This window comes from Falco peregrinus, chromosome 2 (genome assembly GCF_023634155.1).
Source record: "Falco peregrinus isolate bFalPer1 chromosome 2, bFalPer1.pri, whole genome shotgun sequence".
NCBI lineage: Eukaryota > Metazoa > Chordata > Aves > Falconiformes > Falconidae > Falco > Falco peregrinus.
The window spans coordinates 90,461,822-90,533,910 of record NC_073722.1 but is presented as its reverse complement, the minus strand read 5'-3'; the positions used below and the strand labels follow the sequence as shown (position 1 = coordinate 90,533,910).

The following is a 72,089-nucleotide window of genomic DNA, read 5'->3' as shown; positions in this document are numbered from 1 at the left end:
AGAAACTCAGCCTCTATGCTTTGGGGCAGCTTGCACAGGTAGGCCTGACATTCCTGGTTCTACTTTAAATAGAAAAGCAGGGAGGCTATTCTTCTCAGTAAATTGCAAGCCCCTGTTTCCAGGGAAAGGAATCATTATTTCTGTTTAAAGAAATGTTTGAAATGGTATTCCATGCCTTCCTGTGAATAATCAAAATTTGATACAGTATTTCATGATGGTATAGAGCATTTGTAAATAAAGCGGGACTGCTTTGATGTGTGTATTGTGATTTTTGAACTGGCTTTTGAAACTGGTCTTTAGAGTTCTTGATGAGAGTGCTTAAAGGGAGCAGAGACAGTAGCAGGCTAATGAATGAAAAGGAAAAATGAGATAATAGAATGTACTTAAGGGGTAAGGTAGCAAGCCTTGAAAATGGAATGATGAGGGCATGAGGGTAAAGGATGGGTTAACAAGGAGGAATGATAAATGATGGCAGTTGAGGGGTGGTCGAACAGCTGGGCACAAGAAGGGTATAAAAAATAAAAAGTGTTCATAATACAACTTACATCAGTAGGCATGGCTTTGGAGGTAGTGGATTAATTATTTTGTATTTTTCTTTGCATGTGTATTTGGGTTTCAGGAAAGTGTAAGGGGATTAGCCAGGAGCGTCTGTGATGGCCTTGGTTGTGCGGTGGTTATTTCATGGTTTCCTTAGTGTTGCACACCCACGAACCTCATGGATCTTAAACTGTCTCAAGTTGCTTTTAAGTCGAGCTTGAATCATTAAACCACAGGGACAAGAACTCTGTCACTGATGCTGCTTGAGGTGAGCTTGCAGTGTTGTGCCATTTGTTTTCTTTTCCTCAATGCTGTTGGCTCACATAAGGAAATCTGAAGCTGAATTTTCTCTGCTGTTTTGTTCTGAGAGCAGTTTTCCGTGTGGAAACAGAGGGAAGTTTCTCCAGCCTATCTGTAACATCAGGCTATGTGATTTGAGCCTACGCTTTGCTATGTGCTTTCTAATGGAGTGCACAAGGGATGGTCTCTGACAGTTGCAGCAGTGTGGTTATTATTCAGGGTAGGCAGAAAAATATTCTGTCCACCCACTACTTAATTTTCTGCTCTGATTGTGTGTGTTGCATTCAGAACTTAAAGTTTTAGATCAAGTGTTTCAAGCTCTAAATAGACAATGGGTGGCATTCACTTTATTTTTACATACTACCTAACACAGCACCTTGCTGGCGGTCTTCAGAGGCATGTTTCTCTAAGTCAGTCAGGCAAATGTTGCCAGTGTTCTTGTTTTAACCCTTGATTTCTAAAACAACCTTCCTTCTGAATTAGAAGTTGCTTGAAAGATATTTTTCAACTGCAGATACACTCTTTAAATTTCAATAATCTTGAAAATGTTGGTGAATTTGTGCTGGTGGCTGTTTTGGTATTGAAAAATGATGTCAGGATTTGATCGTTAAGGGTGCTCTGAAACCCAGCTGTAACTCATATACTTTTGATTTGGTTAAGTAGCTAATTTATACAGAAAAAAACCTATATGTAGGTCACTGAATGTGTGGGTTTGACTTATGCTTTAGATTAATGAAGCTGTTGGAGGGGATGTAGTCACACCTGTTTTTCTGTGTGGGGAGCAAGGCTTAAAAGCATTACACAGTCTTGAAAATCTTAGAGTAACCATTTTTTTTTTCTCCTTTCCCTAAAAGGCAATGATTACTACACTGAAAAACTAAAAAAAAAATCCCAAACCCTAAAAAATGAAAAAAAGTCCTAGCAATGGACCTGGCCTGTTCTCTGCTTCCCTCTCACTATTTAAGCTGCCGGTGTGCTTTCTGCAGAAAACTATGCATTCTTCAAAGATAGTGGAACAGAAATGTATTTCTATAGTCAAAACCTAAAAATACTTTGTATTACCTGTATTTTTGCTTTATATGGCTTATTTACCCCATTCTCACCCACACCTAGCAGTCCCCATAATATTTTGGATAACTGAGAAGACTGTAGGTATTGGGTGTGTCTAATTATAGGCATCTGAGAGGATAACATTCCTGGTAGTAAAAATCATGATCTCTGATTAATGCCTTTGTACTCATCTCTGCCTTCTGACTTAGTATTTTCTTCAGCCACAAATACAGCTGATGATTTGTGATGATGAATGACAGTAACATTTGTAAACAACAAGATGATAAAAGGCCTGTGAATTCAACAGGACTTGAGTATGCTAATATCTGCTGGCGAATGCTACTTTCTTAACTGATGTTATTTTTAAAAAAATACATTTTTAAGAGCTAAAAACATTTGACAAGTATGCTGGGGTGGTTATACAAAGTGCTAGGGACATAGGATATTATATGTAATAATTGCATGTTTAGAATTTTTTTTTATATACTTGGTGGCAACAGATGTGTTTGGAAAAGCTGTGTGTTCATGGATGCTTTTTGTATCTTTATTAAGTAAATTTGGTATCTGAAAACATAGAGCTGATACTTGAATGTTCTCACTGTTGCATTGGAAACTGGTGGTCTGTAGTCCCCCAGAGAATGTGCTATCTGTCTTACCGTGAAAACACCAAGTAAAGCTGGCCCAACCCACTTGAAGGATTGCATTCTACTGCAGTCCACTGGAACAAAATACACCCCATCCAAACTACTAGCAATAACAGCAAGGGATGGGGGAAGGTCAGGAAGTGTAGCATTTGTCTTTAAAAAAACCCAGCCAAACAATAAACCCCCACCCCCTCAACAAGGTGGCTTCTTTTACCCATCCTGTACAGCATTATCCAAGGATAACTGGGTGGCAAGCTTTCACAATGGTGTGCGTTTTGTGACCCTTAATGGCTTTGGATTGCTGGTTATCCCAACATTTATTCCCAGTAGTGTCTCTGTTTTCAGATGTGCCTTCTATGTGGTAGCTTTCTACGTGTGCTGTCTGCTCCCTGACACTATCTTTACTAGAATAATCCTGATAAGTTGAATGGGCTATGTATTTTAACCAGAGCAGCTATACCAAGTATCTTCCCAATGCATTTCAGGTTCTTACCTTTTCAAAACCACTTGGTGGGGGAGGAGACTCACCATGGGGCAGCCTGGTTCTGAGTGGTGGTCATGTCAGTCCACACACGTACTGCGAGGTAGAGCCCTTCAAGCTTCCATTACAGAGAATGGGAAGTTAACTTTGGTTTGAGGTTCCCCCCCCAAAGGTCAGGTGCGCGCTGCAGACAGCCCTGATTCATTGAAAGTCAAAGAATATAGCTATCCAGACAGTATTTTTGATTTCCTAAGTGTTCAGAGCAGTGTGTTAAAGCTCGCTTTCTTATTCCTTAATGTAATGGTGCATGGTGATGTTAGTCACCTTCTATCATGTTTATATAGCTTCTTTCCCTTAATTGCTCGGACAAATTCATTTGCAATACCTCTGAGGTGGCTTGTTGACTTTTTACATGAAAGAAAGGTGGCTTTTCTGACCAAGCCCTAAAAACACTCCAGGTCCACAAAACCTTGAGTATTATTAGTGTCAAAGCCTGCTCTGTACTTGTCATAAAATTCTGTTCTGTAATTCTGTGCTTTGGGTAAATAGGTCACTAGATAAGACTGACAAAAGCATCAGCAATGAGAGCTCTTAAGCTGGAAACTAGAGAAGAAAACAGAGCAGTTTATTTCTAGAGAAATTACACTGATGATATTCGTTATTGCTGCAGTTAGATATCTGTCAGGGTTTCCAATTTAAAACCTTGCTTTCCAGAAGACTGAAAGCATGTATTTCAAGGGAGAACTTAACAATGCAAAGAACTTTTTCCTGCCAGCTCTCTGATGCGAAGGTCAGCCATAATTCCTGATGGGAAGAGCAGGAATGTGTTAGTGGTGGGTTGTCTTCCTATGATCTCCAAAATGGATAGGCTGTTCAGGCCAGACTACACTGGTGTGGTGACATTCCTAACACATCCTAAATTGAGTAACCATTGATTGCTGGTCATTGACCAAGCCTGGTCTCAACCTGCATCCAAGAAATGCTACGTCTGAGTCATTTTTAAAAAAATAACTTCATTATAGATTTAGAAGAAGCTTCAGAAATACCTTGAAACTTCCTATTTGAAGAATGTGAAACTTCAACAAAATGTTAGTGAGAAAGATGATAGCACAATATTTCTTTCCGTTAACTACTCAGCTGGCTTTGAAAGTGAAAAGCTACGACATACTAATACTTTCTTGAGGTTTGTTTGTGTTTTTTCTGTATTAGCTGTACAAGGTAGAATATAAGGGTGAGTTATCGCTGGGCTGGCTGTTATTCAGAAGTGCCAAAGCAGGATAGAGATGTTCAGAGTCAAGTATTTCTTGGGGTAGTTTGGTAGATTGCTGGTGAAATTGGACCCTTCCACAGCTTCCCACTGCTTGCTAGAGGTAGTCTCCAAGTCTTTGTTGGTAAGCACGTATCTCTTTAACAATTAACAACGTATATCGGCAGCATGAAAGTGAGAATTTTGAGACGTGCTTTGTTTGCAAGGCTTAACTCAAACTTGGTTTTATGTTGTTTGGATTTTTTTCCTGCTTGTACTATTTTGTCGAGCTCATCATGTGACAATATGTCAGCTCAGGAATTACCATGTTGGTATGGGCTCGTGTTATGGACAGAATGAAGGGAACAAGCCGGAGCCAGGGAGGGTACAGAAGAGACTGTGGCAGTGAGTCATGCTTTCAGCTTCTCCAGTGATCCAAATTTATCTTGGTTGTCCTTGTGCACTTCTGATGAAAAATTGGGAATGAAGATGAGAAAGACAAAATTATGCTGGAGTTCTTTTTTTCTTTTTTTTTTTAAGCTATGACCACAGTGTATACCCCCCCCCATACAAAAATCAGTGTGAAAATTAAAAAAAAAAGTATCTGCAAAACCAGTTTTTTCTTTACCCTTCAATTGCAATAGCTGCATAGATTGTGTCACGGCTTGCATAATCTTGGTTATCTGTTGCAGATCATAAACAAAACAAATTTATTGAGTGCACCACAGGTAATATGGGAAACTTTTAATTTTCAAGAAATTACTACTTTTTTTCTTTCTTTTTCTTTCTTTCTGAAGTCATGACAGTTTACAGCTGGCCATAAGCCTATATGCTAGAAATTCTCCCAGACATAAGATAAATGGGGTGTGCAAGAAGAGTCAGTAGCTGGAAAACTTTATCAATTGACTGCAGTTTATCACCTTGTTATTGCCAAAACATGTTAGTGATGTTAAGTACAGAGCATGTAAAACAAAAGAAGCAGGTGCAAGCACAGGGACAGTGTGATTACAATTTCAGAGTTCATAGTATCACATTGTAAGAAAGGTTCTGCTGCTTGTTACGGAAATGAAAGGGTGCATTGTTTTATGCCTCAGACCAGGCTGAATGTACCGTAAGGAATGTCGGAAAGACTTTGTCATCAGTGTATGATGCTTCCCTTTGAAATCCTACCATGCAGTGGCTATACAGGTATGCCTGACAGGTTTCCATGGAGATTTCTTGTACGTAATTAACATAGGTGGGTTTTGCAGATAGTTTTTCTTTGGTTAACATTCTCTGGTTTCCTTTTCTTGTTTTTAATAGGTAAAAGGGTTTTGTGGGTGGTTTGGTTTTTTTTTTTTCTTTGGTGCTAACCAGATACAAGTTGAGGTGTTTGAGTCTTCTCTTCTTTCTGGAGTGAATGTACAGGTAAGTAGCTGTTCTGCTTTGTGTGTGGTGACCTAACTGTGAGTGTTATACCAATGACTGTTAAAATTTATGCAGACGTGGGTACCACTAGGCTTGCTTTAATCACAACTCAGAGCTGGGCCAACACCTCAGTGATTGGCAGAGGACAAAAGGGATGTAGTACAGCTTATGCATTTATTAAATTATTAGTCAACATCCAAAGTTTTTAGAAGTTTCTTTTGGTCTTTTCAGTTCTGTGAATTCATCATCTGATCCTTCCTCAGTTGATTTCTTCTATTCTGGTTCCAGTTTCTGCCTCAGTTTCAAGGTCGTCTTGGAATCCACTATCTTCTTTCCGATTGCTTTAACTTGCACAATTCAAAAAAATAACCTCAAGCACACCCATTCTTCAAATAAGCAATTCCTAATTATGTATACTAATTTTCTAAGAATACCTGTGTTTCTGAGAGCACCTGTGTATACAGATTGATCATCTATTGTTTTTTTCCTGTTCCCATGCAGATTAGCTTGACTGGGTTTTAAACTAGCCTTGGATTATGGCTGTAAGAGGGATGAAGCCTGGTTATGCAACCTCTGCCAGTTAGCAGCTTCAGCAATTTAAATTTCTTAATTCAAAATATGTTTTCTTTAACAATGACTTTTCCTACAAGCTCTGTAACCTCTGTTGATAACTTATGTGTGCAAGCTCTCAGCATGGTAATCATCAGGCAGGACAGAATTCGTGCATGTTACCCATCTGAGGTGACATCTTTGCTTTGCTTCTCATGGTAAAAAGTGATGTATGCTTCCAGCTTTCACAAGGGTCTTCATTAGCAACAAGCAAGCAAAACTCTGGTCGAACATGTTTTATGGATAATGTTGATTTCCAGTAGATAAATGAGTTGCTCAAAAATAGTAACAAATGCATTTCTTGTTGCAGAAGACAAACTTAGAGTATGTTTGAAAATGAACAGCCTAATGGCATGCATGTGTCTCTCTCATATGACTTTCTTCTCACCCATCCAAGGAGGCATCAACCCAGCAGACATTTCCGATGTAATGATAATGTACCATGATAATACTGCTTTTACATACACATTATTAAATGTTAGTAAGTATGAATGCATAAGGTTTGAGGACATATTAGAAAAAGGTGAATAAGCAGATTGTGGATAATTTGGCTATGGAGCAATGGAAAAGGGTATAGCTTTAGGTGACTGAACTAGTGATCTGGAGCAGTTTGGTTATGTGAGAGTGGCACTAAATGGGGGAGTAGAATGAAAGATAAACAGAAGCTGTGCAGCAAGGTGATAGATAATGGTGCTGTCATTGACAGAACCAGAACAGAGCAAATGATATTAAGAAGGAAAGGTCAATTTTACACGTTTTATCAAATTTGGATATATGCCTAAATTGCAATAGCGGATAGTTTTCTGCTTCCTTCAACAACTGTTACATCAGATTAGACTGTTAGGCTGTATACTGGCTACTGTTGGTTTTATTAATTAAGCTCCTTCCCCTTTGTTAGCCTGAATCGTAAATATATTTCTTTTAATTTGGTTTAATTTTTAAGAACCCATACTAAAAAGTTGAAAAATATCAGTCACGCCATTTTTGAGGAACTAAAAACCTTATTTGCACATATCCGTGGACACAATGGGGAAATATTACATCATATTGCAGTAATTCTAACAAGGGGATAACAACATTACCAGCCAAGTATTTGAGATTATTTAGCAGGCATAGTGAAGCTGTTGTTGCAGAATTTCTAAATTTAATTTTTTATTCTTATCGGTGATCTGCTCTGCCACTGTAGTCATGTGTCTGTTAGAAATTCTTGTCTATTTTAGAAGAGCAGCAGTCCTTCAATGCTGAAGTAGTTGGTTTTATTACTGTTAACCGTAACACTTAAGCACTCACGTACTGAGAGTTTTGTTGAAATGTTTTTCTTCATGGCTTTGTGAGACTGACAGTCATAACCTTTCTCATACCTTTGGAAAAAGCGCATTAGAAAAGTGAATTGTCTTAGCAAATTGCGTATGAAGAGTACAGACCTGGTGTTATAGTGAAGAACTTCCAGATTCTGAGCTCTTGTTTTTTCCTGCAGGTTTTCTTGCTTTGTGTTTTAGAATGTGAAACAAAAATGGTGATATGAGACTAGAGATAGGGCATATGCTTATGGAACTATGTTTTTAAGATCAGGCTGCTCTTTTATTTGGTTGAGTGGTAGTTTTACTGTCTAACATGAGTATTCAATGTTAGGTGGTATTCCTAACCTGAGCCTGACTACATGAAAATGTTATGTTCTGTAAAAATAAAGGTTTTATGATCACTAAATTAGTTTGGCATATCTCTGGAACAGCAGCTAACCGGTAAGGTCCACACAATCTCCATGCTATTAAGTTCAAAACAGTCTAATCAATTTCAAAAGTTCAATTTCTGTTCCCAAAGGCTGCTTCCATAATGAATTAAGGGAAGCATATCAAATGTAATAATGCATTGTTATTAAGGTTTTAGTAAACTTGCCAAATGTCAGGCTGCTGGTACAGTCATGGTGCATTACACTTCTGTGATTACAACTTGAGTTGTCATTACAGCGAATTGCATTTCTCACCTAGGTTTGGGAATTGATCTGCAGTATGCCTGGGGCAGGAGAGAAGTGCATTACATAGGTTACCCTTTACAGAAAATATTCAAAATGTTAGATTTTTAACAGGTTTAATGTCTTCTTCTCTTAAATAGTGCATACAAATACTCTGTAGGTTATGTAATGAAAGAAATAGGCTATTCCTTGTATTTGAAGAACCTGGTGTGGCCCTGGCTGCAGTGTGGCAGGTAAAAATGACTTTTTGATAATGGAAAAATTTTGTCAAATGGCTACTTTTGGGAGAGAATGGGAAAAAACAGTTTATTTGACTAGAAGTGCTATGTAAGAAATAAATGGTCGTTACCGTTTATGGGTATGATCGGTTTAGAACTTGCACTGGGCAGTAAGATTAACACTGTTCCTAATTCATGAATGAGTTTCTGGTTCCTTTGTGTCACACTGATAGCACAAAGGAATGTTAATGCTGATCTTACCAGACAAGATTGGTAAAGAAATCTAGACTGGTGGATTTGTTTAGTGTCATGTTCAGTGGAGTTATGTCAGGAATGAATGTATGCCCACCAGAAATGTAAGAAAATGTTTCAGGTGGAAAAGCTGAGCTCCTTTGCGTACATGGAACTTAAAAAAAGCTCTGTGTATGTGATCACTAAGTAGGAAGTGCTAAGTATTTAATTAGGGATAGAGGAACATGAACAATGTGGACATTTTTATATCTACATGAAGAAAAAATGTAATCTGAACTAATGTAGACATGCAGGACTAGATTTGTAGATAGGCTGGGTTGTGCTTGTTTCTAGGAAGGATAATATATTTATAGATCAGTTTTACTCGAAATGATGCCAAAAGCACTTTGCAGGCTGAATGTGGAGGTTGTATCAGCCATCCCTGGTTAGCTGTGGTCAACAGAGCAGAGCAATACTACCTGAGAGTTCAGGATAGAAAGTAATGAAGAATAATGTATCCAGCTGAAAAAAGAGAGCTGAACTTAACTGAGCAAACAGCAATTTAAGCAAGTTGAAATTTAGCCAGGACACCTTGCTAATTCCCCCCCGAACACTGCATGACAGAGGAGGAATCATCCTTCTTGTGAAGAAAATAACAGTTTCAGGGTAAGTCTATCTGAATGCAAGAACTTTGAAACCTGTTCTTAAATTGAAATATTTCCCTGTGCAGGCAAAGTGAATGAAGGCATTCAGCAGCGGGGGGGTGGTGGTGGGGAGTGGTAGTAATTAAAGCTTGAGTTTGGCTTGCAGAGGAAAAACTATTTGTATGAAATCAGATTGGTGGTGTTTTGCTTTCCTTGAGACTGTAAAATGATGTGTCTTAAATTGCAAGCAGTGAAAGGCAGCACTTTGCATGGCTAGAGTAGCTTCTCGTTATTCATAAAATGCCTATAGAAAAAGTGTTGAATGCACAACAGCAATGTGGGGGAGGACTATAAGCAAGGAGAAGATATAATGGAATAGCACTACATTCCTTGTAGTATAATGTGACCTTTCCATTAAATTAACATTATGCTATTTGCACAGAAGGAGAGCTAAGATAGTATTTTTAGGGGACAATAGTCAAGTTAATTAGGCAGCTATGTAACTATCGCTCTTTGCATTAATAGCTCAAAAGCAGGGTATGAGGAACAGAGGTATAATGTTACTTTGGATTCTGTTCATTTTGAAAAAGGAGTGTTTGTTATTTATGAAAACTAGGCTGTGACGTTGTTTGGGGTATTGTAGCCTGGAACCTGTTTTTCTGGTGTATTAAGATGAGAGATTTTAACTTAATTCCTCAATGACACTGTGCAAAGGTTTGCGTGTTCTCTCTGTTAATCTAATGGGTAGAAGAGACAGATTAAATATTTTATATGCCTGTCTGTCAATCTCAGTGGAGTCACAGTGCAGTTAAGGCATAGTTCTTCAAGTGAAACACTGCTAGGTTTTGGTCTGCAAGCATCTAACTTTATACATACCTAGACAATTCCATTTAAGGGTCAAAAGATGCTTTATAAAGCTGTTGTGACACATTTAAATTTGTAATTGCTCATTCATACACTGCATCCATTACAAATCTTCCCTTTTCAAGAATTACCTTGACTTCTTAGTAAGTTTCCTTACTGATAAAAGGTGAACTCTAGCTATACTACATCAGGCTCCAGGTAATAATCTGCAAGTTTGAAATGAAGAGACTGCAGAGCTGTTGGGGTTATTTGTAATATTTTCTCTGCTGCAATTAAAGTTAGGTTGCATTAAATTACAGAACCCAGTGAAGCCTCTGGCCAATCCTAGATATTGTGAGTTCTCTGCTGTGTCTTTGGCCTTGAGCTAATGCCTGTGGCACTTCAGGGAGGGTGAAATCATGTCATTCCTCATCTGTTAGAGCAGTCCTTGGACTGCAGTATTTCAGTCTGAAATGTATTTACTTCAATTGTTTTGGCCTCAGTGCTTCATTTCTCTCCTGCAGGTACAACCAGTGGTTCCCAGTGGTCAGGTAGCCTTACTTGTCTTCCATACTGAGGATCCTGATCTATCTAGGCGGCATCATTTGGTCCCAATGTGTGTCAACGTTTCCCTCTTGGTGCTTCAGGAACCCTGTGTTTTTTAACTCTGTCTCAGTTGGTTCCTCCCTCTCCCCTCATTGTTTAACTGCTTGTACCCCTTGAATCTGTTACCTCTGAGTTCAGATAGAGGAAGACTTAGGGCTTTATTGTATAAAAAATGATCCTCATAGCTAATTGTTTGCCCTACTGTTTGGGGAGCTGGTTATTTTAAGAATAAATGAAGTTAGAACTATGGCCTAAAAATAAAGGACAAATATTATCTTTATGCCATTAATTCTCCACTGAAAAAGTCAAACCTGTCATGTCTGACAGTTTAAGACTAAGACTTACACATGGCTGAATTCCCCTAGAACTAGGCTGATAACTTGTGTATTTGTGGTACTCTGACCCCAACTGTCAGGTTCTACTGGTCATCTTGCTCTGTGGTCTGCCAGCTGGCTGGGTTGGTTATGTCAAAGCGACTGTGATGCAAGTACTGCAGGTAGTGAACATTATCTGGTGGAGCCTGTGTGCAAAACATTCCCCTTTAAAAATGACACATGAGACCCCAGCAGCAATGTTCCCCTCCTGTCACATAACCTGCTGACAGACACATGCTTGAATACAGGGCAATAGGAAATACTAAGCAAAGGTTGGTAAGTCTGGTCAGCGGTAACTCATAGGACTAGTACTTTCTTGCAGGTATAGTGATGTTGGCCGGTTTGTTGGCTGGCTGGTGAAGAATGGTGTGACTGCCCTCGGTTCATAATGGTTGAGTGTGACAATCTTAAGCCACGACGTAGTGGCAGTTTGCTAATGACAAAGATTTTTGCCCAGAATGGACTGAAGGAGATGGATTGTGGTCCATCTGCACCATAATGACAGCATAACACTAGGACTGAATTTAAAGAGTTTTATGTTCCCTTCCTAGATGTTTTCTAAAGCTACTATTTACTGCTCTATTTAGTGTTGATCAGTTATGCCAAAGCTAGAAGTACTTTACGACTTTCATACAATGCATTTTTTATGTTGACAAAATAATTGAAAGTCTATAGCAATTGTCTTGTAATCAAAACCCAAACATATTCTACTCCAGTTCCACTCTGATGGTTTTATAAACTTGAAGCTGATTTCTCTCTAGTTCTGAACCTGTTTTCCTAATTGGGCAGATTGTTTGAACTGAACAGATCCTTTATTTGAGCAAAGGAAGCCTTTTCTCTAAGAAGCTTCCCAAATACATAGGACCAACACAGTATTAGCTTGGAGCATATGGCTAAAATATTCTGTTCTTTATGCTGCTTTACTTTGTTGATAATTTGTCTCAGGGTTATGTATTTATGCATTCAAGAAACTGGGAACCTTTGTACTATAATAGAAACACATTTAACTTTTCTGTTAACACCTGCAGCAGTTGATAGGTTATCTACAGGTATCTAGAACAGTGCTTCAGTATTTATTTTTTTTTATTAGGTTACCCTGCAATGTTAAAAATTAATTTATGGAGTCAGTGTCAGCTAAACTGACAGTGGATCAAAACTGTGAGACAAATTGCTCATTACAGTTCAGGGAGCTGAATCCTCTGTGCAGACAGCTGTACTGTCACTGGAGGGTTCTCAGGCACTTCAGCTGCAAGCTCTGCCTCTGCAAATGCTGCCATTGTTGGTGAAGCTCATAGGTGAATTTCTGTAAAATAAGCTTATTTTAAACTTGCATCAGAGGCATTGTTGTATCTTGAAATTGTTATTTGTTTGGTTGGGTTTGTTTCTTGTCACACTTTAAAGCTTGTGTCACCATGCAACAGCCTGAACTATAAACAATGATGTTAATTCATCAAAAATGAGAAACTAAACCTTGGCAGGATCCTAGTGATCCCTATCCAGGTCCATTGGATGAAAGCTGTATTTTTAATTTTTTTTTTTCTGAATCTTTCTAGAAGCTCAGCAGCATGCAATCCATTCAACTTTGCTGTCTGTTGTCAACAGACAACATTCTGACTGTCAACAATTCTGACAGTTAGAAATCGCTCTTGCTGACAGTGAGCTCGCTTCATCTTTTAGTAGAAGCAGATAAAACCATTAAAAAAAAACAAACAAAAAAACCCCACCCAAAAACCCCAAACATCAAACCTTTTCCAAGCAGTCACTTTGCTATTTCCATTAGCTCATCAGAAATGTTTGAATCCTTCCCTTTTAAGACAGCTACTTCTGGTAAAATATTATATACGTTAATTTTTTGCCCTTTAGGTATTTCTCTTTCAGCTGTTCTCCTAAATTAATGTTAGCTTGTATCTGTGAGATCCGAATTGGTGTGTGACAATAGTTGATGAGTCAGAGCAAGTTAGCTATGTAAGAGGCTTTGGAGTGAGGCTTTCCAGCAACTATTGGTTGTAACAGTGAATTGTATGAATGTAAGTCTTTGTGCTGTTTTTGCTCTGAGGTCGGCTGGAAGACACTATTGCTTGAAAACAGTGATTTAATGGCAGTATGACATACAGCCTTAAAACTAATGGAATACAAAATAGGAAATCAAAACAAAGACAATGCTTAAGGAGAATGGGCCACAGATGTAACGCAGTCTGTGTGTGCAGCTGGCACGGCTATCACAAAATGCTTCTGAAAATAGCTGTCCTTTGGAAAGTCAAATTTTGGTGGTTTAGCTGTGGCTTATTCCCTTATTTATGTGTGTCAGATGTTAGCAGTTTGGAAAGAGTTGTAGAGTAGTTCCTAAATATTAATATTTGTAAGTTACAGATGAAATTATATAGGGCATTATCTGCAGATAACCTAGTCAAATCTATGCCAGAATGCTAACTAACTTAATCTGATGATCCAGGCTATGCTAGGTACAAACAAGGGGGATGTGTGTGTGCATGCATGCTTAAGTTTTAGTAGAGATTAGAGACTGTTAATAGAGTGGGCATTTTTAGTTCAGTATGTTACATCTAAAACCCATGCAGAGCTGTTTGCTAGGACCTTGGTAGAGATAAAAGGGTATTTTGGACTTTGTATCAGGATTAAAGGATACTCTGTAATATTGCATAAAACATAGTCACTAAGATACTTTTCTTGACATGTTGATCTGTCTCATGTTTGCCATGGATAAAGTTGGTGCCAGCCAGTCTGTGGATACACATTCATTCTGCTGTTGCTGTATGCACCGTATTAATCTCTGTCAAAATACAGATTCAGTTAGAATCTTTATTCCAGCAGGGAGTTTGACCCTTTGACAAAAATACGCTTGAGTGAAATTAAACAGTGGTTCAGAATTTGGTTCTCTTTGTTTGTAAAACGCTTGTTTTTACAGTTTACCTGGGGAGAATGTGCATTTATATAGCAACCATTATATACTCTCTGTTTATTCTATGTGAAGTGTTACTGGAAAAATATTTTATGAAATACTTAAGCATTTTAATAATCTTAATCTTCAACTTGCATCCAAAAATGTGTGTTTGTGTTAGGGAAGCAACAGGAGCAGCTGCCTAGAAAAATAACAATGGAACTGTCAGACAATGTGATGTGCATGTGGTGAAAAGATGACCTTTTTTTTTTTAGGGCTGGCAGATGCACTCTATTCATTTTACAGGTCGTTAAATTTCTCATTATACAAAGTCAATCTTCTGAGTTTTTAAAATATGATTTAGAATATCTAAAATATTAGACAATGTGCAAGATAAATGTAGAAGTTTAAATTTTGAAAGACAAAACATAACTTGAAAAAATGATGGATAAATTCCATAATGATCCTACTATATTATTGTCTAGCTACTCCATATGGAAGGTTACATTCTGACCTTAGGTGTATCTCTGCATGCAGAGTAACTCCAAACAAAAATCTTGAATTTGCCAGTCTTCTTAGAGGTTCCGATTAACCTGTCTGCATTCTTAGAGGAGGCAATATGTAGCAGTAATTTGTGCATTAGGATATTATCTATCTTGATGTGGCTAGAAAACTACATCCTTTCAAAAATGTTTTAAAGTACTGTGACGATGGAAGAGAATTGCTGTTACTAAACTTCTCTAACATTTCTCTGCAGAAATTTGTTTTTCCTAATCGCTGAGTCTTAGCTGTCTTTCCTCCCCTGTCCCTGAACTGCATGTCGTGTTTGTTTGCCAAAAGCTCAAGGTCTGCAGGTAACAGCTATGTTTTTTTTCTGTAGTGGTTAGTTTTGATAACTATTTGGCCTGAGTAATAATTGACTTAGATTTCTTACTTGGAAAGCAATCTGTTAGCACAGCTCTCCTTCACACAAGTTTTCTTAGGAAAGCCATAGATGGGAGAAAGTGATATTTAATCAGCTGAACTTTCTGTTAATGTTGTTGGCTTTCTATTATTTACTTCCACAGAAACATGAGTCAGTGTGTTCCCAGAATAACAACACTTAAGAGTGCCACTAGTGAACTGGGAAGATAAGTGAAACAATTGCTCTAACAAGTTCAGGCTTAATCTTTCCCTATACATTTGATATTTTCTTCTCGAACCACAATATTGCTGTCCAGCCTTTCCAACGCCTTCAGGCTGCTGTTATATGAGGTTTAGGTAGTACTCGGCAAAAAACAGCTATCAAACAACACATTAGTTTAAGCATTTATCCTAAGTCTAAGACTCTGCTGCTCCACTAGAATGTGTCATAGTCCCACAGCTAATTCTAGACTATCCATATGGATTGACCAGAAATTAGTTTCTTGACATATCCCGAAGACTTATAAGGCCTTTAAATAAAGTGAGTAGTCTTTCACACTGATTAAGGCTGTGCTAGACTCTATAGCTTCTTACCAAACTGGGTATGTGGAACAAATAAATTGTCTACTGCAATAGGGCTTTGGTAAGTATGTCTTGATGTGACTGAATCCTGCTTAGCTTAGAATATAATTGGAGAAGTCCAAGATGAATCTCTCCTACCCAATCCTGAATAGGAAACCCTCAGTCTTCAACATGGGAAGAGTTAATAACTGAGAGACTTTCTAAAATTTTACTGTGGAAGCGGTTTAGTAATGTCCATTCTTTTTGCTGTGCCAAGGTAAAGCCTAGGATAGAGATGAAGATTATTGGCTTATTTTTGCATCCTGTGCATATAAAAATACAAGCAAAAATCACCATGGCTATTCCAGTTATTCAGGTTTTCCCTAGGGAAGAATCATGGTAAAACACGTTATTCCTTGCATATTCCTTGCAAGCAAATAGGGTCATGCAATCTGAAATTATGATCAGTTACAGTGTTTTAGACTTCCGATTATCACAGTTCTAGCTCTTCAGTTGCCTACACAGAAGGACCGAAACTTATTCTACTGTCACCTGAGAGTAACCAATTTTAATCATGGAAATGTTGAATACATTTTGTACCACTTTAGTACCTTACAGTCAAACAAATATTTATTTTGATATAAAGTTTGGAGTGTTGCTGTCAGTGAGCAACCAGCGTTGTAGAGCTCTGGAAGCTAAGACATTTAATCTAATAAACTTGTGGTGTTCCGTGGTATTGCTGCTCCCAGCCTCTATTGGTGCTGCCCATCTTCTTTAAGAACTGTTTCTCAAAGTCACCTTGTCCTTACATGCAGGGTGTGAACCGCTTCTGGGTCTGGCTGCCCAGAGATCAGATTAGTTCACTACGAGGCTTCTAACAAGTCATTGTTCATGTCAAATGGCTTTCAGACTTCAGCTGGCTTTGTCTGTGTGGGAAAAAAATAAGTATAGCTTGTCAGGTTGAGACATTCTAGAAATAAGTGCTGGGTAGACACAAAGCTAGCTCACGCAATCAGAAACTTAACATCCAGTAATTTGACTCTTAAGTACCAGGAAAATTCTCTAAGCCCTTTCTCCTTTCTTTTTAAACCCAAATACAGGTAAATGAAATGGATTCTAATAAACCTTATTAACATAAGCTATTGGGTGTTCTGAGACATCAGGAAAGCAAAATCAGCCACATAAAGCTGATAACTTTGAACTCCTTTCTTGCATGAAAGACATTGTGTAAAAGAAGTTATGAAAGTAACTGTCTCAGAGCTTGACATAGACATTCTTGGGACTGATCCACTGTGTGTTCTATTTATAAGGTAAAGCTGGTCTTGCTTATACATGCCCAGTTTCTTCTAGAGGTGAATTTAACCATAATTCATTGTTCATTCTACCAATAGTTTTCCGGTCCCTATGCCAACAAAAAAGACTTTTTCTTTCTTAAGATCAAGGGAGTTCTGGGATCTAGTTTGTTTGAAAAAATGTCCTTTAGAAAGCGCAGCTAGCTCTTTCCTGTGAGTCTGGTGTACTTGGCCAGCTGTTGTTTGAGAAAATTGTGCCAGGAAGCCTGTCATATTGTATTTTTTAATGTGTTTTTCTTTGTTGCTGGGGTTTAAAATGATTTTAAATCTTATGAAATATGCTCGCCTAGCAGTCTTTGCAGAATGAGATTTTCTATTTATCGACAAAACCAGTAAGAGTGGTGCATGTTTACTTCCAGGACCTCTCGGAGAATGCATTTCTGTGTGAACGGATGCAGTGATGATAATGGTTTTGGCCCCAAATCCATTTATTTAAGTGAGCTACAGCAATTTACAAGAAAAAAAGTCTCCAAAGCCCCAGTTCCTCTTACCTCAGGCTATATAGCATATCTCACTGCATTGTCTGCATTATGTTGTCACTTGAAATTTTTCTCCATTGTAGGTCTGACAGTGAAATAAGTAGCTCATCTTTCTGAGTTGTGATTTTTTTTCTTCTGGGCCAATGATGGTACTTTTAGTAGAAGTCAGCTCTGTTTCACTGAAAAAGTAAATAACTTTTAAGGCATGTCTGCATTTTAATAAGATCTATTAAAAAACTATAAGACATATATTCCTGGGGGGGAAAAAGTGTTGTAGTATTGAGTTTTCAAGAATTTTGAAATTCTAGCCAACATGACTGTTCTAGATAACACAGGCATTCAATTTGCTGTATTGATTGATCCTTCATTGCCATCCTGTCTGGTCTGTAGAGGTTATACATAATCGGTGCTGTGTGAAGGTCTTAGTCTATGCATGAGTTTAAGGTATAAGCTGGGCAGGAGAGGAAGAAGGCTTTAGTTACTGCTAGGGAAAGAATATATCTCAAAGACAGCTTACTATTTAAAAACCTGTGAGATACCACCATCTTCCTAAACCACCTAATTTCTTTACCTTTTTTATTGTTTTGAAGGCCTCTGTGTTTGCTAATTCTGATTGTTCTTCTGTGAAACATTTAAGCTATTCAGACAACGCAGGGTACTGTGAAGATTATTACACAGTAGGGTACTTTGTCTCAGGCTCCTGAGCCAGTTTAGCATTTTGCAGTCCTTTGCTGTTGCCAGCTGAAGTAACTCCTGATTGTAGGGGCCTGTAAGAAAGAAGCAGAAGATGATATCAGAAAAAATAATGGCTTAGATACAGTCCGCCTTGATGCTACTTCCTTAGTTTCTACTAGACAACAGAATTTCTTTTCAAGCTAAACTGACTCTACTGTGGAGCAGGATAAAGCAGATGACTGCTGTCAGACACCTTGTGAAGAGTTCACTAACTGGTCAGTTGAGCCAGTCATCTCAGCATATTTGCTATGAATCTAGATGCAGAATTCTGGGGATGGAAAATGGCCACCCTGCTTCTCTCCAAGAACAAATCCAAGTAAAGTCACATCACAGTGAAGTATCTTTTACTCAGCCCATAAAGTAAACAGATTGTCCTCCTCACATATAAATGCCAAGACTTTTAAAGGAATTGTTTGAAACTCTGAAGAATCTTAAGGTCCACGAGGAGTTGTGATGAGACAGAGAAAACAGCAGAGGGCAAGGTGTCAACAGCACATTTGAAATTCACTTTAAGTTCAGTGCTCAGCATCCACATGAAGAACAATTGTGTACTGTTAAACTAAAACGTGGTTGAGGAAAAAGGAGAGGAGGTTCAGTAATTTGCCTCCTTTCATGTTCTTCAGTAACAGTGGCAAATGCTTTAAGATTCAGCCAGGCTGGGAGAGGGGATCTGGGACTTCCAGACTGAGATGAAAGCTTCTGGCTTGACAGACCTGCTTTTGATAACTCACTCTTACTGTATATGTTGTATGTGACCAGGGAAAAGTCACATATCTTGTTCTACCTTCATTCTTCATGTATGCAAAGAGGATAATACCACACTTCTACTTGACAAGAGTATTGTGAGGATTTTTGTCTTAAAAGCAGTAAACTGCTAACCTACTATAGTAATGGGGACTCTGTAAGTATTATAGATAGATAGGCCTTGGGGTCTTCACTGCCACTGGATGCCATTGCAGCCCCAGTAACCAGTCCGTCTCTGCTTAGCCAGAAGACTGTCCCATCCATCACACTCGGAGCCAGCTGTGCTTAGCTACATATTTGTGACCTCCAGGTGTGAGTATTACTGCTCATATCTGGGCATGAGGCCAGAGAAGAGGTAAGATCTTGCTCTGGTTTATTAATGTACTGAGTAGAACAAGTGCTGCACCTTAAATAATAAATAATTCCTACACGGAGTTTAGTGAATAAAAGCCAGCGTGGGAGAAACCGTGGAAGTTCAGAAGGAAACAGGAGATCTTGGGGTTTCTTGGGATTTATTTTCTGATCCCTGAGTAATGATGGGACAATCTGAAATGCAAACAACATAGTAAAGTGTTAACAATCTTCACAGCTTGTCTATGGAACTAATATCCTTCACTCTCTTTTTCTTTTTTTTTCTTCTGTAAGAGAAGTGCTTTGATTGTTCTTAATATGGCTGTATTTTAGTTTTGTGGTAGTTTTCAACTTCAGTGTTCTTTGTCCTCTACCAGGTGGCAGTCGTCATGCTTTTTTCCCCCATGGTTTTTATTGATTTGGTCAAAAGTAATTAAAGAGATAATTTGTTCTCAGTTACATTTCTGTGAATTTCCTGAGGCTGATAACTCTGATCTCCAGCTGTGTCTTCCCCCAACTCTTTCTCAAATTAACTTTGTTCTGACTATGAAATAAAGCAGAATAGCATGTTCTTTTTCTGTTTGTTGCTTTGGGATTGAATAGAGACTCTGTTCTGTAGCAGATATTGATCTGATAATTTTATTAGGTACTCCTGCCTTAGTTCATGAACTTTCATGTTCTTAGCATAGCATTCTAATAAGAAATCCTGTGTTAGACTAGAAGAAGTAAGAAACTAATTTTTTAGAGATGTTTGTAGATGTTTCTGGTTTTTGAGTGTCCTTTGTGCCCAAAGGGTTCTTTTCAGCACTTTTGTAATCTGTTTTAAACTTTACTAAATGCAATAAGGAAGTGAGCACTACTGTGGCACAAAAGGATTTTCTTTTTTCAGTGTAGGACAGATTACATTCGTTTCTAGTAGAATGGTTTTTTGGTCATCCAAAATGTCTTTGGGACATTTGGTCTTCTGGAAGATCTGGTGAGAATACTTGTAATTCTGACTTCAGTAGGGGAAAGTATCTAGAAAACATTAGCTAATGCTGAGTAATATTATTATTGCCAGCATGCAACGAAAAATATGAATAAGAGACTTTGAAAGTGTTGCATATACCTAAATTACTGGCATGTTGCCCAGAGACCATGTAAATGACAAATGGAAGACAGAATTATAAGCAGTGTAAGAGAGATGTCATACAGAAGTGATAATTTTTTTGCTTGCTTATTTGCATTGACTTCCAGGGATACATTTCAAAATTCTCAAATCATCTTAATGAAAAGAGGTTATGGAGACTATAAAGATGTCAGATGAAATAATGTAGTTGCTTAAGGGGTTAAAAGTAACTGTAGGGTAAATGCACTAACAACAGTGGTATTACAACTGAGATTAATTTGATCCAATTATTTTACAAAACTTACCAAACTTATCAGAATTAGCTAAATAGTCTTTGGAGACAAGAAAATAAGAAGTATTTCCCCAAGGAATACGAGAAATAGAGGGAAATTGATGGTATAAGCAATACCAAGCTATTTGAGCAGGTTTTGTTATGAAAATAGCTGCTTTTCTGTACGTAGGCTTTCCATCACTATAATATGAGAATACTTCATAGATGTTAATGAAAGAGAAGGGTTTTTTCCATTTGAGATGTGAGGAGTAGAGGCACAATGAGCTGTAGAGTTTGTACAAAAATTTGTTATGGTGAAAAGAAAAAGGCTTCTGCTAGCTGGGATAAGGTGTTAAATATTTTATTTAGCATGTCAGGAATTTTCTGACAGAGGTGAAACTGAATCTACTTGTTCCAAATTTCATTCTCATGCCTTCACTAGTAGACAAGCCTTCTCTCACTTCTCAGCTGTCTCCTTCCATTTTCCTGATATGTCTGCGTTGACAGTGATGTGTTCACTGGAGTGCAGGAGACCGAACATGACTGGAACTCCTTCACTCATTAAAACTACTCATGGCAAAACAGTGGGATGAGTACCCCTTTCTGTCGATATCAGGGTCATTTCTGACCAGAGACCAAGGAATGGAAGCTGCTGCAATAGATTTTATTAAGTGCTTCCCTTGGCAACAGAGATTCTCAACTGCAAAGTGCTTTGCATTATTGATATGGTACAGCACAACCTTAACAAATTGGGCATCTTGTCCTTGCTGATGTGTATTTGTATCTGCAGGTTTAGTTGTGATATTTTTTAAGCTGAAGCACTAAAATAGTATTACTTTTAAAGAAATCTTAATTTTCTGCAGTATATTCTTAGTGAAGTCCTTTGCCTCAGAGCCTCTTGTGTTTAATTGAAAATTCTCTTTTGGTCCTGATGTCTGTTCCATGTTCCCACTTTCTAGTGAAAGGGCAGAAAGGGTCAGCACTAAGCAGCAGTAAAAGAAGCCAGGGGAAGGGAAAAAAAAAAATCCTGAGTACTTGGCTAGAATACTGCCTTAAAAATTCAATATTTAGAATCCCACCTGCAGAACAGCAGTAATCATCTCTATATGCAGTGCTTCACAAAAGCTTTCTGAACAATTTTGTAAAATTAAAATATGTATTTCACCAGGTTGATCCTGCATTTGGATGACTAAATGTTGGCTTGTGATGAGGCTGTGCTGATTTATTTTCATCAAAACACATTCACAGTTTGCAAATGTAATCATAATGCTGCTATTCAAGTGATGTATTAGAAGGAAGAAGAGTGCAATAGGTGTGTCAATCTGCTATTTTTGACAATAACATATAAACTTAATGAGTTGCCCAGAATGAAAAAACTTCAGGAGTTGCAAAGGAAACAGGTTCTTTTGCCAGCTTAAAGGAGGGGAAAAAAAAAAGTACAACCTAAAAGAATGTTTATTGTACCTTAATTCTCCAGCTATATAGCTGGCATATACGCTACCAATTTGGGACATTTCAACAACAAGATTTGGAGGTATGTGAAATTGAGAGAATGTTTAATAAAAGGAAGGATTTGTCAGAGCTGCACAATTTTTAATCTCAGAATTATTTAGAGGAGAAAGTGGAAGTATTCCTGAGTTGTTAGGGTAAAATCTCGAGACTACAGATGGTGGGTTTTGACTGAAACAAGCTATTAAAAAGAACTTGTTCATCCAAATATATATTAAGAGCCTTCGATGTTCTTTGTAAAGATGGAGAGGACACACGTAGAGCTGTCCGAGGCAGTGAGCAGGAACGCCAGGGCTTCCCGTCTGCCGGAGGAGCCGAGCTACAGACAGATGGCGTCGAGCTCCACCTGCTGCAATATTGTTGTAGTTCCTCTTACCTAGAGCTGCTGGATGCCATCTCAAGAAAAATGGCCGTAAGCATTTTCATGGGAAACTTGGTCATTTCCTCGTGTAATATCACTTTAAGATGATGTTTCGTATATTGCCTTATGATTTTTTTTTTGTTTTTAAAATTGTTTCTTACATATGGAGTTGTATGAGATTTTGTTATTTCACTATAATGAAAGCAGGAAATGATCACCGAAACAGGCCTTTTGATGGCTTAAAAGCAAATTAGACTAACTATGATGAAAGTCTTGATAAGTTGGAAACACTAAAAAAACACCTCAACACCCAGACTCCAAAGATTGTTCAGATAATGTCATGATAATATATTGTTGAGTTTAACAAATTAGACGTACCAGTATTGGTGTTTTCTCCATTTTTTTGTATCTGCACTGAAAATTAAAGAGAGTTCTACTGTTCTATAATTTAAGCTCAGATTGCACCTTTTCAATACATAACGTTGTAACAAAAGATAATGTTGTAGAAAAGGAAGCTATTCCCTTCTGTTTCCTGTGATAAGGCTGATTGAATCACATTATCAGTGCTTGAGTAGAGGGGGTGGTGTATGTGATACCTCCATCCCTGAGCAGTGGTGTAAAGGTTAGGTAGGTTCACGGCTCTTTTTTTCCTTTTCTCGCCAACTGGCAGAGCTGGCTGGCCAGAAGTAGGATGCAGGGAAATGTTGCACCTGAGAGAACTTTTTTTCAGTGCTCTGTGGCATTAGATGCTTGAAATGAATATAGATACGTGGCTCCAGGCCCTGTACCAGTCGGCAGTGTGCTGGTGCTTTCAAGCTATTGAAACCTTAGGGCTACATTCTATCACTCTTCCTGCCCTTGAGTAGTAAGCTATTCTGAAAGACTGTTTTAGCCATGCCATTCAAGGTATCGCCAGCTGTAAAAGCAATGGTACCAGGCTGTTGTAAACATTTTGCTGCTTCTGAAAACAAAATTAATAATTGTCTTTTGGCATTATTTATGTTTTGCATAGACCATTTGTGTTCATGAATATAGAGGAAAGTAGTTAAAAATATTTCAGACTTGTTATGCTCGCAATTTTTTTTAAAGAGTTTTGTTTGGCAACTAGTTTCTAAAATCCAGCCTACTTTTGAAACCCTATTTTTGCAGATGAAGACATTTAGTATTCAGAATCTGCTTTTATTACAAATGGTTAAAATATATAACTTTGATCTTTGGAAAAATATACCACATATTGATGATAAGATTTATGTAATGACAAATACTTAATTTTTATTTTCCCTGAAGTTCAGTGTAACAGGCTCTCCATACTGAATGCATACTCATCCCCAGTAATCTTTGATTAGCTTTTCCAACAGATGAAGTATGGGTGCCCACTCAGGCTATGAAAGGATTCCTTTCTTGTTCAGTGTGTGAATGAGGTTTTCTTATTCACGGAGGCAGACTCTCAGGTGTATTGGTAGTCCTTTAAGATTTGTGCTCCTGAGTAGTGTCAATTTGCTATCTCTCTCTGCTGCTGATAAATCTTGGTCAAGTGCACCTCAATTGCATGAAATAGTGGAGCTTTCAGACTTCTCTCTGACATTTCATTAGTCTGTCCTTCTACTCTGGCTGCAGAAAAACATTTTTCCATTCCAGTTACTTTGCTCTTAGTACCATTCCTGAGTTTGGGTTTGCTCTCCCATCTGCCCTCCTTCCCCAGTAGTTTTCTACTTGTTTGTGGGCTGCCTCACTGGTGTCTGCAGTTCGGCAATGGGTGAAGATACTGTTCCTTACACTTTGAACCTTTGTTCTGCTGAAATGTTACATAGGAACGTAAAATTGGAAAGAATTTTGTGCCTACTCAAGTCAAGATTCCAGCAAGCAAAATGCTCTGCTCTCGATTTGTCTTTTGTTTTGTTTTTTTAAATACTTGAATGTTTCCAGACTTTGCTGTGCTGTGCAGAAGCTATACAGCATAGCAATTATTTAATCTGTAGCTCTGAGTCTGCTGTGCAGCCTTTTTTGTACATCAAGCCCACCCTGGCTATATGGATGCAACTTGGTAGGGCCTGCAGCTTTGCTTTGCTTGGAATCAATAAATGAGCTCTTTGATCTAAAACTAGTGCAGGAAGAAATTACTGTTTTCATATCCTTTTTAGCCTAAGCACCATACACTGCTGAGTGATCTGAAGTCTTTTATTAATCTACCTATATAATTTTTAAATAGGAGGGAATATTTCTTCCTTCCACTTGAATAAACTGATGGTTGAAGGAGTTCTAAAAGTGTACTTGTGTTTGACTTCGTGGCTTTTTATGAGTCTGTGCCTGCCTTGTGGGTGAAAGCACAGACTAAAGAATAGTGGTCTATCACAGTGTGTATCTTCAGGGAAGAGCAATTGCAGGTAAGTAATTTTCTATTCCTGGTTTTGGAAATTGGATTTTCTTTTTATGTTAGACACAGTAGTCTATATAACAGTCTTCCAAGAGAGAAGTTACATTTTCTAAGCATTTAAGCACAGTAATTTAGAAAGCATGTATGCATTTTGCACAGTAGCTTGTCAGCAAGTACTTCATATGAGAATCTATTTGTGCATTAAAGTTACTTAGTGACATTTTAAGCTTTTCTACAATAGACTAGCCATTATTTTTGGTTTAGTTTGCATCTCTGTAGAAAAATTTATTTGCACCATTTAATTTTGAAAATGATTACTTGCTACAGTATGGGTAACTAGCAGTATTTCAAAAATGGTTACATGTTTTTGTTGATTTCTTAGGAACCAGTGAAGAAAGATGTGCTGGAAAGACCACCCAAAGAAGTGGCTGAGGTTACTACTAACAAGTACTCTTTCAGTCCAGAGGTGAGACTACTGCTGAAGCTTTTATTCAAGATGGACTTAAGGCAACAGACAAACATCATGTTTTCATAGGTATTATGCAGTAAAACTCCTTCTGAAGGTACCAGAAAAAAATCGCTGATGTAGGATTCTATTGTAATTTGGTGAAAATAGTGTCTTGAAAATTCATTTGAACTGTTAGTTGTTCCGTGTGCCAGTTCTAGAAGATTGACCTTTTATCACAGTTTAGCATAGAAATGACTAATACATTTAAAATTACTTTTTATTTCAAAAATTTGTATTTTTATTAGACTACATAGGCCAATATTGCACATCCTTAGACCTCAAAAACCTGAAGCTGAAAGTGCTGTTACTTTGCAGTGTTATGTAGAGCTGCACAAATTAACAGTTGTTGAAGATCTAGCCTATACTTGGGTTTTCAACCTTTGTCTGGTGTGAGCCTAACCTGCGATTTTAAATATTGAAAGGCTGGGAGATAATTTCACTTAAAGGCAATTTTTTGGTCATCACAGAGTAGTTACTGTGGAGAATCTGTTCAAACTCATCCAAGACCACCCAAGGTATTTTCGATTTGATAATGTACTTAGGCCTGCCATACAGAGTTAGTGCAGTCTGTGGCTATCTATCCAAAAGCAATTCAGGCCTTGTAAATATAAATAAAATGTTGGAATTGAAGCAAATTTTAATTTCTCTGTATGCATTCAACAATTTATCTGAATTTTATTCGACAATCCAGCAAAAAGGTTTAATTTTTCGTTGTAATGTTGTCTTTGTTAGCTTATTTAAAATTTGATCTATCTCCTCTTTTTTTAGAACAAAACTGAATGCCAGGCAGCTGATTTAATCATACTGTTTTTTGTAAAAGAGAAGAATAAAATGTAAACAAAAGAGAAAGGATGGTACATTTGCAATTATCTGAAAACTGACAAATAACATTTTCTTTCAATTCTTCTTTTAAGTTTTCTTTGAAGGAAAGCACAAGTGTTAGCCTGACTTCAGCATCCAGTAATATCTCATCTATCACAATACAATACTTAATTTCCTTTTTTATCTAACATAAATCAGCCAGTTGTTGGAAGCTAACAAAGTTGAAAAGTGAGATGTGCTATGGAAGTCCTGTGAAAGGTGCAGCTGCACTAGGTGTTTTGCTGGCAGAAGCCCTCTGGCTTGAACACTAGAAACATTCCACCGACGCATTAATTTTTCAGTTTTCACTTACAATTATTATCTATACATCTCATTAAAGAAACGTCTTTTCTTCTGTTTGGACTTTCTGGAATTTTCTCTTAAAGTTAAAAACATACTGTGAAAGGGTGAAGTATGCAGCCCAATCATATACAAGCTGTTTTCCATACAGAGCACTAATTGTTTCAGCAATCAAAACCAGCCTGCTTAGATGTGCATAAAGATTTGAAATAGCATCTCAGCCTCTCTTAAGTAGGTGAGCATTTTCTCTACAGATTGCAGATCTTGGTTGGATATCCTATTGCATGCTTTCTCAGGTGCGTAATAAAGGATCATCTTTATTTCCTTTACTAGTAATTAATTTTTTGGGGCACCTTAAGACACATGAATGCACAGAACTACCTCATTGAATACCTTGGGCCACACCACAGTCTGCATACCACCAAATAAACATTATGTTCTGTGCTCCAAAACCAGCTTTGACTGTGGAGCTTTTCTTAATGTTTTTGTTTTTAGAAATACGATCTCCTTATTTTGAGTCTTAACTGAAAATTTTTCTGGGTTGGTACTTATTAAAATATTTCTCTTCCATGCATATTTCTTGTAGTTAATGCATAAGCACTTGCAGCAGCCATTCCTTATGTCTAGGCCATTGAACAATCTCTTCTTCTTGCCTCGTAGTTTAATGAAGCTCATGGGTGCTTAACTGCCTGTAAGATCTCTGTCAAACTTGAAATCAGCCAATGAATTAAAAGCTGTTGTAATACATGTACACAGAGGCATGCACAGTGGTATCATGTAAGACTGACTTACATGCTTGTAAAATGACACAATGCTGTCCCAGATGATGACTATCTCAGAAAATATTTGGTGATTAAAACTGAACCCTGAGACTGCACATACCTTCTCTATGCTAAGCTCTTCCTAATACTGCAATATTTACTTTCAGTCTGATCCACTGGAACCAGTGAGGAGGCTCCCTCCATTTAGAGAAACAGGAAAGGAGCTGATGACTCTTAGTAAAGCTCTAGCTTGCTCAAGGTAAGGGAATGCAGAGCACGCAGAAATGGGCCAGTCAGGGCTAAAGGAATCTTTGGTTCTGCAGTGACAGCAATTGAATGATAGGTGAAATAACTAACTGTAACAGCTTAGAAAAGATAGTTTACAGTTACTCCTTTATAGGCTTTATGTATACTTAAAATGTTGTCAATGCTGTATGAGGAATGATTGATTGGTAGTTCTGTCTGTATCAATACTATATTGTTTTATTTTTCTTTTTATAAAGGTGCTTGTTACTTTGCACTCTTTTGCATGAGACAGTGCTGTGCCAAGATTTGGTAACAGTCGTAAAAAAGAGTGATGTTAGGATGTATAATGTCTATTATGTGATAGAAAATAATGGTGAAAATATCTACTGCTGTTAAACACCTGCATGGACTCACTTGGAATATACCAGCTTAAGCCTCAGGAAGATACAGATATGGAAGGGACAGATTTTTGTGCCCCTTATCTGAGGGGTAGTGAGCTGTTCTAATAGGACACAGGTTTGGGATCCTGTATGCCTTTTAGTTAGCCAAGTTTGGACAGCAGCTAGTATTCTATGGGACTGACCACAGAAGGTAGCAGGGTGTGCATGCTTTTCCTAGAAAGTATCTTCTGTTGCCACTAGATACAGTAAACTTCTGTCCTAGCAGGGCATTTCTTATGGGCTCATGTAAAGAAGAAAAACCCAAACAACCCAAAACCCAGGGAGGCCTGTTGGGAACTAGCTTTAGCAAACAGCACTTTCCCATTTAGGTACTCATACTCTTAAATGTACTTAGGCTTATTGTCACCCATGTTTCACCATTTTCACTGCAAGTGATGCTCAATATGCTTTTTTGTTGCCATCATGCATTCTGATTGCACTCTAAACTTGCCTATGGAGACCATTCACTCTGTTTTCTGACTATTAGCTTAAACAGTTGCTAAACAAACTGCATAAGACTTGCAGTAGGTGACTAGGGTTTTCTAAACTTTCCTGGAACCTTCTAGAGTTATTGATGTGTTAAGCTAAGAAATGTGATTCATTTGCAACTGATACAGCAAGCAGTAGTACAAAAAGATGATTTATATCTGCAAAGGTTTAGTTACAGCCTGATGCAAATAAAACTGACAAATGACCACTGCCAGCCCCAGAAGTGTACAAATTACACAAGTGTTTATGAGGCTCCTAGACTTTGAGTCTTTGGAGTTTGTTCACTAGATAAAAATAGTTGAATTAAAGCAAGCAGCAATAAGATGGGATGTATATGAAACCCTAATAATTAGGTTAAATCTAAGCAAATATGGCAGTCAAGACAACACATGATACTGTATCAGTGTAATATGTTGAAGACAAATTAGTCTCTTGCATTGTTTGACTGAGATTAACTGTATAAAAGTCAAGGAAGTTAGAGAAGTAGCTGCTTTGCATGTGCTACTGTAGAGGAATCGGAAATTTACATTTCACAATTATGTAGTGTGTTTAAATAATTCCTGAGTTTTTACATCAGAGCAATTTCTAAATTTTATAGTAGTTACTAGTGATAACATTAAATTTCACATTTTCCCCTTTTATCCTTCTTTACCCCCAGTTATTTTTATTATTCACTTACTCTGTTCATTCAGTTGTAGTGAATTTTCACTTGATAAACTTGGCTGAAAATAGTAGTAAACCGTAAACAAAATAATAAATGCTATGTACTTTGGAGGTTGGATAAGCCATTTCAGTAAAGTATGACTTCGTTTTGCCATAAATACACTTTTAGTTATGTTTGTCTGCATTCATTGTTCATTACTAAGTTTCAGTGGGATTGTCTCCATGAGGTCAAGTTAAAATTCTTTTGATAATAACCTGCCAAAGATCAATTTGCTGCTTGATAAGAGTTGCAGGTGCTTGGAGTTTGCTTTTGCTTGCTTTTACATTATTTTCAGATTAGTAGGATAAAAAATACTTGCAAGTGTTCTGCAGGATGAAAATTCCCATCAACTTTGGTACTGAAGATCTTGATTGTTTTAGTCTAATATCTACAAAGGAATTTGTTAATACTTTTTAAGCAAGCTGGACCATTCATTTCAATGCAGTGCACAATTTGAACAAATGAAGTGTCATTTTGTTAGTAAGTTAACATGAGGGGTCTTGATTTGATACTTGTTGGCGAATGTGCTTTTGAAATGCCATTAGGATCTACATGGCATTTTTTTGTATCTTGGCCAGCCTAGAGTTGTTTAGGATCAGCTGAGCTTTTCCACAGCATTGAAATTTTCTCCAGTTCAGTAGATTGAGTTTCCAAGCTTATAATTGTAGAGACCTGTGAAATTAAATAAGATTTTATAAAAACCTAGATCATCTTCAAGATTATAGCAAGTAACGTGATACAGGACTACTTTCACAGAAAATGGTGTTTGGGGCCTTGGAGGGACTAAATCTGAAGAATTCAATGGTGTGAAAGGCTGTGCTTTTCAAAGTTAGCCTTTTCATGTGCTAAAGAAGCTCCATGTAGGGTAAGAGTGGTACAAACTGAAGCTGGTGTGATTTGTCAGTGCCAAAGAAGGGAAAAAAAGTAATTTGCCTCCTTGTGCAGTCTGTTTCTGACTCTTACAGCATTGTTGAGCGCTATATGGGGAGGTCAGAAATGCTGTGGGAGTGTGGGGCTGCCAAGATATGGATCCTAATTCTTGGCTGAGCAGCTAACTTTATGTACCTTCATGCAAATCTCTTGACCCCTCTGCAGCTCTATCAAGTAAATTGGGATTGGAAACTAGGCAATGTATCTGAACTAAACTCGCTGCATAAAGATATGGCTTTTAAATTAACATGAATGCAGAATGTGAATGAGGATTGCTTTCATTACGGAAGGCAAATTTATTTTTTTTTGCATATAGGGCATATTTTTTCCCTACAGTTTTATTTTTAATTTTTTAAATCTTATTACCACTATCTTATGCTTTTAGGGATGTTAATTCAATAAATCTTGCAATGCCTAGCACTCGTTATATGCAGGCATTGTCTTATTCATCTCTGCAGCACTGCTAGGTGTTAGGTGGATAAATATTACTACTGTCATAGGTATAGTAGAGAAGTCAAACTTGGGATGAAAGATTAATTATCACTGGAACAGCTAGAGCTGGAACTTCAGGTGTCTCAGGTAAGTAAATGCCTTAGCTATTCTTCTAGGCTTCAGTGATGTCTTTATTTCTCTCATTTTTATTTTTATTTCCAAAATTGGCCTACTAAATTAGAAGCTCCAGGGAAGGTTGTCTTATGAGATCCAGCCCATTACTCTGAGTGAGTGCAGTTGTTTCCTGTAACAGATGAAGTGTTTAGTCTAGTCTACTTTTAACTGAAGATGCTTCTTGTTTCCTGTACCACATTACGATAAATGCATATTTGCTTTCCACTGAATTTTTAATGGTAATGCAATCTGAAAAATTATGTTAAATGTAAATAATTTTATGACGTAAATAGATTTGATCCTAAAGTGGTTTGATGTCATGTCTTTTTCTGTGAGTGATTAAACTCCTAGATTTTAGTCTTTTCATCCCTCCTTACCTCCAGAAGCCAATATAGCTGAAGGGAGAAACAAGATTATATTCCTTTAAGTACATTATCAGCAGAATTGTTTAAGTCCTGATCAGACCTGCACCACAATCACAGAGAATAGTGATATTGTGCAATTGTTCTTAAATATCTAATTTAGCTTGCAGAGTCCTTTTTAGTGCTGCTGCAGACTATGGAAAGAATTTAAGTCCATTTTAATATCCCAAGCAGAGTCTGAAGTACTTATCAAGTAAGAAAATACCTACCTGTTAAAGCATCTCCAACTGTGCCATCTCCTTCTAGTCCCATAAATCTAATTCAGTTGCATCCAAAACTAGTTTAATGGGATTTCAGATACCTTGGTGGAAATATTCCTGACCACAAGTTTTCCATGGCAATTGAAATGGATGGTAGATGAACAAAGGGGAAGACTTAACCTTGTCTTGTCGTTAATAAATGTATGTTTACTATTACACTTGATAAACAGTGAATGATATATTTACACACGTTTTGTTTTTTGAACATCGGAAGTGTAGCATGGTCAGGGCCTAGTCAAAGCTGCTTAGTACCTCAGGAGAAATGTGCCTCTTTATTCTTGTGTAGGCAATGGTCACACTAGTTTCTGGAAAGCACTGTTATCTAAATAAATGCTCAAATGAAGTTTGCCTGTCATGTGGTGCAGTACCACACATTCTTTACCCTGTAATCTTAGTGATCCTTTAACACATCTAATATAATTAATTCTATTTTTTGTGGCAATTAAATGATGAATCCTACATGTTTTATATTATTTAAGAAGTGAAGTACGATATGAACTATAATGGCCATGGAGAAATTTGCTCGAGAAGTCAGGGAAACAGATTTTAAAATATGAACTCACTTTCCCTTAATGCCCTCTGAAATGTATGGTAGCCAAATGACCTAGTATATGGAAAAATATCCAACAGACTTAATATCTGGAAATAAAAGGTAAACATTAACCGTTTTGTTTTTGTTTTTTAATCTTTGTGTTGTGTAAGCCCTGGAAATTCCCTGAGTGCCATTTTATGACCTTTTAAGAATGACAATGTGTTAGCCATTCATCTTGAGTGTTTGCACAATGTTACTTCGACTAAATCTGCATGTAGAAAAAAGATCAGTTAGAAAAACAGAGCAGTCAAACCCAGACTCTTTAACCAAATATTGAAATATGAGGTTGCAGGAAAAGATAATTTCAAGTGAGAATGACTGCACTGCTGGTTTGGACCAGAGGGCATGTTAGGAGAATGACTGCACTGCTGGTTTGGACCAGAGGGCATGTTAGCAATGCTTCTTAGTAACAATTTTAGACTATAGAAAAGGAGCTATTTTGTATTTTCCACTCTGCTTTTTAAAGAAAGAGCAGCAACTTTTAGTTTCAATTAAAGCAGTCAGGCTAGCAGAGCAGCATGCTAATATATGCTACAGGGAGTCGGTGAATACAAATGACCTTTGTGGATTTGTTTTTTGCTCCATTTCCTCCTTTTGATTGAAAAGGAACACCCAGCAGTTGTCATAATTGGACGTTAATTGATACATATTCACAGGAAGTAGTGTCTGTGATCTTGCAGCTTGTTTGTATGAAAGAGTATAATGGAACAAACTGTGAGGAATTTTTTTAATGATTACAGTGACATAGCACAGTCGTATCAATTTTAAAATTATCTCAAAAATGTTTGAAGAGTCATTACTGGAACAGACTTAGCTGCATTCATGAAGCTTTAATATTCTACCTTACACATTAAAAGCATAATTAAAGTGAAGATAAACCTTTATAATGATGACCTCATACCTCCTGTCAGTAATATTCTCTTATACTTTCTTGAGTCTTGATGATGACAGGATGCAGAGGTTGCTTGGACTGCTCATCTTTCAAAACTTATCAGTCACTAATCCCAAGTAGAAAGAGGTACCAGCACTTTCCTACCGATGAGTTGTAGCCAGTCACTTCAGGGAGACACCTGCCAGCTGTCAGATACCATTTTACCACCTAGACACAGCATTAAAATGTAGGAAGGAATTTTCTTATCTTTGTGTAGTCTAAAATGAAAAAAAATTTGGAAAATCTACAGATAATGATCATTCCTGTTCCTTTGTAGATCAATACATCTTACTTCCAGTAGAAACTGCCCATGTAGACACAAAGTAGCTCTGATTTACTTGACTAAGTACTTCCTGATGTCAGATTCAGTGGGTGGAATACAGTATGGCAGAAAAGACAACAGCTTTGTCCTTGAGCATTCAGATATCTTCAGCTTTGAGCTAAGGATTATTGTTTCATTTCTATTACTATTCTTAGCAAAACTAAGCAAACTCAAGAAGCACAGCCCCTTTGAAATGACATTCCACTCTGAAGGAGATCCTTTCTTATTGCTTTCTTCCAATGATATCTGTAAATGGGATCCAGAAATTATATTCAGTAATCCACACTTGTGTGAGGATGTATTATATGAGAACTGAGAAAGTAGAAGTCTTTATAAGTAGGAAATTGTAGAAAGATGTAAGAACAGTTACACAGCAAGAGTTTACCAAAGCATTGGAAGCTTGTAGTTGTTAATCCATAATAAAAGCAGGTTGCCATAAATCACTTCTGTGCTCTAATTCAGCCCACCAAGACCATTTAAGTGTACTGGAAATACCCTTGTTGTTAAACATTGCCACAAAAATTAGTAAAAATTAGCATATTGCCTCAAATGAAACTAGTTGAAAATGTGTAAAAAGGAGGTAGGAAAGTTGATGGAAACTTTGTATGTAGTGACAGTCATCTAAGTGTAGGTGCCCATGTAAAAATAAGTTGTGGTCCTCCTCGGCCAGCGATGTCTAGGAATTGACAGCTTTGAGCTGCAAGGTCAAAGGAGAAGTGTCCATGCTATTCCATGAGCTGGTCAAGCCTTTACTTGCAAAAAGGGCATGCTAAACCTCTGTGTTGTATTTCCCATAGTTTGAAGAAAACAGCTCCTGAGCATCTGTTTCACTGTGCTGTGCTAGTTAAATAAATGTCAAGCTGCTGGCAGTTTAACAGTATTCAACTGGATGCTTTTTATGTTTTAAATTAGGAACTGGACAGCTCTTTAAAATGGTTCGTTTCCTGAAGGCAAATCTCTGTAAGTCGCTCTGCATGCAGGAAGCCTAACCTCTACTAATGCATTCTTTATGCCTGCAACAACAGTTAGACTGTTACCTGAAGAGCAGTTTCTCCTACTTCTTTTTCCTGCTAGTGGCTTTGTAGTTTACTTTAATACAAACCCATTTCAATTCTGTGATTTAAATGGCAAGAAATATGTTATTTCTGGAGTTCTAGTTATGACCTTGTCCATCCTTACCTGTGAATATATACCAATCCTATTCTAATGTATGCAGGCAAAAAAGATGTTGGTGCTTAGAGTTATAAGTTGGCATTCCTTAATTCATAGAGTTTACTGGAAGATGCAGTGTAGTCAGTAAGAGCAGGAACGAGAGGCAGCGTAGAGTTAAGAAGAGGAGAGAAACAGTACTAACTGAGAAGGTGAAACATTTATCTGCCAATTTTAGTTTTCAATGTATTTAATACTTCATAATGTCAGTTGCTTGGAAACCAGTGTTTTGTGCCCTTTTTCTGTTTGGCAGAATTCACTCTAATTGGCATGTTTCTAGCACTGTCACTGCTGGCAGTTTGCAGCATTTTTTTTTTTTTCCAGAAGCAAAAATTTTCTTTTACATGAATGATGGCTCACATTAATTAGATAGCAGTCATGGGTAAAGACAACCATTTAAGTGTATGGATGTATGAATCATTATCTCTACCATCAGTCAGGGGAAAGACTGCTATTCCTATCAACATTTCTGCTTTTCCAGGCTGTTCATTTGAGTCTCAATCTTCTTTCCTTTTGTGCAAAAATACGGTTGTTTATGTTTGAAGTTTCATAAGGGGAAATAGTTCAGATATTAGATTTTACTGTCTATCTAAACACAACAGTCTAATCCCATGTGTTCTGATACAAAATGACACGTTGTCACTGGATGCTTGAACAAAGCTACCACTTTAAAATGGCTTTTCCATTCCTTAGTTAAATGTCACTGCTCTGTACATACCTTTATGTGGTAAGGCAAGACACTAGATCATGAGATTTTTTTCATTTGTGTGAAAATCTTGGGCCAGCAGTATTTCCTGGTAGAGGATCAGGGACCTTAGTGAAGTTCCACTTAACAAGCAGTGAGTTTTTGTTGGTAATATGAACATAAAGTTACTATTGTACATTATTCAGCAAGAAAATGGAAGGCCCAGAAATCTCCAGATGTTTGCTTTTTTTTCTTTTGAAGTTTTAGTAATAGTTTCCCAGAAGTTTTTGGAGAAGAATATAAAGTGAAACCTTGAAATCTCACAGATAAATATTTTCCCCCCAGCCCTTTATCTGTGCGAAGCTATCTTCTCAGTGCTGCTCTGGAAGTACTTCCCCCACTCACCTTTGTTTATGTACTTCTCCAGAGACACCAAGGGCTGGAAACCTAGATGTGCCTACCTGCAAAGAAAACTTTTATATTGAATATTGACAGGAATGGGAGTTACAGCATGGCACAAATGGAGGGATGTGTGTGTGTGCATGTTCTTGTGTTCTGAGACTTCTTAAAAGAGAAATTGCTGCTGCCATTTTTTTCTAGGTGGAGAAGAACATATTTCCAGCTAAGAATAAGCTACTTATTTTGGATGTTGTTTTTTGTATCTCCAGGTAGCCAAATGTTTGTGCCTCTCAATGTTAGAGAATCTTTCCTCATTTTCAAAGGAAAGGTTCTGCCTCTTTTCACAATGGAAGCAGCATCCTCTGTGTTTTGATGTTGTTGTAGTTAATTGAATACCACTCTGAGACATCTTTAAATATGCAGTAATACATGAATACATTCACATGGTGACATCTTTTATAATAGTGTGGGGTATATAGTTTTGACAATCGAAGATCCTTATTTCTTACTGCACAATCTTCTGTGAACATACCACAGATTTACTCATATTTTGTTTCATGACTGACTTTGTGGTCAGATTTTCATGTGATAATATGCATCTTTCCCATTATGCAGATCCTGGGTTTTGTTTTTAAACAGGCGTTTGGGTATAGAATGTTGTACTTGCCTGCAGGAGAATAAAATGGGAATCTACATCTGAAATAATGTGGGTACTCTAGATTGTATGTCTTAAACTCCTCAAACGGATGTTGATATGGTACTACTTTAGTTCCTTGCCAGAATGGTTAATGATTCAGTATGGTAGGTAATGATCACATGTGTCTGAGTTCTGTGAGTTAGTAACTGTATTTAGTAGATTTTTAATGTCATTATCATCTAGTCTTCACTGAATTTAAGAAGACTAGATGTATGAATATTTACCCATTTGGTTCTTACTGTATGATTACTCAACTTTAAAATCAGAGCAGTAACCAGCATGTTCCTGATTCTCCATTGCCTTCTGTGTATACATTTGCATCTCAACTTGGCTGTAAACACTACCCAGTCAGAATTCATTATTTATTTATATTAGTATCTACATATTAATTGTGAATAGTTGGAAGATTTTCCTGTCCACATGCTAAGCTTTCAGGGTATGACCCGAATGTGAAGCTCAATAGTAGGACTTGCTAGATCAGGCTCACTACCATGTAAACTTAACTCCATGGGTTTTGGTAATTTCAGAAGGTGGAGAGTGTATGCGCCCTGTAATAACTCACTGAGTAATCAAAGTGAACAATGCACTAATTCTCAATTATAGTATGACTGCCTTGCATCACTCAGGAATGGTGTGAAGCAGCCTTAATGTAAACAAATTTGGAACATACTGGCATAGATTAAAACACTGACTGTAAAGTACTAAAGAACTGAATGAAATGGTCAACAGCTCCAGCATTTACTGGTAAGAGAGTGGAAGAGATTCTCCAATGGTGTACGTCAGTATCACTGTTGACAACTTAAAAGACATGCAAAGTTTGCACTCCTTCTTGTGTGCTTTGTAAATAAGAAAAGCACTGCGTGCATATGAATTTTCTTTTATCTTGGCATTTCCTGCTGTTTCACAATTACTAGCTATTCAGGTGTTACAGTACCTTGTCAGAAAGTTAAGGGACAAATTACACTAATTACTTCAGCTATTCAATACAGCAACGGCTCAAATGGAGTCTGAGGTGTGTTAATGCACATTCACGCAAGATAGTACTTTGAAGGACTGGAATGATAAAGAAGTGTTATATTCAAACTGAAAGAGAAGTGAGGACAGTAACATTTAATCAATTGAAGTCTGATGAGGATGCAGGTGTTAACGCTTGTGTTCCTGCAGAGGTTACCATAGGATCTTTAATAACTTCAGATTGTCAGAACTTCCATTTTATTATGTGCTTAAAAAGACAGATCCTCCAGTACCATAGTGCCCCCTAAAACTAGGTAAGGTTGTAGATATCAAGTTTAATCCTAATGAAGCAAGCTTCCTGCTCTTGGTGCTTCTTTCAGTGGCTATTTCTTTGAATTCTTTAGTGTCCAAATACTCATCAGCCTCATGTGAAATTTGTGATGGGATCACAGCTTATGGTGGCACAGGTGCAAATAATACTAGGTGTTCATTTAGAAGAATTTTACTGTTTTTTCTAATCCATGGGTTTAGTTTGTAATGTTTATAATACAATTTAGCTGTATTTACTGTAGTTTCAAAGTTATTGTCTCCTGTGCTTTCTGTTTTATACAGAAACTGATTGTTGTATTGTGCTATAAAAAATATTTGCTCGGAATGTTTTTAAGTGGCAGTGTGCATAAAATTGCACTTGCTTTTCACCTGGGAAGCCTTAACTTACATTGCACTACTGACAAACCTGAGTAAGTTAGGCAGTGCCCAGCTGATACTAACCTTGCAACACCCTTAGTAGGGTCTGGCCTTGTGCCCGAAGAGGAGCTTTTATTGGTCTAGTAATAAGTTGATGCAGATTGAAATGCTTTTATGAAAATACAGGAAATGGCATTTAGAAAGCCTATGCTCTCAGCGGCTTTCAGAGAAATGCCACGTGGGTTTCATTTATATTTACAATTGGTTATAAGCCTCTGGAAAAGGCTGAGTTCTTTCTGTGTAGCAGCTGGAGCAGGACATGTTCTGTCATTAGCTTTATTGCTATAAAGGCTGTATCCATTAAGATAAGAAAATTGAATAAGCCATTTTTACGAAAAGGTGGCTAACAATTGCCATGATCAGAGAAATATGTATGTAGTTAGATTGTTTGATAGATACATAGTTGTTTTACTTGTGATCATAATATAATGTTTGGTCTTAGAGAGAGAAGAGTGTCAGGCCGGTAGAAATAGACCGCAACTTCTTTGTGCCTCAGGGAATGGGACAGAGGGAGATTAGCTGGAAGAGTTAATGAGACTGCAGCACCCAGGTAACTCTGCCCACCGCACTGAACACAGTTGCTTAGAGCACAGTCAGTCGCAAGGGTGTGCAGCCTTCTCCCTGTCTTTCTAGCAATTCTGTTGAGGCTGGAGGTGTACCAGCTTAGGGTAAACAAGGATTTGGCATCACATGTTCAGGAGGGCACACAATTCCTTTAGTAAACCATCTCCCACTGATTATTTTTTTTTATACAGTAGATATGAGGTTGTTAACTGTAAAATCTGATCTTCTGGGAAAAAATAATCCTTAGTATCAATCTTTTGAATTTAGCAAAGATGACCCAGTGTACTTAAAGGTATATTTTAAGGTATATTATAGCATCTTGTTTTTCTAGAACCTAAATTATAATTGAGACAAATTTATGATTTCCTTTTGTTTTTGTGAGTCATTTTTTACTCTAAGAAAGGCACCAAGAATCCCAAATCTTAGCAGTAAAAGTTCAGTTCCCTAGTACTTTAATGGCCTCATATTACAATTAACTGATGACCTTGAGTCCCTGAAGGATTTAGAGTAATTTAAGTACAGAGTTGCACCAAGCACTGAGAATACGCTTGCAACCAATTTTCTGTGTATGTAGTATACTACTGGATCACTCCTTTGTGCATGTCATTGACCCTTATCTATAATAATATATTCCAGCAGAGAAAAGGAAGTATTCCATGGTATGTTATTACTGTTCAGGAAACTCTTAGTTTTCATACCGATAAAGATATTAAATTAGAAAAATAAGCCAAATCCTTCTGTCTGAAATGCAGTTGTGACTACAGTTGACTGAATCTCAATTACTTCAATAAACTTACTCCAAATTTCACTTTGATTAATTTACATTTTAATGAACAATTTTCACCTACTTGTCGAGTAGGTAGCTCAGCTAAATTTATTAAGTTATCATATAAACAGAATATTGTGATGCCAGAATTTAAATGGAGAAATATTTGATGTCCTATTCCAGAAATCTACTGTAAGTCTACAGTATAGAAAAGTACATTGGTCACCTCTGTATTTTAAATTTGGATTTATTTTACTGTTTTCCTGACCTTTAGGGTCATTCATAAATATCCTAGAAATAATTCTATGGGATTATGAGAGGATTTTTTTTAAAAATGAGTTAGTTATTATAGCTTTATATGCTGCATTTTTGTTAATTCTTTTATTTCTTTTTGTAATACTTGGGACTTCAGGGGAGTCATAGACTAAAAACATTCATTCACAAGCGTGCATAACGTTTCCTATTCCTATCGGTGTATGAGAGTGATCATTGATTTTGGTATACACTATTAAAGCCTTCTATATTAGTTAAACCTTTAAAAAGGACTGATTGTACTTGCCCTTTATGCGTCTTTTTCCAATAATACTGGTTATGGCTGTTAGTGTAAAAGACCTTTCTGGCTTATAATTATCTTTTCCTACCACTTGCATTTGATTCATGTAATAACCTTATTGTTTGCTGTTCGTGGCATTATAATACACAGCTGCAACAGGGATTTTGATTTTTAAGAAGGAATACTTAGTGTGTGCAGAAATGTAGAAAAAGCACTACGAAGGGGAAAAAAATACTCTTACATACAAATATCTTGATAGTTGACAGAAAGGAGAGAGACAACTACTGGGAAAAGACATAACGCAAGAATTTGAGGCCATTAAACATTTCCTACTATTCAGACAGCAGTCTGTTATGTAAAATACTAGGTCCTTATGAAAAACATTAAGCTGGTCTGATGTGACTGTGAAATCCTTATGTTTTGCCAAAGCATACAGCTTTTCTTATTAGGGACACCTTATTTTCTTTTTTTTCTATCCCCAAGGTTAATATAGAAATATCTAGCAGACAGGTTATCTACCTGAACTGGAAATGTTTTCAGGCTTGTCTTTAGAGTTGCTGGACTTAAAAAATAATGTCAGCAAGACCAAAACCCCAATCCAAACTCAATTAAATTGTACAAGTGTTTTCACCAAGGGAAGTAAGGAGGGAGTAAACTGCTCTCCTTGAACTAGTGGATTTGATGCCTGAAATTTGCACCCTACGTGACCTTCAGGTGCTTTAATACATGTCTGGTAAGAAAAGGGAGTTATTGCTTGTCAGTAAAACAAATGAGGCCCAGCTTTTAAGCCTAGATTGGGTTTGAAAGAATCAATACAGCTTGATGACACTTGCTTCAAGTGTCAGCCACACATTAACTTAAGGGGATGTGTCCTGTGCCTGCATAGTATGCTGGTGTGACTTGAATCAGCTGCTAGTTTCTGGCTAACATTGTAACCAAAGGCTGCAGAGTAATCAGAGTAATTGTGTGCCATATCCCTTTCACTGCCCTAGCTCACCTTTCTTGGTTGGGTTTTTTTTGTTGTGTTTTTTTTTTTTTTTTTTTTTTTTTTTTAACCTGTTGTCATCCTACATGGAGTGCATTATGTAGTCTTCTTTATTTTCTTCTGTGTTACAGCAATACCCGGCCTGTTGCCTTCAGCTCACAGGCTTCACTGGTGCCTTCCTTATTACTAACAATGCAGCCTTTTGACAGCAAGTGCAAATTAGCAGCTAACAGGTAGCTTCAGGGCAGTGCCTGTCAGGCTGTGACAACTGAGTTAAGACCGTGAGGGACCCAGTGGTCAATTGGTTGCTATAAATTAGAATTAGCCAGGGAGTTTTTAAATCAAGTACTGGACAAAGTGATGCTAAGTTCAAGACATCCAATAGTTAACCTGTGCGGTGCTGAAAGAGATAAGGGAAAGATCTTCAAGTTCTTACTGGGGAATTCTTGTCCTTTGTTATATTGTAGAAGGAAATGCTAACATTGAACTCTTGAATATAGAACTGTCAAAGTTGATGGGCAACAGAGTAATTAATTTGATAGCATGTCTTTAGTGCAGTGACCAACTTGTGATTTTTGGCAGGCATCATATAAATTCTGTGAAGCAAGGTGGAGAATACTTTCATATACTTCACCAAGAATCACCAGAGAGGAAGAATGCACTGAAAGCAGCCCAGCAGGCTCAGGTCACAAGATGGAGAACTGAGTTCCAGCCACCCAGATGCTCCTCTGATGTGGAGGAGTCAGATGAAGAGATAAACATGTAAGTCAACTCAGTGGGCTTTGGGTGGTCTGAGAGCAGTGGTTTTAAAAAGTGACCGTTTCCAGTTTCTGATGTTACTTGTTCTTGAAGCAGAATATTACTACTTGTGTGAACTAGAAAGAGAAAATGCTTAAGATCTGGGTAAATGAGCAGCTGTAAACTTAACAAGCATGGAAAAAAGATCCTGTTTAAAAAGGAAGACGTTTAGAAGGCAGGTTATGAACCTGGGAGAGGTTTTGTAGCCAACTCAGAAATGAGTCTCTCAGGAGAAAAGAAGGAGGCCTGATGAGTTTATACCATGCTTTTGTTCCCGCGATGGGACCACAGCATTAAGAATAAAAAAGAATTGCATTCAGCAGGATAAGTGGCTTAGCTTGCGGAGTGGGTTTCTCTCCATTTGATCATTAGATAGTCTTCAATCCTTTGGCTCATGCTGGTCTTACCAGTGCACCTCTAATGCCTGTTGTAATGCTGTCTTCCATTTGTCAGCCCTTGCTAGGTGATGATTAAGTACTTGTTCAGCAGGACAGAGTAGCTCTTCTAGAAGTTACACATCTTTGGAACCTTATTGCATCGAAAGCTCATCCATCTCCAGCAGTCTTTTCTCATCAGTTTGCTGTGGCTTTTTTTCACTCCCAGGTACCAGCTTCCTCTCATTCACCTTAAAGAAGTCACCTATAGCTGTATTATTTAAATAGCACTATGAAGCACTTTGATCCTACGTTAATGAAGGCTATGTGAACATTTTAGGTAAACAAGATTATTCATTTAAAAAAATAATAAATTGAATACATAAGAACCTCCCTGAAAACTTTTTTTAAACTATATGCTTATTATTCTTTTTGATATGTAACTTCTATCTACCCATAACTCAGCTAATCCATGTTTATTGCAGACAAGTAATTTATTACACATATGAAAAATACTATTGCCTTTTTTGTGACCATTCTGATTACTGAAGTAATTTTCTTCTGTAAGGAAAGGCTTCTTTCTTCAGCAAGGCTGACCTATAAAGATTTAATGTTCCTTTTTCCTTTATGAAGGAGGATACCTGCATAAGCAAAATTATCTTCATTTAGACACTGCTTCTCCTAGCAGTAAAAAAAACTTCTATTGGAGCAGAGTATACCAGGCTTGTGGGTGAATACTGACAAAGCCACTTTAATCCTACCTCTGCACCAGGGGTATTGCCAATTGTAAAAATTTATTACTAAATCTTAGAACTATCCTAAAAATCTACAGTAGCAAAAGTTCCTAGTGTGAACATGATATCCTTTAATATTTTCTGTGTGTTGCTTAAAACTAATATTAATTGAGAGTTTAACTTCATTCTTAGAGAAAAGAACTCTAACATCTGCCAGTGTTTTGAAGAGGGACTTCATTAGACTTAGGATCAGATGTCAAAATTAAGGAGTCTTATGGATAACTTTCTCAGCTCCAGGATGTGTTGAGGGGGACAGGAGTACAGAATGAAACACACATGAAACAAGAAACGCATGGCTTTGGCAGGTGTGCCTTTACTCATTCAGTCTGTCCCATGTGGCTTGCACACCTGCAGGAGCCCTGCTAGCACGTGTTAGTTCCAGTTGTGCGGTTATACATATGCTTGCCTGCAGTGGTAAGCAGTTTAAAAGGAGGTGGGGGGAAGCCTAAATACAAAATAGAAACCATTATCTTTTGTGGAGACTTACTTCACTCCTAGCTTTCATAGTGCTGACTTTTAAAAATTAGGAACTTCATGGATTAAGAAAAGCTCTGAAGCAATGTTAAACTGCTGGGGCATGATGTCTCTTTTTAACAAATGATGTCTGGCTTCAGTCTTTCAGAGTGGCTGAAAGTGTTGGCATGCTTTTATATGGACAGATTTCAGTGATGGATGTAGGCCTTTTCCACTCCGCTTCCCTCTCTTATCCTGTAAGACAACAGCAAATATTAAGCCTCTAGTGGGACTTTCTTACTGCTGTTAAATAACTTGTAGCATTTAATTTTGTTATCAACTCTTTTAAATGTATTGACACTCTAAACTTGTTAACAGTTTCTTATCATAACAGACAAAGCAGAAATTTAATTATCCCTCATTAGTAGGAATATGGACTCTGTCAGACACTTCACTGTCTATACAATGGTCTCACTGTCTATTCTGGCATTCTGTTGTTCATTAGGACTACAGAGGGGAGAAAACTGGAAATGTTATTAGAGAAAGCACAAGACAGGCATGTTGTTTTGAACAGTAAAAGTATGTGGAATTCATGTGCTCTGTTATCTTTATTAAGTACAAAATTATAGTTACAATTTATCTAAGATTATCTGAATGAAGAAAACCACTTCTTGAGATTTTGTGTAAGAACTTTTTGGACGGCAGGAACACCTGCCAGCTTATAATGTTTGTTAGATATCTTATTTGATAGACAAAAAAAATGTAAGTTTATTAATTTCTTAATTAGCTGAAGAAAATAGATGTTGATTTCTGTTTAAATATAGTGCTGAGATGCCCGTGCCAGTCTTGTATGTACTATTTACAGTTGCTGCTTCGCTTTAGGAAATTTGTATCAATAGAACGCTTGAGGCATGCACTCATCAACCCTTGTTCCAACTAGTTGCTAGTATGTAGTAGGCCATAGTAAGCTGACACCCCCCAAACTACTTCAGATCTAGAAAGGAAATGTTAATCCAGAATCATTATTTCATTAATCTAGGAAGTCTTTGCTAAAGAAATCTGCATAAAGCTTTGACTCACCTACATCAGTTAAATTCTCTGTTATATTGTTATGGCCAGTATCACTTCAGTTTTTTACGAATTTATGATCCAGCATATAATAGTTCATGTTATATTTTCTGTGTAGACCTCTATCTTCTGTATACTAGCCGTATACGAAGGCTACAAAATCTCACTGTGCTTATTAAGCTTGAATCTCCATTGTCTAACACAAGGTGCAGGTCGTTCTTTTTATACTTGGGAAAACCAGCTGTAAACGTTCTGTTTTCTTGCTCGGTAGCATTTTATAAGTACTTTGCACAGGTATAAATGGCCAAACAGGCTTGTGTCAGTGAAGGAACAGTGCCTACAGCCTATAGAGAACTCAGTTTTCTGTTACATTGGTTTGGCCAGCCCTCAAGGACTCCCTGTCATTGGGGTGAATCTTTTTGACTTTATTGTCTTCTGCGCACACAATATGTTAACCCAGGAAAAACTGAACAGAATTTGAGGCAAATCTTGAAACTTTGGCCTTGTATATAATCCTACTGACTCCATCAGCATGATACCAACAGAAAAAAAGTGTAATGGAAAGTAGGCACAATCTTGGCATCTTTTCTCAAACAAATCAGTCACATTATTTTGTCTGCCCCAAAAATTGATTACACATAAATGCTTAATTGCTAATAATAAGTATTAGTATAAATATGTAAATGCAAATGATACCATATTTATAATTCATAAAGTACTATCAACATTAGAAATATAATTATATATGCTGGTAAACATAAATATCAGATTTGTAATATTAATAAATGCTAATAAGTGCAGTAATTAACAGTTTAGAAATACACCACAGTATTTTTTTAAAGGTAAGGAGAGGAGGGAGTGTGGTGATATGAACATAATAAACAGTTTTACGGTTCTGTCTTCATTTCATATACTCCTATTTTAACTTCAGTCTTTGTCCTTTCCCACAGTTGCTCTCTAACAGAAGGCAACCACCTGAGGAAGTCGGGGAAGAAGAAAAAGACGACCTTGTGGTCTTTCACTCCTGTTTATTCCAGTGTCTTGATTTCAGTCCTCCCTGGAGCAAAAAGGTATATTTGAAGGCAAATATATGTCCTGCCCTCCTTGGTAGGAGGACATGAGTGAAATTCACAGCAATGCAGACCCATAATAGATACACCTAGAGCTGCTGTTCAGCTGGGAATGTGTCCTGAGAATTTCAGGAGTTTATGGTGAAATAGTCTGTCTTTACTAATAACAACTGTTAAATTCTAACATTAAATGATTGAATCCTAATGAGATACTGATAACCTTTTATGTGCACGTGTACACAAACACACATCATTCGCTTTGCTGATCTTCACTCAGCAACTTCTAAGTAGCATAAAGTTTTCTTAAGTGATATAGGTCTCAAGATTATTAGGCTTATTTTAAGGAAAGGCTGTCAAAATTAAATTTTAATCCTAGTTAAAAAAAGTAGGCCTTTTTTTTCATAGGCCTATGAAAGGGAGAGGGAGAATACAGTACTGGTACGGTGTATGCTTCTATATTTTATTCTATATTTTATATTAGTCACTAATACTTACATGCTGCTTTTTCTTAAATACAGAGCTTAGAAGTTACTGTAGAATTCCAAACCCATAAGAGTCCATACCTTAAAGGGATAAATGCTAGAGTCCTCATAGGTGTTACAGCACTGAGCGCATTATCAAGATAGGGCCATTGAAAACTTCACATCCAAAAATATGCTTTCAGGATTCAGAGTTACGTATTAACATTACAAAAACCTTGAGAAGTATCTAGAATTCACTGGGACAATGAAAAAGATCATCTGCTACAGGAGTGCTTAGATGTGTGTATTTCAGCCAGCATGATGCCAGTTTGACTGTTTCTATGACAGTGTAGTATAACATATTTGTTTCTCCTCTTTGCAGTAAATGTATTTTCCAACAACTGTGTGCCATACACTGGCTTTTGGAAGCTTTCACTTTTGAATCCAACGGTTTGATGCATTCAATATTAAGCTGTTAGAATCAAAGGTACGTGTGCAATGCGTCATAGTAGATGGAATGAGGAGTTTGGGACCTTCTGTCCTTTATATGTTGTTGTTTCTCTTCTTTCAAGTAATAACTGTTTGAGTGATACGTTGTTACTTCTGTGCCATGCAACAAACAAATTTTGCCCCCACGAAGTCAGCAGGGAGTTATATAGTCAAATCAGTGGTGCAGCATGGTCCTCTGTTATTGCAGGTTGCAGAACTAGGAGAAAACACTGAGCTATCCCAGCCAAATTTAGCTGTATTTTCTTTTTCTCTTTTGGTTAATAATTATGCAACTTAAATACATGTAGTAATACATGTGTGTATATTCCCATAGCCTTCCCTTGGAGGATTATCCCAGTGAACTCAACAAGAGTTCCATACACATTGTAATTACGGAACAAAGCCAGCTATTAAGTGGTATGTAGTAGCTGGATTTATTCTCTCAATTATGTATGACAGTGATGGGTACTTGTAAAAGATGCATTGCTTCTGAACTTTTATACTGTTAAAAGTAAATATTAAAGTTCCCAACATTTTTAGTCAATAAAATCATTTTGACATAACATGTATTTAAATTATTCATGTTTGGTAAAACAGCAGTTTATGCTTTATTTGCAGGGCAGAGCTCTTCAAAGCTGTTATCTCTGTATATTCTCAGTCAAGACAAACTGTGCCCATGTATAACAGAGGTGGCAGAGTAGCGTTATATAGAGTTAGCATGATACACTGGAGGAGGGAATCAGTCCAGTATATATTGTGGATGGTTTTTTCACCTCTTTACATATGAGGACCAATCAATAGACTGGGATAAAAGAAACAGTTTGTCAGCAAGTCTCACAGAATACAGGCTGAGAGCAGAGTATAAATGCGTAAAGCCCTGGATTAATTTCCAGGTTCTGAAGTAGTGCAATCTCTTGTTGCATACTTGCTTCTGCTCTCTGTTGCTGTCTCTAACCACCGCTCCTCTCCTTTGATGTCATCTGATCTGCATGCACACACGCTTCATTACACAGTAATCATGAAAAATTAGGCTTACATTTAGATCATATAGTCTCGTCTGTAAAAAACGATATATTTTTTTAAATGTGATTAAGGAAGCAAGCTTAGAACACTCATCTGCTTTGTAAAACCTTTGATTAGATGGGGACTGAATGATAAATGAAGCTACCTCAGCAGTGACCTGTTATACTGCAGCTTCCACATTTACCTTTGTCAACATGATGTAACATTTAAATTTTTGGACCAGTATAGATCTTCACTCAGCTAATAGCATGGAAAGGTCAAACTTGTATGAACCTGCTGTCACTTCTGTCTATGAAATCTTGATATACTGTACAAAATTCTTCAGTACTTGCGCAGAGGAAGTTGAGAGCATAATCTGACCCAGTATATGCATGATAGTTTGTCGAATGACTGTGCTTTCTTTAGGTGGTTCTTCACTTGTGACTATAACTCACTCATGGCTTATACACCTTGCATTGTCTTTCCATTTTTTATGAGCAAAGATCTACATCAGAGTAGCGGTCAGCCACCATTTAGTCTCCATTTATTACATTTCTTGAAAGAACTTAAAAGAAAAGCAAGAATCTCGAAATGGAAAACTAAATTGTTTTCACTTAGGGACCCTGGTAGTTGTAAAAAAACAGCAAAAGAAACAGAAGAGGAAAAGTTAGCAACATACATGTGGGACCTCTTTATTACAAACACAAAGGTAACTTCATTGTTAATTTCTCCCTTGAGACTTAATCCAACTTTTCAAGCATTTGTTTTGTTGCTTTAATGAACTCCATGATACACATTTTATACTCTGGATCTTGTGACTGCAAGACTACCAGTGTCTGTAGTATTTGAAGAATAATGATTTGATACCAGGTAACAGGAAGAGCAGTATGTACCTAATTGAAACTGTGGCTTGGTCCTAGTATTAAGTACTGATGTGGGAAGAATTAAATATTCAGCTAAAACATAACTAGCCTCTTGTTTGCCTTTGGCCCCTTTTTTGTGACCTAGAGTCATGTAGCAGTACTTGTTCACACAAATAGGCCTTTTCCAGTCCAATGGAGATGTCAGACTGGTATCCTGGAGGCCTTACTCTGCTATGTTCAAGTCATGATTTGTTTGGTTGCCTTTTTACACAGAATTTAAAGCTAAATTTGGAAATAAATGCCAAGTGTTGAGAGCTTTAAAGAAAGCAGGATTCACTTGCCACATTGAAAGCAAAGCCAAGGAAAGGAGAAAACAAGCAATTCAGATGAAAGCCTTTTAAAAGAAAAAGTTAATACCTGAGAGGAAATGAAACACTATAAAACTATCTGTAATGCTGTTTTACTTGTGAAACCACAGACAGGCTTTTTGGAACTGCTGAAGTGACTGAAGGAAAATTGAAGGGGAATGAGTGATGCTTACGAGTATAACTAGGAGAACTCAATAAAGAACCAGTGGGTTTCTCACTGTGTAGCACATCTTACATTTTGATCTTCAGCAGCTTTTAGTTCCTTGCTTTGCCCCCTATAAGGCTAAAATAAACAAGCTTTGTGAAGTGGTTTTAGGACCCTAGGTGAGGTACTCCTAGAAATATGAGCTGTTGTTACATGCAGGCTGTTTGCTCTTGCTATTGGTTGAGACTTGCAACTTGTACCCTCATGACATAGTAATTAAAATGATTCAGTAGAAGATTGCAATTTCTGTTGGGGCAAAACAGCTTTCTTTTTCCTGCAAAACAGCAGGAAAAGTTGTGAAATTTAGAAGACAAAGATTCTGTTTTCATGTAAATATTCTTCCTGCTATTAGCAAACAGAGGGAGAGTTAGCAGGTCACACAAATAAGAGTTGTTTCTAAATATGAGGCTTTCTGATTTTTCCAAGCAGTCTTAGCAGTTTTCTAGAATTGGGTCCAAATGAATGTGAGCAGAAATGTCAGTCTTGATGTGTCTTTTAAAACTTACATTGCTGAGACTTTTATCGTTTTCCTCCTTGAATTAATGACAATTTCCTTCTTGTCACTTACACTAATATTACTTGGAAACTGCTTTACATATTTGATAAGAAACTTCTAGTGGTAGTATTGGGTTCCTTCAGAGACGCTTGCTTTGTAATACACGTTGTTCTGATTATCAAGTGTTGGTTAAACCATGACATCAAGCCTGCAGAACTGTCTGCTTTCAGACTTCAGGTTTACATTCCTGACACAGAAAATTAATTTGCTAGGTCATTGGGTGTTGGGAGGAGACCCGAATATTTATCAAACCACTCTGACCTATTTTTCCCTGTACATGAGAAGGTTGCTCGATTACCAACCCTCTCTACAGTTGCAGTTATGTGTTTACAAGTTAGCTTAATCTGTTGGCATTAATGTTACAGTAAAGGCATATTGAAGAAAGATAACAAAATGAAGGAGGTCCTACCCAAGAAATCACTAGCCTGTTTGAAGTCACTGGAGAAAAATCTACGAGGTTACAGAAGAACCATAAGGATCGAAGATTGGTATTAGTTACAGAAATGTGATTCTTTGTTGTTAAACTGCTATAGAAAACACCTCCTTTCTATTTATTTTTTCTTCTGTGTACAGAAATTTACCTGGAAAGCATGATATGATCCACTTAGCAGGACATCAGCTCTGGTGTATCTCAGCTTAACAGTCAGTCATCTCCTTGTGGTCAAATCCCTTGTGGCAGCAAAACTTCCACTGTACTTTGCTCTGAAGACGTCAAGATTAATGAAGCTTCATCTGATCTTATGAGTGAGTCAGCATGACCTGAAGAACAACCACCTCTTCTCACCTGTAAGTTACTTTTCTTGACTGCCAATAAATATCAAATGGATTTGCTTTTGGTGTTATTAGGGAGAACATGTGTCAAAGACAATACTAGATGTACTAGTATATTTCTCTTCAGGCATATGGAACTTTACAAGTCTTTCTGTGCCTTCCCCATTAGCAAATTGGTTTAAAGACAATGTAATTCCATGTGAGTATTAAGTAAAGATTTTAAATTGAGTTACACCAGTTGTATAATCAGACTGTCATCCACATCTATAAGGTCCAGCAGGCAGTGAAACTTTCCTCTGTCATAAGCAACTGATCCACTGAATATGTATCTGTCTAATTTAGGGGGTTCTATTTAACTTAGGGGTTTCTTACTCTGTATTCCTCCTACTCATCCATCAGTGATTATCTGCACTTGATAGACCTGACAGAATAGTTTTATCTGTTAGCTCTGCAATGTGTTCCAGTACAAAGCTAGGTAATCTTAAATTTTTTTTCTCTTCCTTCTAAGTAAAGCTGAACCAGAACAGCATGTTGGCATGTAGTACTGCTAATTAGCTTTTAATTGATATTATATTATCATTATTAAGCTGACATCATGCTATGTTAGACTCTAAATTGCCACTCCGGAAGGAGCTTTTGGAGTCATCTGGGATAGTTATGTGAATGTTCAGTAGCTATCAAAAAGGCAAGAAGGATACTAAGAATGAAGTGGAAGACAAAGCAGAAAACATGTTATGAAAAAATACAGATGTTTTCTATATGCTTCTTCAGTTTCAGTCCTGCCAATGCAGACAGGCTGGTATCAGAAGCAGTAGAGTTTGATTGAGGGGAAAAAAAAAGTGTGATGTATGGTAAAGATACAGAATAGCTTCCATATGAGAACCAATTAAACGGACTAGGGCTCTTCAGTGCTGAAAAACAGCTGAATACAGGGTTATGACAGATCTCTGTAACACCACAAAGTGCATGGGAAAAAGCAATTAGAGTAGTTATTCACAAGTACCCTTGGTACCAGCTTTATGGCGCACCAAATTATATTTCCTGGCAGAAAATTTAAAGCAATGGGAAGTATTTTCATGCAACAAATGATCAAACTTAGGAATTCATTGCTACAATATATTTGTGGAAGTGTATTCAAGTCCAAAAACTATTTAAATGAACAGAAGAAAAAAATTGCTCTTAAATGTAAAGGAATGGATACATTCTCTGGGTCTGAAAGACCTTTAGGTTCAGACTCCCAGAAGCTGGGTGGATATATCAGGAAACTTGCGATAACATCGTATGTTACCTGCACAGCTGCTGCTGTCCATGGCACTAAGCATAGATGAATGGCCTTCCTATGACATGAATCGGGGGAGCAGAGAATTCAAAGCTATAATTTCAAGCAAATTCTTTACATAGGTGAACAATTGGTTTGAGTGTGACATGCGATTTGAAAAAAATCTTGAGAGCTGTAGCAGCTGGGAACCTCTGTTTGCTATGGGACATAAAGAGGTATCTTGTGGTATTTGTGATGTATGGGAAGGATGTTCAGTGTCCCCTTTGGAACAGCATTTATCATGTGATTGCCTGTGATTTCAGGAGACTGGCCTGAGTTACCAGTCTGGTCCTCTCAAGCATTATCTTCTTAGCTTTAAAAAATATGAGAAGGTAGTTTCTGCAGGGCAGCTCTGTAGCAAAGGTTGAATTGTGTAATGAATTCTGAAGCTGCTAGAATCATGTTTAATCCAGGATTCTGATTATAGGATGCTTCATGAACAAATCAGAAATGGATTAAAACTGCCCTATAGCCTTAAATCCCAAATTCACAAAGCTTCATGTAACTCGTAAGACATAATTTTGAGAGCACACACAACCCTACCCCACACGTATGCATATATTTATTTAAAAAGTGGAAAAGAGATTCTGTAGTAGGCAGCTAATCAGTAGACACAGCAGAGTGTGACTCTTACAGAAAGATTTATTTTAAGGAAAGAATTCATAACTCAGTATAAAGCCTTTTGTCCCAACTATAATTTAGATGCTGTTGTTTGGAGACTGCTGCTGTAGAATGTCTGCTTATACAGATTTGACTTTTTTAGTGCTGTTGGTTGAGTGAAGACCTGTACTAGTCTAATGTTACGTCATGTTTACTAAGGTAAATATGGAAGTTGAAGTCCTTGCAGCTGCAGTATAACGACAGGTCGCTGCTGAAGTAGTTTCATTTATCATCCAGTCCCCACCTAATCAGTCAAAGGTTTTACAAAGCAGATGAGTGTTCTAAGCTTGCTTCCTTAACCACATTTTAAAAAGGGTCTCTTTTTGTGCAGATAGACTATATGATGTAAATGTACTAAATGTAAGCCTAATTTTTCATGGTTACTGCATAATGAAGTGTGTGTGTATGCAGATCAGTTCAGATGGCATACATTTTCTTCACACTGAGAAGTAAAATGGGAGACCTGTATCTGAGAGATTAAACACTAACTGGATTTTATCCCCAAAGCTTTTGGGCCAGCAGTTTAGCTTTGAATTCTCAGTCAAAAACATACTTTTAAAGGAGGAGGTATAAATATTTGTGCAAGGGATCTTCATTATAAAACGCATACCTGAATTCGAGGCTTTTCCTTGGAATTGAACACTGTCTTTTCAGTTGATTTATCATTGTTAGATCCCTGCCAAACAGGTAAATATTAGTACCTCATTTCACAGATGATTAACTAAGGCGTAGAAATAGAGGTCAGGTGAAAATACTACATTCTTTTTTTTTTTTTCTCTTTTCTAATTAATTTCTTAGTAGCTTACAGCTATGGAGGTTAATGTTTCAAAAATATTATGAATATGGGCAAGCTTGAGTATTTGTTTTCCCAGTTTCTCCAGATGGAGAACTGGAACAGATTCTAATGCTACAAAATGGAGAGCAGAGAGGTATTGTGCCCTCTGTTTCTGTTGATCAGCCAATGAGAGGAGCTGTAATTTTGTGGTATTAGCCCTGGTTTGCTTCCTGTCATCCCTGCCCACAATCTGCCAGAAGGACTGCTTTCAGGACTGGTTTTAGACAACTCAGCTGATCTTGAAGAAAAAATCAAATGCAGCTGCTGCTTAGTATAGCCCTCTTCCCCTGAAGCACCATTATCTGCAGAGTAGATGGGTTTCAGATATCCAGCTACTCAATCTGCCCAAATGGTAACCATAAATAGAAAGGACTAGGTTCTTCTAACATGGGTTCTGACACTGCATGCCAAGAACAGATGAGATTTGTATGCAGCCTTATCTCAGTTTGAGGAGAGGCTCCCTGCCCGTATCAATGTCAGGTTCTAGACCCCGTGTGGGTCAGCTTTTGTATTCAAACTGCTCCTCAGCTCTAGAGCTCTAGAAGATCCAGTGGCTTAGCCAACATCTTACAGGCTTACACTTTGAGACTAGTAAGGGTGGCAGTGGAGCCATCATTAGAACTAGTCAGTGCTAGAATTTAGGAGTTTCTGACTGGGACTTTGGCACTACTGAAACTCACCTGGCCACAGCTAATAGAATATCTTAATTATAAGCATGGTTCTTTAAAATGTTAACCCATTAGCTGGTGCCTAGCAACTTCTTCCATCCATGTCTTACATTTATAAATTCACAGTGTAATATTCAGATCTGTACTTTTAACAAGTATAAATAGTTTGTGCTGCTATTTAACACAGTCAACATTTAGCGGTGATTTTCTCTTATACTATATGTGATGTTTCACAAAAATGTAGGAAAAGGAACTTTTGAATTTGTGAATTACAACTTCAAGGTGAGTGCTCAGTAAAATGTCTCTTATTACCATGTAGGATATATTGAGCACCTCAGAGGATGACTTAGAATTTGAAAGCTAACACTAGGATTTTTAATAACAAGTGTGACAGTTGTTTTTACTGCACGAGTGATTGGAGGGAATAATACAGAGAAGATGGCCGTCTTGGTGTCTCTCCAGAGGTTTGGCATCAAAGCAGTAATGAAAAGCAGTGAGGAGGGAAACAAAGATGTCAGTTTGAAGGAAAACAGTGAGTTAAATTGGCTTCCAGGTATTCAAAGGAGAAGAGAATATAAGCATTCATGTTATAGTGGAAGGCAGAAAGGAAGTGAAGTGTTATTAGTGAGAGAGATTTGCTCGAAGGTGGATAATCTGGAAACTATAGCCAGTGAAGTGCTACTTGAGGATATGTCTTTAGTTTTAGTGGATGCTGATAAGGAGACACAGAGGGGTAATTAGATACCTGTTGATGTTAAATGTTTTAAATTCCTTATGACATTTAAAAGAAGAATGGCAAAGTGATACAGTAGACTTAGAAATTCAGAAGACTTGACATTTATGCCAGTAGAATGCTAACAGCACAGTACAATAACTGAAAACAGACTTTCTGCATAATTTCTTCAAACCTACCTATTTTTCTAATACACTATTCTGATAAGCATCTAATGTAAAAAATATTTGGTATCTTCTACTTGATGGTTTGAGGGTCTTTTTCACAGTTGAAAGAACAAAGCTTATGTTTTCAGATATGATTGAGTTTGGGGCACTCATATTTGGGTACCTATCTTGAAACCTCCTTAAAAATCTGCTTCTTTCTTGAAGAAACTTTAATTTTTAGAAATACTAAATAGCAAGTTTCTTTAGGATGTCTCATTCAAGCCAGCATATATGGCATCCTTTCTGCAAGGAAGAGAGGAATGCACTACTGAGTTGGCATGTTTTTACAGATTATTTTTTTTTATCAGCCCTACAGAAAGTCATCAAGGTAACAAATGAAGATGTGTCAAAAGATGTCCATAAACGAAAAGATATGGTTAAGAAGATAGGACTGCAATGGTATGTTACCGAATAACTAGGAGAAGCAACTAATCAGGACAAAACCTAAGGGGTTTTTTAATTTCTTTTTTTTTCCCCTCCCCTGAACAACTGAATCCAGCATTCAGTGAATTCAGATGACATTCATTTTTTTGGCATGGGTGGCAGAATAGCCCATTTTACTGCTGTGCAAGCAGTTATGTATTTTCTGTAAAATACCCCGTGAATCTTGCTGCTGCAAAGAGAAGAGCTCTTATGCTCAGCAGCTTTGTAGAAAAAGCAGTGTTCTATTTTATTCCAGTAGAATTGTTTCCATTTCTACCACTTCACTTTTCAGCATTCTCTCTCTAATGTTTCCAACTAAGCTTACATTAGATGTGTTCCCCCGTTACTCAGTTCTGTGGTGGTTTCCACAGTTTAAGATCAACATGAAAAACTATTCCTACAATTAGACTTTGCTGAAGCATTTTTTCCCTTGAGTTGAGGTCAAGAGAAATAATTTTTTTGTACCTGGATAACTCCAGCAAGTCTGTAATATTAAGCATGCTTTATCAGCACCTATAGAATTTTTCACATTCTGGAGAAGGCATACTGTACACTATTTTAAACCTTGTTGTGTCTTAAAGTTTGTTGCCGGTGGCTGAGAACTACAGAGTAAACATGCCATTCATTAAGGACCAAGAAAGTACAATATCAAGGAAGCAGAGGCCCAGAAGGCAGGGGTAAGGGTCCAGTTCTGGTTTTGAAGCACATTATATGCTGTATAAACTGAGCACTCTGTTTGGAAAGCATTTGGTATGCAAAAGTCAGAGAGCATTTTATTACATGACACCAGAGCAGGACAGCAAAACCTTGCAGCACATCTAGTACGTTTCAGTGCAATGCGAAGGCACTTTCCTGGAAGGATGTGACTGGAATGTAGTATCGTAAAAATCCAAATTGATTATAATTTACAGGGGGGGTTTATTCATAAAATTCTTTCATGAATCTGATTAATTAACAAAACCTGTAAATGCTATTAAATTTGGATTTTTACTGCGAATAAGGAGATCTCAAAATTTACATGGGCTCACGTTGCTGTATGTTCTGAGCAACACAGCTGCTTACCACAAAATGGTTACTGCAAGATGTTAATTCTAGTTTTCTGTGTTGTTTTAGTTGCAGTTGCCATATCAGCTCTTTCATTAAAAATAAGTTTAGCTTGTGTGCTGATATGAGGCAGAAGTTCACAGCAGTATGTGAAGAAGCAGCTTGTTGTTTACATGATACCCTAGTGACCCCTGAGAGGTAGGAAGAGTATACTTTTAAAACACTACACACCTTGCTTCTGACCGGATTTAGGACTTGTCTTCAGACCTTTTAAAGATGCACTTATATGGACTGACATTAAAATAAGAATATGGGAGAGGGGATGATAAAAAGTTTTATGACTGTATACAGAAAATATGTTACAGGTTAAATATTTACAGCAGTATTTTGGGATATTTCTGAATTACTTTTCTGGAAGTAGTTTTGCTAAAAACATTGGATATATTTACTTTGGGCATCACAGTCCTTTTCACCCAAAGACATAATAGTAAATTTAGTCCATATACAATTGGTATGGCTGTCTTGTGATCTCAGAACTGAAAACACTGTATTTGTTCTTCAACATTATTTTGACTCTTCTCACAGTCCTCTCCCAAGACTTTTTCCCAGATCAGTGACATTTCCACCTTGTTGACCAGCCAAAGCCTGGCATCCTTTTCCTTTCACCCAGAAACATGTATCTGTGATGTTTGTACATATTCTTTTGTCTCATTAAGCACCAGACCTGAGATCCTTCTAAATATTGCTTTGAAGGGTGTTACAGGCACAGGTGGGTTTTTGCTCCTCTCACTTCCTCCTTCTTTCCAGTCTTCAGTTCCATTCTGTACTTAAATTATTTTGTCCCCGGAATTTTTCTTATCTGGAGCTGGGTCCTTGTTTTCTTCCCTGAGTAGCTGTTGTGACTGCATAAGGAACTAACCATTCCAGCATCTTGTAGTATGGAAGGGTAAATCAGAGGGAAACTTTCTACTTGCAGCTATTTTACCATTCTCCATACAGCCACACAAGTGTGTTGTGTTTGATCAGCGTTTAAAATACATGTTGTATTTTAAATAATATTTTACCCTAAATCACTATACAGTCGGGGTTTTTTAAGCAGTGGATATCTGATAAAGAGTGGATGTTGAATTTCAGTTTAAATGTTTTGATTCTGAAGTTTGTTTCTTACCTACAGCCTAGAGTTAGTATAAAATGTAAACGCTTCTTAATATGTTTGTAGAAATATCAATGTAGACAGAACACAAAAGCAAAAATCGCATTAGCGTCCACAGACTTAAACATACAATGTGGTCTTCACATTCATTGTTTTCTGCCTTCCTTAGTGTCTTCCCAGTTAAACATTACCATACTTCTACACAGTTAAAATACAGCTTTAACTTTTACTTTTTGTTGTTGCTTGTTGTGTTTTTTAGAAGACAGGAAGAGCGATGTTGTCAGAAATGCTAGGCTTTGAAACAATTGAAGTATTTCAGAAGAGACATGGACAGAATAAGACAGCTGGGAATGACAGCTGAAAGAAAACATGATGAAGGTAGACTAAACTGGTAAGAAGGTCCCAAACCCCTCAGTTCAAATGAGATGGTCAGGGTCCCAGAGTTCTATCAGTAGTAAAAAAAAAAAAGATTTCTTTCTTTTCTTTTTTTTTTTTTCCCTCCCCAAAGCAAAGTATCACTAGAAACCACTGAATCAGTTGCTGGAAACACAGGCTTTTCAAACTGGTAGCAACAAAAATACAGATATGATCTCCAGGAGCCAGGTCTCAGCCTGCTCAGCAGATGGTTTAATTGGAAATGGTGTGAAAGGGGATAACGAAGAGTTCTTTTCCAGTGATAATGGGCAAAAAGCACTCAGTCCTTGAATTTGCACACTCTCCCCAGCGTGCAACTTTATAGGAGACTTCTTTCACTAAGAAGTATGTAAAACACACTGTACCTTGAAGATAAGAGGTACTGTATAAATGTCCGTGGGTTAGATTGACAACTTCTTACTGAACTGAACATTCACAGTTTGAAAACCAATGGCAAAGGATTCTTTGGCTCTAGCTGTCCATCCATGAACTGCAGATAGATAATATTGCAACACTTACAAGGGCAAGTAGAGTAATAACCTAAATGCTTTCCAGTACAATAATTCTGCAGATTACAAGCATTTTATGTTTGGAAGGGTATTAGCTGTATCCAGTCAGCAGCTTCCAGATACACGCTAGAAATAGCCTACCAGAATACCCCAGCAAGCTCACAGCATGTTCCCTGCTGCCCTGTCCATGAGAAATCCTTGGACCTGGGATTACAGAGTATGCAAATGGCATGGAATGGTGTTTGGTTTGGGTTTGGTTTTTTTTTAGCCTGCTCTGTTTTGCTCTCCTGGCTAGTAAGCCTTCTGTCCTTCAGAATCTGAGTTAACAAAAGTCCATTTCTAATCTCAGGTCCAAAATGCAGCTGGCCCCAAGACACATCAGGAACACATCAGTCGTGCATTAATGAATAAACCTAATCTTGGCCTATCTAGCAGAACTCTGGTTTTAATTGTCAAGCATATATGCTCCAGCTGTTCCCTAAATTTTAGATCTGGCATGTAAATAAGCCCCGAAACGGGAGTGGATGTGGCTTTGCTTTTATACTTCTAGTTCTGCTAGAAGAAGCCTTAATTTGGACAACGCTCCATGAGTGTAAAGGAGACTATACCAGTATGGCTTTTTACTTTTCCCCCTATGCAAGAACAGTACTACAAGTCTGCTGTTCCTTTATATGAAAATTGTGCTTCCATAGAGAGGAGGCTGTCTTGCTTTGAACTGTGCCAGCACAGTTATACGAGTATATGCTTCTATGCCAGGCCTGTTCTGCAAAGTGCTATCTATCCATGAGGGCGTGAGATGTGAAATCTCTGCCAAGGCTGGTCAACCCCCTTGTGGAGACACAAAGTCATGACAGAGAAATTACTTTCCCCATAGCACTTGTTACATTTACAACAGGGCTGTTTTTTCCCCATGCTCTTGCAAACACTGCTTAGCCAAGAAAGCTGAATCACAGTAGGAACACTTTACTGGTATATGGTGTCAGTCCTAGTTGTCTTATCTCTCATGAACTGAGAAAAACCGAAAATAATGTAAAATACAAACAGTGCAATAAAGAGTACACTGAACATAGCTTCCTTTCTCAGATAAAGTATCTTAATGCATGGGTGGATTATACCCAGGTTACCATAATCGTGTCATATACAGGCCTTTTAATGTACCCAGGGATAATAAATTGGCTATACAGCCATACCAGCAGTGCACTACTGAGTGTAGAACTGGCCCTGTTGAAGACAAGAACCTTTGTGTTTCGTTTTTCACTGAAAAGGGGGAAACTCCTCACCCCTCTCCTGCTGTACCAGTAACATGTATCCTAAACTGGAGGGAGGCAGCACTTTCTGCTGGTGTGCTGAAAAATCTTCAGCCCTTTGCAATGAAAGCCACAGCACACCCCAGTCATGCACAGTCTAGAAAGGTTTGGAACATCAGTCTCCAGGACTGTCGAAGCAGCACTGCAGAATTTACACAGAATATTAAAAAAAAAGGCAGTCTTTTCACAAGAGTTTTATTTTCATTGTAATGTGTAATTCTGCTTCTGAATCTCTATATTCAGAGTGAAATGGTAAAGACTGCATGTTACAGTGCACTTACATCAGTGAGATTTATGTCAGCGCATAGAGATAGCAGAATGATGGTGGCACAGGGAAAAGGGATAGTAAAGAGAATCAGAAAGTGTGTCAGATCAGGCACTGATTGCACTGGAAAATCTGTAGAGGCTAAACAAGATAAATAGAGAAATGATGAAGAGGACAGATCTGTAGTAAAATGGAAACATTAGTTAGGATTTTATTATTTCCTTTCATGCCCAAGTTTGTCATCCAAAATTTAAATGAACAATGAAGAAGCATCTATTTCAATGCCCTGCAAGGGGAATTGGTGCACAAGTCCAATAAAGTAAAGCTCTTTCACATTATTCATTTGGAATTACACTGAGTGTTGCATTCCCCAAAGAGCCATTTTTTCTGTGGACGTTATGGAGGTGGTGAAGTGGCAGAAATGCCAGACAAACCCAGTTATTAATCAGATATGCATTTGTTCCCATGGCTTCTTTTTTATTGCTGCTGTTCTTTCTGCTAAAGGTTTACTGTGTTGCTTGCCAGACTCCCAGAGTCTGTGAAGAGTGGCCATTATGTACAGAAAATCTTAAAGAAACTGGAAAAATATGGCAAGATTCCTGACCTGAAAATTCATCCAGACACCTTTCTTAAGGCCCTGGCTGATCTACAGGTGGGGAAGCTGTGTTATCCAGAAATTGCTGCAGCTGTGGAGGTGAGATGAGTTGTTCTTGATTCTCTGTGTGATGAGGCTGGGGAGAGCAGGCACCTATGAGTGAAATTCATGCAGTGGAAAGTTACCGGATGAAAAAATTTAGGATCACACTAAATGAAGATGCTACTATTCACTTTTTACAAGGCACTTTGAACTCCTTGGAAGAAAGGCATTATGACAAGCATTGGATTATGAATTAGTATCATTTTATCATTATTGCATTGTTGATTTATTTACTGCCACAGTGAAAGCGACATCTGTCATAAATTGTTAGGACACTTGAACAGAAACATTAACTTGTTGTGGTCTGAAAAGGCCTGTCATTCCTGGTAGTTACATCCATGAGCTATTCAAGTAATATACTTCTTCACCAATCCAAGAACTCTGCAGATACCTTTGTTTTGCTTCAGCAACGTTAAAAAAAAAAAAAGGCTTCTCAGGATCTGAAGTTGGGCTTAACTCTTGTACTTCTAGAAACAGTTGGCAGAAGAGGAAGGACACAAGAAAGGGAAGAGAATATATTTAGAACATATAGTGCTATGTAGTCTAACCAGGTAACTGACTTGTAGAAAATGGCAATAATGCCACCTTGTGTTTTTTGTTCTCATCACAGTTATTTTCCCTAATCTACAAGACCAATAGAAATCTCTTGAGAGGCAGCAGGTTACTGTGCATCTGACTTCGAGTGTTATCATGCCTTACAAAGGCAAAAGTTTAGCACCCAACAGGTCAAGTTCAGATTGCCTGTATTTATTTGAAGTCTTATAAAAATAACCTTTTTGTCTTGTGCCCTAATTTGCATAGTCACTAACCAGAAGCAGCCTTACTTTAATGTTCAATATAAGTCTCTGTTAGTTGCTGGTTTTAGACCTATTTCTTTGCTGTTTCTATTCTGTTCCCTTTGCATTTTTGAAAGACAGGGATCAAACCTCATATTACTGCAGTAGTAACTGAGAAAAACATGAGCATAGCTGAATCTCCTGTTTGTTTATATGTCTTTCAAAAATAGTCACAGAGGGAGGAGGACCTTGGTGCTTCTTCTGAGTGGAATAGATAAAGAAATCTGTTGCATTTTAAGAGCAAGAAGGGCATCATGGAATATGACCTTGTTGGTACTGACAGAGATTCCAGATGAAGTTCTTATTTAACTTGAGTTGCTTTAATGTATGTATGGCAGTGATAGGTAGGAGACAGCTGCAAGTTTAAAACACAAATACCTGACCTGAAAGGATTCAGGATTTAAATTGCAATGACAGTTGTAGAGTCTTCCTTTCACTTCATTTTAGAGCATATCCAGGTGTTTTGAAAGTTGCATTTAAAATGTTTTGGTGATATAAAGCACTTTGCTAACTGTCTGCAGGAGCCATTACATTTGTTCCTGTTGTTACAATGGTCACATTGTCCCACATTACCTCTCATATACATAAATCAAAAGCTCAGGAAATAACCTTTTTCTGTTTCAGTTTGTACGTGAAAGTATTGTGCAGATGCTGGAAGAGGATTTCAGCAAGTGGTTTCAGACAAGAGTAGCCCCTGTCAGTGGACAGTCTTCCACCTTTTAATCAAATGGCCAGATGAGATGGTTTTCCAGCTACAACTGTCTTCAAGCAGAAAACTACTGCCTGTTGAGATTTGCCTCAAGGAAGACTAGGGAAGGAGGAGTCTGCTTTAGGAAGTCCCACTGACCACTCTTGCACAACTCAAATTTGCCTCTCTGCAGTGGCTCCACTGCAGTCAGCCATAGAAAATAAAAGCTAAATACTACTGCTCCTTCCTGCATGATGTCCTGAAACCACTGTCAAATTTCAATCTCATCTATCTGTGTAGGATGAAGGCTGAGTTTCTAATCACAGGACAGGTAATTTCTTCAGACATTCCTCAAGCAATAACTGTAGAGTAACAAGCATCTGATCAGTATGGATATACTGATTTCCATAACTAAATAGCATGGTCTCTATTTGCTCTTCATTTTACCTCTTCCTTATAAAAAAATATCCCAAGCACAGGGTAGTTGTAAGCTTTAAGACAATTTTTTTTTTCTTTATTTTTTTTTGTAATTTAGATGTTCTGTTTTTGCATTGAGTTTATTCTGTGATTGTGGATTAATTCTTGCCTTATTAAAATTAGTATTGAATAAACAAACATCCTTAGATGCATGTCCCAGCTTTTCACCTGAAGGTGTTTTCCCCTGATTACCTTAGTATATGTTTGCCATTACTCTACTGGCTGACAGACCTTAATGACACCCCTGAACTCACAGTGATAAATGCGTGACCTATGTGAACCTGTCTGGGCTTAACTGTGTATGGTGGGTCACAATTGCTGGATAATGGAATCAGTGACAGTGACCTTCTAAGCTGATGATCTTAATGAGCTTCTTACTTGCCTGTCAAAGCTTCCAGAGGACCCACAAGGGAGAAATGTTGTTGATCCTTCAGCTGCAATGAGGGGAAACAGTGCCAGCTTAGGGTCCATGTGAGTACAGTGACCACTGACGTGTCATATGTTATTATTAATGACCAAATTGTCCCCTCCTCATTATCAAGGGATAAATGATTTTTGAGGAGAAGAGCCAATAACAGATTTCTTTGACTTGCAGCCATTAGAGAAAAGTAAGCTCTTAAATTTCTGTTGTGCTCCCATTTTTCTCACTCTGTATGTGGTGGTGATAAGTTAGCATTTGTTCAGGTGGTGAAGCCATATTTTCCCCTTTTCATGCTTTTCTTTCCCTCCATCTCAAAATCTGGTAGCAAACATCCACCCAAAACTCTGTAGGACTGATCTAATGCCTCGTGAAATCAGTGGCAGGGCTTCTGTCAGATGAGCAGGATGAGGTCTCATTCTGACCTGTGAGACCTCAACTCTACTGTTCACTGTCTTCTTCCATTTATTTTAACTTCCTTGCAGTCAACCATGGATTTTGAGGAACAGCAATTCTGCTGTTCTTTTGAGATCATTTCACCATGATCTGAGTCAAATTTTATCATCAATGCTTTTGTGTTTACCCTGTAGCAAGTAAAAAGAAGTCTTAATTTAGAGCTTGGGAGCTCCTGGTTGAACTGTGGTTACACAAGGTGAAACCTTAATCTTGGTCATTCCTCACTACATGGAACTGCAGATGTAAGTTTGTGAGTTTTCCTTACATATAAGAAATGGTTACAAAGGGGCTTCTCCCAAGCTGGAGTACGTGAGCCGTGCTGCTGAAATCAAAACTTTAGACCAGCCAAGCATGCGACCTAATGTGTCTGTCTGCATGTAAGATGAGATGATTGTGCCAAACATAATTAGCTAATGTCTGAGCAGCTTTTTGAGCTCCCAAAGCAGGATTCCAGTGCTGAATCTTAGGAATGTCTAATGTTTTTGTGGGATTATGAAATACCTTACCTATGTTTTCATTTGACAATAGTTTGTCTTGCTTCTATTGCTACCAAGCAACAAAAAGGATTCCTCCTCTAAAAAGAAAATGGATAGTCTTTTCTCCTCCTCCGCCACCAGCCAAATGAAAAATTTTTTGCTTCTTTTACATTGAGATGGAGAAAAGCTCCTCTGGAGCAAAAGAGCAGCTTCTCTTTTCCTGCTTCCTGACAAACTTTGTTTACTCCGGCAAGATCCTCAGCCCTACTCAAGTCTTTGTCTAGCAATTTAAAGGACTAAAACAATACAAAGAGGTTAGAGGTCCATACCCAAAGGACGACTTGGACTTTTTAAACTTCTAGGTTTTTTTCTTGCAGATACCTTGGATTCTCCTAAATAACTCTGTGAAAAGTCTCACAGTCTTCGACTCACTGCTTCAGTAGAACCTTGTGAGGTAGGTTCAAAGTAATCAGTTGAACACATTGGAAATGGATGCACCAAGAGTCTAAGCAATTTGCTCAATTTCAACAGAACATGTGTTAGAGCTGCTTGGATTAGCGTTCTGTCCACCCATCCTTCCCATTCTGTTCTGGTCCTTTACAATTTCAACTAATGGGCCTGTCATTCACAAAATCCATTAGCCAAAACTAACTGTGCAGGCTTGGATTGGTCACTTGCTTCATGCAGTGAAGTGATGTTTGGGGGGATTCAGACACTGAACTTAGAGAGAATCTAGATCCTGTTTCCTGCTGCCTGATGTGTTCCTGTGGATTACACCTCTGTGAAACCAAAATAGGAACATTTTCCTGGGTATCACTAGTCTTCAGCAGGGCAGAAACTTATTATTGCATGAGAATTGCTAGGGTATAAGGCTGACAAGGGTTACAGGAAAACTCAGTAATGAATAGTAAACAATGTCTCTTTCACCATTCACTCTTCCCTTCTGCTTCACAACGGTTCTGAAATTGTCATCTCTACTTTCTTTTCATAAGAAAGATTTTACTGTGGTAGAAAAAAAGCCAGTCATCTTATTATATCAACAACAGTACTCCCACTGTGTTTTATATTGGCCATAAAAAGTAGCATCTTATAAATAAGGTTTATAAAATAAACATCTCTGTCTGTCTTGGAGATAGACTCTTTTATTGTAAATAAATGTTACAATCGTAGGGGTATTCAGAAATCAGAATGTCTTTCTAATTGGAATTTCAGCTTTATATATCACCACTCTGTTCTGCTATCTTGTAAACTAATGGCACCATGCCAGCATGTTAGAGAGAAGCAATTATATTCGGCCTTATATAATAATAACAGCAATTCTTTTTGCTAAGTTTTAATAAATATCACTGTTGTAGCAATGCAGAAGATAAAAGCTCAGGCTAACAAACCTCAGGATATTTGGGACTGACTCCAGCTCCTGTTAAGGTCAGTGGAAAGGTTCTTATTGACCCTGTTGAGTATTGATTACTGTAAAACCAGAATAGGTTATGACAAGTGCAGTGGCTGATCTTGTAACCAGCAGATCGACCTTTTATTCAAGGCACTGAGAGTTTGTAGCAATACTTTTCGCTATGCAGCGAGCCTACACAATGCAAAATAAAAATACACTTTTCAGTAGGAAAGCTGACCAGCCACCAAAAGGAAGTGATCAAAGATAAAAAAAGATGTGACAGAAGGAATGCAGCTGGGAAGAATTCTCAGCTACCCTAACCTTAATTTCCCACGTCCTGTGAGTTTTCTTCTCATGTTCTTAAAAGAAACTTCTAAGGAAGGACGAGTACTAGACTTGTACCAAGGGCATGAGGTCATTGATCTGGACAAATCCTTGAGCTGTTCAGTGGCAGGGTGGTTTCTGTAGAGACCCATTCTTCTTGCTGAAGTCCCCATCCTACTTCTCTATCTATAGACTTCCAAAGACTTGATTTCCTCTTTCTGGATGCTAAAAGGTTCAGAGGCCCCTTCAAAGGGCATTTTACTGGGAAGCATGCCTGAGTAATGGTTTAATGATTTAGTACTGTTAAGGGCTGGTTTACGGAAAATAGTATCAGAGCTGCTGTGAATTATCAGAGCAGAAATAATGACCCCAAATGTATGTAGAAAGGACTGTTCTTCATCTGGTGCCTGGAGTGCAATGAGCGGAAGTGAACCTTAATTTTTCCCACTTCGGCTGGAACTGAATCACGCCTTTGAAAGTAATAGCAGGCTCTGTATCAGGGAAGATTAGCAAGCCTACCAGGCTTATCACTTAGCAAAGCTGAAAGAACAATTTTTGGAACAGACATCTTCCCTTCTCCTGATTTGCAGCCCTGTAATTGGGTGTTTGTTTTTCTTGAGCAAAACGTTGGCTTCCTTGATTTCACTGACTACTGAATGGAAGAAATGAATGTCTAAGCTCCCCCTGAAAAGGTCATAAACAGCTGGTCACAAGAAGCTGGGGAGGACGTACTGGGACCTGAAAAACTGTGAAATTGCCCTGTTTCTTGTACTTAATCATGTGCTATTGGCCGATGTCAAAGATGGGATGTAGATGCATTTTGGTCTACCTAATGCTTGTGTTTCATGACAAAATTGGAGAGATGGAAAAGCTGACTCTTGGATAACTGCCTAACATATCAGTGTTACTGTAACATGTTTCAAGTTGTATTTATCTATTCAGGAAGCAGAAAGGATATTCTTTCAGGAGCCCTTTCAGCAGTGAGAAGCAAGAAATGCTTTTTTTCTGCTGCACCAGAAGAGTTGGAGAAACAGCAGCATTTGTCCCATTGAACCAGCCACTGAGTTCCATGTTTTCAGGATGCCACCATAGTTGACTTTTTCTTCCCGTTTGTGGTAAGTAGCTATTACCATACTGACAGGCACTCTTAAGGAATAAAAGGCAGATCCTAGATTATTCTGCAGTTGAGAAGGGAAATAAGAGGTGTATTCTACCAGAATGGAAAGAATTTGCTTTTGCAGAAAGCACAGCAACCTCAAAGCTAACTCTTTCCCATCAGAATATGCCTTCCAAAGGAGCTGGCATGCTATAGCTACACAAATCACTTGCAGGCTTTAGACTGATTACTGCATCAGCCCCACACAATTACAGTTTTTTCAGTGGCATCAGTCCTGATTAACACTGTCAGTTTTCAAGATTCTGATTTTTCCATTGTTGGATTAGACTTTTGCAGTGCACTTTACAGGGGCGGGATGAGACCCTAAAGTAGGGAAAAGCTGAAAAAAGAGCCTTTTCTCTTTGTTGACATGTCTGTCTGGATGGTGGGTTTTTTTTTCCCCTGGCAAATGGTTGTTTCTTTTCAATGTGATTTATATAGCTTTTTATTAAAGTGGCTGTATTTTTAGTATGCTACATTGTAAATTATACCCAGCTATATATGATGGATTTAGTCATTGTGCTATAAATTGTAGTGGATTTTTAAAAGAACCCATCATGATTGACAACTGGGGCATCTTAATTTATTTCTACTGCCAGATTACTATAACAGTCATAAAAATTGTCTTGCACAGAGAGTTTATTAGAACATTTCTCAGAATATTCTAACAAATACTTGCCTTTAAGAGGCTGTTTCCTATCTATGGTTATTCAAACCATGTTTACAAAGTAGGGCAGGTTGCAGCTAAGGGAAATGCATAAGTATGGAGGGAAGATTACAATGTCCAACTGTGTTCTCATTTGTTGTAGGAAAAGATGAAGAACTGTGACCCATATAATCTAAGTGACTGAGACAAAAATGACAAAGAAAGAGCAAGCTTTTGCTCTTGAAAAAAAATAGACTTGATTACTACAGGCTTGTTAGAAGAATCCAGGATGTGAACAAGGAGTTTTTTTAAAAGCACTCCAAGTTCCACAAGAGAATTATCAGATTTTCTCATTCATGAAATGTAAAAAGAAAATACTGGAATTATTAAACAAAACAATAATTTAGTATGGAAACTGTGTGTGGATGAGCAATGGGCAATCACACTCCTCAATCATAGGCAAGAAACATTTGCTAGCTAGTCTTTCTCTAGTTACAGCCCTCTTTACAGCTAAAGGGGATGAGAAGCCCTCCACCTTATTCAGAAGTACCAATGCTCATACAAGTTAGTGTAGCTACTCTGGATTCTGGCTGTTTATGGAGAAACAGTTCTCTCACTGTTAGCTGTAGAGGGGACTAAGAGAAGTCATCTGGCTAGCGGTATATGGCGAAAGCTCAGTTTTCTGAGTAGCCCTCCAAGGAGCATTTTTTTCTGTGATAGTATTGCATCTGGATTTTTGACAACCATAGAGCATAGCATGGCAATTCTGTCCCAAAATAGAATATTTGCATACTTATTGGTTTGATGTGCTGGTGTCTACCCAATCAGTAGTTTTGTCTTGACACCACAACTTGACATCACAGGACAAGAGTAAACACTGAGTTTATATATTTGAAGGTTTATTTGAATTGTGATAAATGTAATGTATAAATTAGGAAAAAGAATCATGTCCTGTTATGTCTACATCCAGGTTATTTCCTGATGGGTTTCATATCCCAGAAATAGTGTCTCAGTTGCTTTTTTCCATTAAGTGATCTCCCGACGTAGTAGTTTAATGAGTTCTGGGCCATGGTCACCAGTGCACTCTAGGCCACTGTGATTACATTGAAATAAAGCTGGAGTGACGTTGATCAGTCAGATCCAGATTTGATGACTGTTGTAAATACTGCAGTTGGGAATCCTTAATGAAAGAAAAGTACATGTGTATACATGTGAGAGAAGGAGAGATGGTTCCTATGGGATGCTACACAGTGGCAAACTGCTAAGTATATTAATTATGTATGGAACAATTAGTATTCAGCTTATCCCACAAGTTCAGATCTGAGTCAGAATGGGTGCATTTAGCCTTTTGGTTCAAGCCCTACCCTACTTGTAAGTAACATAACCGATCTAGTCTAGCCACAGAGCAATACACATACTCATGCCTGTGTTTTGCTCTTGTTTGTGTTGTGTGAAGCTGGAGCTGATCCAGAGAAGTCTATGAAGAGATTCCAGACTGCCTGTGGGGTGAGTGACATCTAATTAAATTCACTGTCTGAATTAAATGCCTTAATAGACTACACAATAATTTCAAATAATTCTGAAATGCTTTCATAAACATTTGAATTTTATGAAAATTATTTAAAACAGCAGTTTTCAGTTATTTGCTAGTACATATTAGTTTGCAATTTCTTCAGTAACACAAATACCACTCAAGTTGGCTGAATGGTCTGTTATAAATGTTTTCAGGAGCTCCTAGAAAGTAAATGTTCATTAATATTTCTAAAAGGCTGAATTTACAGCACTGCATTGCACAGCCATGTCTGAAATAAATTCTCATAGCAGGAAATCTGAAAAATTAGGTGCCCAGGTGTTTTTTTTAAAAAAAGATAGAAGGTGTCTGCCATTAAACCTCCTAGTAGTAACTATGTATAGAAGAAAACAGGTAAAATTAGATTCAGTGTAGTACAGGCTTTACACACACAGTGACAGAGAAAGAAATGTGTTTTCTTTATGATTATTTTAAATAAATGCTATATCAATGTTGTTTTTAATTGGATTATATAAATGATATTGTCCACCAGAAACTAGCACTGGGACCTCAGTGTGAGGTAACATTCTTGGCAGATAAAGGTTTACATTTGAAAAACAGTACACTTAGCTGTAGAAAAGTTTCAAAACATAATCAGTCTATTTTAACATATTCCAAATACATTCAACTAAATGCTAATACTTCAATCCCTTGCAAAACATGAGCAGAGCATAATCAAACTTACATAAGTATATCTAAGAGTTTTAATAACTGTTAACTGTGAGCAGCAAATCCAAGTGTGAGTTCAGGCAGGCAATAAGTACACACTAAGGTCCATGGGACTTTTTTTAAAAAAAAGTCTCACTATTGCCAATGTGTAAGGAAGAGGGCAGGGTGAGAACCAGAGTCAAAGCAATTAAGTCAATACCAGCAATTAAGTTAAGCCCAGCAGAGTATGTGCATCGCTGGGTATGTCCCTGAATAGCATCTCTCTTTGGTCAAAAAGCATGTCCCAGTCCCTGATTATTACAGTGATTCTTTTTGGCCTTTGCTATGTCAAATAGCAGGTGTCAACCAACACACAAGTGTACTGGCCGCACCCAGTCATCCTATATCTCAGCCAGGCCCATAGCAACCAGGGACAAGTCTACCTGAGGAATAGCTACCTGGCCCAAGAAGAAAGGTAGTGGTGACATGTAGGACGTGCATGCTAGACTCATTTGTTAGAGGAGAGGCTTGAACGTTCTTTTTCCAAGGGCTTTTAGCCTCTGCGACTGCTTCTATTCAGCCTAAATTTTCTAGCTTTTCAGGCATGCTGCAGAAGGCAGCTGCTAAGAACACTTTTTAGCATGGTAACTGACTCAAAAATGTGCTGTAGAAATTACTTAAGCAAAATTTCTGCCTGGGATTCATCTCTCCTAACTTTTAATCCTAAGGCATGCAAGCTCACTTTGGGTACGTTCTTCTCCATGTGGATTCTAAAAGAAATTTGACTTGCCTGATCTGTGATACTGTTTTCAGGTGGCTAAAGTGAGGCACGATAAATCATGCCATTTCAGTGCTACAGAGGGACTGCTATAACAGACTGTCTTGTCAGTCAGAAGCAGAACTTCCAAGAACATGTACTCATTTGCAAGGAAATGGAACACGGAGATAAAACAAGGGCTCCTCACGGCACAACACAGGTCACCCACAGCACTGAGCTGATGCCCATTGCTGTCTAAGCTGGCATAACAGATCCTTTAAGGTTGGTATGTGACTAAATCGGACAGGTCAGAAGCCAGGAGATAGAATGAAAAAGGATAGATCATGAAAAACAAACAGTCATCTTCATGTGTTTAAATGCTAGCAGATTTGCCCAGTTAACTTATTTATTGGCTTCAAGTTATGATAGTACTTCAGGAGGTTATCAGTGAATGAAAAAAAAAAATCTCACTGTGAAGGAAACTTTCATTTTTATCTGAACATTTCCCTGTTTACGTATTTATTTACCATGAATTATTTACCAAAGTTAACAGCTCATCACAGACCTTTGATGTTTGCAAAGCCACAGCCCACAGTTATAGTCCACAGTGAAAAGTAAGAGTGTACAGCTGCAGGGGTAAAATTGCAAGTTATGTTTCAACTAAGAAAGGCCTTTCTCTCACAATACTTACTACAGCATCAGTGTACACTAATCCCAGTGGAAGAATAATGCATCAGCCCCACAGACACTGCTGACTCAGTAATACCCACAGAAATGACAGCAAAAAGAGTCCTGATCCACCATGTTTAAGGAAGGGAGGAACATGCATCCTTCTAGCCATTACACATTCTGCTATTTAATATGCCACATATTAAACTTTGTCCACTTAAAAAGCAGGGAAAATGAGACATGCCCCTGTTGTGCCCTAACTGGTTATATGCTAGAATAAATAATGACAGTGATATGAACAGACTTAGGGAAAGGTCTAAATTAATTATTGAAGTGCAATGTAATGCAAATATATGCAAGTCAGAAAAAAATCAAGCCAATAAGAATTTAACCTTTGATTTCTGAATCTTCTCACTTATTTATGGCAGAGAGTTAAAGAACCAATAGACTTCCTGATTAAACATTTGTGCCATGCGCAGATATTTACTCTTACCTTTTTCTCATGGAAAAGAAATAATTTTCAGACTAGTTCTTTGTAAGTCCACCCACTACTGTGCCTTCCATGAGAAACCACCATCAAAATTAATCTTGCAACTCCTTGACTACAGTATTCAGTTAAATAATATATTAGCTCCCTGACTTAGTATAACTGTGTGAATATTTAATATGTGTGAAAACTAGTAAACTGCACTTACCTAATTCAAACTCATAAATTAATAATACCTATGCTAGGCTCCTACTGAATCAACTGGAACTTAAGGGCCCTCAAGTAAGCTTAGTTTCTGTCTCCTGGGTGAAGGGGTTTTAGTTTGTCATTACCCAGCACTGCCTTTAATAGAATTTATGAACATTCTTGTAATGCTGTCAATAGAGGAACTTACTTCAGAGCTAAGAACAACTGTCTTTATGATGGCTTATTACAACAATTTCCTTTGCATAATGTTGACAAAGAATTTGATCCAAATACTCATTTTTGAATCGCTAAATGGCAGGTATCAGTAAGCAGCCTTAAGCAGCCTCCTAAATATTTTTCATTTCTTTTCATGCTTAAGTAAGTTTAATGCTTATACATGCCCATACAAATTCCTTCTATCTACAAGCTCCACTAGATAAAGAACATAATCACCCAAACAGCAGCTAGGAGATACCAAAAAATCTAAAACCCGAAGTATAATTGCTACTTCCTAAAACCTGCCAGTAAACCTTCATGGTACAGCTGTGTTGGGGTTCTTTCTTTTTCCAGTCCTTGAAACTGTAGTAGTCCTGCATTCCTTAGTACTGCTTAGCCATCTGCAGTACCTGTTTTAGTCATTAACTTAATCTGCATTTTAATTCAAA

The 72,089-nt window shown here is 37.6% G+C and overlaps 1 protein-coding gene across 1 annotated transcript; it reads left to right on the top strand.

The window, feature by feature from the left end:
- The first annotated feature begins 24,184 nt into the window (after nucleotides 1-24,184).
- Nucleotides 24,185-62,123, top strand: CCDC60 (coiled-coil domain containing 60). Its single transcript, XM_055795074.1, is given in 14 exon segments — nucleotides 24,185-24,247; nucleotides 25,189-25,272; nucleotides 27,404-27,495; nucleotides 41,319-41,498; nucleotides 45,174-45,293; nucleotides 46,137-46,241; nucleotides 47,864-47,954; nucleotides 49,846-49,981; nucleotides 53,734-53,771; nucleotides 54,655-54,827; nucleotides 55,971-56,093; nucleotides 57,308-57,439; nucleotides 60,048-60,237; nucleotides 61,701-62,123. Coding segments are annotated over 14 exon segments (1,626 nt in total). The 3' UTR covers nucleotides 61,800-62,123.
- The last annotated feature ends 9,966 nt before the right edge of the window (nucleotides 62,124-72,089 follow it).